Source organism: Cajanus cajan, chromosome 6 (assembly GCF_000230855.2).
Source record: "Cajanus cajan strain Asha chromosome 6, NIPB_CcT2T_4, whole genome shotgun sequence".
NCBI classification, from domain to species: Eukaryota; Viridiplantae; Streptophyta; class Magnoliopsida; order Fabales; family Fabaceae; genus Cajanus; species Cajanus cajan.
The window spans coordinates 49,222,362-49,293,920 of record NC_138522.1 but is presented as its reverse complement, the minus strand read 5'-3'; the positions used below and the strand labels follow the sequence as shown (position 1 = coordinate 49,293,920).

The following is a 71,559-nucleotide window of genomic DNA, read 5'->3' as shown; positions in this document are numbered from 1 at the left end:
CAACTTAAAATATTATTTCAATGATTTAAAAAGGAATTCTTACTCAATTAGAAGATGAATAGGTTGGGAGCTTAGTACTTTTTCTTATAAAGAGAATTGACATAAAGTATAACTGAAAAATCAACAAGTAAAAAAAATCTAAATCTAAAATATAAGTATTTGTATTTAATATGGCTCTACTAAATTAAAATTTTCATCAAGTAACTATTATTTAAATAATTTTAATTTTAATTAATTTAAAAACTATTATAAAAAAAATTTGGTTGATTTTACATGAATTTGAATTGTATTGACAAATAAAAATTTTAAAAATATTTTTTCATATTTAAATTCATTGAACGACGAGGATGTTCTATATAAATTAATAATTAATTAAATGTGCTCAAGTATATAAATGTATACATTTTAGTATGTATTATTTCTAATTTTCTTCTTTAAACATAGCATTAAATTGATTGCATAAGAAAAATCATAAACCTACTCGATTGCTTGATAATTATATAATTATTATATAGTAAATAAATAATCACAATAATTACTATATATTTTTATTTATTGCACTAAATGAATAAATACAATAAATATATAATAATTATTAATGATTATTTTTATATGATAAATATTTTCTTGAAAGTTAATAAAGATCTTAAGGTAGACATTATAAGAAATCGTCGACTCTATGTACAAAAGTAGACGATATATCATTTTAGTACTTTAGTTTGATGATCTCTTTACTATATTTCCAGTATGTTTGAAAAATCATTTTTTTTAACGAAAACGTAAAAACACACTTTCCAAAGCACCAAAATACAAAGTAACTATTTCTATCTTTTCCGTTGTATATTTGTAAAATTTTAACAATAAAACAAATACACACTTTGTCATGTTGAGATTCTAGTTGCTTTGATATTTATAATTTTCAAAACCCTTTTGCTCTAATTCTTTTTAAAGTCTTAAAAGATTTTGAAACAGCTTTTACCTTGAACCATCATTTTGAGTCTATGATTTATAAAATGGAAAAGTTTTTCATAGCTCTAAATCTAATATCATCGTAGTTCTGATATCGACATACAAAAAAATAAAAAAAATTTTCTGAAAATCTTTGTAAAAACATTTCAATCCTTTTGATAAAAATATATATCGTCTCACCTCATCATCAACCATCAAGAGGTAATAATCACATGGATTTAGAATCTTGCACTATGCATTAATCATCAGCATAAGGCACAAGTGGAGGCAAGCGCTTTAATCAGCTTTTGGAAAAATTCAAATCACCAACTGGAGAACCCGGGTCCTCTTGAAACCTAGGATACAGCTTGTAGTTCTACCAAAAGATAAATAAAATGCATATATAACATATCATGATTTGTTGATATAATGCACACAAAGTGATGCCCAAATACACGCTGAACCAACTCCTGACTGTTGTTACAACTCCTTGCTTGAGCATAAAAGGTTAAAAAGGGTGGCCAAATACAAGAAGGATGAAACTCCCACCGTTGTCAGATAGATTAAAACTAAAATGTACAAAGCCACAGCCTTTACACAGTTGGTTGGAGAGGCTTTACTGATAGGGGCCAAAATATAATAATGAAAATTCTAACCAATGACAATAATCAACATTTTAGATTAAAAATTTGGCTTGTTGCCAGCATTCTTGCATCCATATCCTATATCAACAACCATGCATAACCTAAAATTTGAAATCTAAATGTGAATATCTCTATCTGATAGAGCTCATCTCAGCACCATCAAAACCATTGTCGCCCAAAGAAATGAATTTCCAGTCTGCGTGTCATGCTGATAAGCTGTTGCAATGATCAGATGGCAGACGGAAAGGGAAGTGTGCAAACTGTACTTTTAAGGTTGGTGAGTCAGGTTTTTTATCATCAAACTTGTAGCCTGCATCAAATTTTACCCTCGGGTATATAACGTATTTTCCACAGGTGTATAATATGATTAAGCACCTTTAAATATAAATTTCAAATTGAGATATCTACATATAAAATTCATTTGGGGGGCGGAGGGGGGGTTGATAAGAATAAATTACATAAACAATAGTTAATGTCATCCAAAGCAGACAAGCTGTTTCTGGTGAAAACACATTCACGTACAGAATTAACCTGAATTACGACAGGAGTCATTATAATGAACATTAAAGATTTATTATTTTTTAAAAAGGATCTATGTTTGGACAAAGATAACAAAGAAAATATCTACAATACAAACTAAAATGTCAAGTCATTATAATATTTGATATTATTATTTATTCATTACGACATGAGTCTTGTTAAGTTGGTGCTCACTAACTTATAGTTGAGATTGAGTTAGGAACCAAGAATTAGGAATGGAAAAAATTGAAGACAGATTTTATTGAATAGGATGAAAAAACAAGAAATAGGAGAGCAAAGATTTCTCCTTTTCCAATAGAATCGCGGCTCTATTCCCACAAAAGTTTACTAATCTGAATGTCTCCCCTTTACTCTAATATCCTCCTATTTAGAGATATGATGAGTTTGGCCCACGATAAACCCCTAATTAGTAATTATTCTTTTTTTTTTGTATTATGATTATGATTAGTAACTATTCAAATTCCCTTTATTCTATGTCCTATCAAACCCTCAAAAATCAACCTTGTCCTCAAGGTTGCAATTTGGAAAAAATTCCCCTCCTGGATCCCACTGTTGGAAGCATGATGAGCTACCTACTTTTTCATGCAGCACCTGCTGGACAACGATCATTGCAAAAGATTTCCAAGCTTTCCCAAACACCCTAAGAACAAGGTTAGCTTGACTATGAATATGGTGAACACACAGGATAGCAAAAACAGCAAAGCTTCCTGAATTATAGTTTGGGCTAAACATCCCTTGCATTGGGACCAATAAAATCTGACCTTGAATTAGGCTATTAGAAATCATTTGCTCAATTGGGCTTGACCTATTAGATCTAGAATTAGACCCAACTTACATAATACCCATTTTGCTGCTGTTTTATCCAAGTTAAATGTTTATTGTCAGAGACATGCATTGTTGTTGGAGGTACATGTGGCACCCTTTTTTGCTCTACAAGTAACAACACCCTTCTAACCGCCCCTGTTTGATGGTGACCATCAATTTTGGGGGCCGTGAAGGCATGGCTGCAGATTGTGCAACCTTGATCTCTATGGTTGCCATCTGCAAATTCTGAACTAGAAATGCTCCAGCAACAGAAATTTGGTCGACCATCTAAAAACCCAAAGTTCCAACATCATTGAAGAACCATCTCCCTCCATGAATGACCTTCGGTTGGCTGGTCCAATAGTGGTTGTGTGAGGAGCGACTCGCACAAAACCCAATATTCGACAATTCCTTGCTTCTCCAACTTGCCCTACTCATGACCCTTTCCTTCCTCCTTTTTCACCTCTTCTTTTCTACCTGGAAGATGATTTTCAAAACCTAAATCTTTAGTTTTTCCATCACCTTCCCATGTGACCCACTCACATCTAATGGCAAGGTGGCTTCTTTTACTGTTCTTGCTCCCCCCATTATGACACAAAACATAACCTTCGCAAGCCCCTTCTTGGGGTTGGTCTTGTCTTTTCTCATTCTTCTCAAACATCAGATGAAGTGCCACCTCTGTTTTGTCTCCTATTATCTCAAATTTTTCATCAGCACAGTTCTTGATCTCCAAACTTTCATTTTCCCTTCTCTTCTCTTGCTTCAAGTATCATTTGATCAAAGATGTGGAGAATGATTCCTAATTTAAATCTAGGTTATTTTGGCTCCAAAAGTAGAATCAATGCATCGCCACACCCTGAATTTTTCAGCTCTAACAATCCATCCAATTGGATCTGCCCCCACAACTACTGGAAGCTTCCCCTTGTCCCAATTGTGTGCTTCATCTCTAACACCGGCACTCCCTCAAAGATTCAACAGATTGGACCAATTGATAGGAACCAAGAATAAGGAATGGGAAAATAAAAGATTATTTTGAATAGGATGAAACGAACAATAAATTGGGGAGCAATATCTCCTCCAAGGATTTCCCCTTCTTTTCCAATAAAGCCACTGCTTTATTCCAACAAAGGTTTACTGATTACTGATCTGAATGTCTCCCCTCTACACTAATATCCTCCCTATTTATAGATATGATGGGAACCAAGAATTAGGAATGGGAAAATAAAATATTATTTTGAATAGGATGAAACGAACAATAAATTGGAGAGCAATATCTCCTCCAAGTATTTCCCCTTCTTTTCCAATAAAGCCACTGCTTTATTCCAACAAAGGTTTACTGATTACTGATCTGAAAGTCTCCCCTCTACACTAATATCCTCCCTATTTATAGATATGATGGGTTTGGCACATGATAGCCCCCTCTAATCAGTAACTAACTATTCCAATTCCCTTTATCCTAACAAATTGTACTGATACTTGACTTAGAATATTGATATAAATAAGTGTTAGTGCTCTGCATTTTGATATGCATCTGTTATTTAATAAGATCCCACATTATTCACATGCTTTCTATCATATTTCTATTTTCCTCAGGACTGTGTATATATATAAAATTCAATTATATGCAAACCAGAAGAAAAATTACCCTGCAGGGCTTCCATGGCAGTGAGAGCACATTTGGAGTCAACAAACTCCACAAAACACAAAGTCATAGCCTTGTCTCCACTCTGCAACATACTCAGTCATTTAAAAACTACTCATTATTCAAAATAACTGAAGCAAAAAGAAATAATGTAGATCAACACTCTACACTAAATATGTCTAACAATCACAGCTGGTGTATTACTAGAGGAAGGCCACAACAGATGAGAAGCAATAACATATTCCTTAAAAACAGATAATAATATGACCTTATGTGTTCCATCTTTCCTAGAGAATGACATTGATAGATTGTACATTATTGAAATATTCTAAATAATCAACCTAAAATTCTTAATTACACTTACACGTCTAGGCTCCTTGTGAACAACTCTGATATCCTTATAGCCAATAAAGGGACGGAAAAGATCTATGGTTCAGGTCAAGGCTTCGTATCAACATAACAACAAAATACAAGGTATGTTAGGAATGTGTTTTGAAGAAAAAGGAAAAGAAGGCAAGTTATTTTCATTTTTAAATTAAAAGAGTTACATAATGTTAAAAAAACAGAAATTTAACTTCCATTCACTTTCCCTCCAAAATCCCACTCACAGTAGGCCAATACAGCCTTTAAGTTATTTCAGGAACCGTGTGATTTAATTTCCATACACTGTTACACTTAAAAGGCAAGTTATTGTCAATGCCAAGTTTTAGCTCAACTTAGAAATCAACAGTAAGTAACTAAAGAGGATCTCATATAGTAAATCCAATACAACTTTAATTTCAAAACAACTTCTTCCTATCCATTATCACCACGCCAGGAACAATAACTGATACACAAACACATACAAGCAGACATATAAGCAACAAAGGATACGCCCCACTTCCCTTCTAGTGCAGTCATTTGGAAGTCCACCCACAAACAGAATGTTAGAGTCTGCAGCCGAAATTGGGAGACCATCATAACTGCTTTTAGAGTTTGTTCTTTCACTGTTTATATCAGGAACACCATGATTAATGCTCAACGGTGCATCTCGATTTTTACTCGGATCAGGTTCTTCAAGAGGTGAATAACTCTTAACAGGCTCAGAATGAACTCTGGAGCCCAAGGTATCATCAACACTGTAAAACAAGCCTATCTGCAGAATTTGTAAACAATCCAAGTGAAAATTCATCTCACACATGCACCATATAATAACTCAACATAATCATATAAAAATTTATTACATCTCTCTGCAGGTAATCTGATCCAATACCCCTCAATTCAGTGGAATTTGATGGCTCAGATGGAATATAACCAGCAAAGCTGGTCCTCACAATGCTTGCTGACAGAACCAAAACAACGGTCAAAACATGATCATCATTTAAAATAAAAAATAAAAAAAGAGGCTAAACTGTTTGATTGATCCACATAATTGTTTTAAGACTTAATCCCTATTAAAAACACTATGTCCTAGTTCCTCCTAGACAGTCTTTTGTGATGGTTTATCATTGACAGAAAGTTATTGCAAGTGTTTTACACCAAAAAAATCTCTGGTGTTCTGAACAGGAGCAAAACTTAAATTTTTGTGCACATCTAGTGACTAAAACTTAAGTTTTCTTGTATAAAGACTAAAAAGTAAATTAACCAAGTGAATAGTTTAACCTTAAAAAAGTTACGAAACAGAACGCTACTACTGGGACTGGTCTTCTATGGCTTAGGGTTTTATCGTTGAAATTTAGCGAAGCGTAAACTGGATACGAATCCCCTGGTTAAGAACATATAACATTGATTTTGGTTTTGTAATTGAACATATTTGTACGAGGAATAAGGAATTAAAGAAAATGGATGAGAATAATTGGGATTTTGTAAAAGTAGGGAATGGGGAGTACCTCCGTCAGCGGCGTAGGAGTAGTAGGGATCCGCCATCGAGACTGGCCTTTCTCTGTCTCCCTCTCCCTCACGCCGGCGACAAGGGGAAGAAACGAAACTGAATGCTTTGTTTGGTAATTTGGTTTACGAAGGAAAGATAAAAATAAAATAAAAATAAATAAATAAAATTAAAATTAAAAAAATTAAAAAATATGATGAGTTTTTTAGTTCTTTAACTCTATAAATTATAATTCTTATCTTATTTTAACATGCATTTTATATTTTATTCATTTAATGCTTAAATCATGTACAAATTTTTTTGCAATAGATACAAATTTAGCTTTTAGATATATGTAAGTTAAAAAAATATTTTTTAAAAATTTATTATGAAAAAAGATTATAAATTAATTTATATATAAGTTAATTTTAAATTTTAAATTTTAAAAAACTTATTATATATATATATATATATTCTTATAAATACTTTTATAAAAAATTGTCTAAGCTAAGAATATTATGAATTGTGAGAAAGATAGTTATAATGAGTGTTAGAGTTTTCTATGTGCTAATGAAAAGGTTATTGGACTCTAGGTATTCTCTCTGGTATGTGATTTCCTAAAGAGTGGTACCTTCTCCGGTACGTGATTTCCTAAAGAGAGGTGTTATGTCTCTGAAGTATGAAGGTAGTGATCATCTCTTTCCTAAAGTCACTATTGTTAAATCAACATTTGTGAAACTGTGCGAACCATAGAAACAATGTATGGTGGTGAAGTTGTTGGAGAAGAACATTAGTTTCATTATTATGCATAATGGGTTGCAAACATTTTGGAAATTACAGGGGGTTAGAGATAATGGATATATCACATGGCTATTTCATGGTGAAATTTGATCTTGATGCCGATAGGGAGTGCGTAATACAAGGAGGTCCGTGGATGCTCCTTGATCATTACTTGATTGTTAGACAATGTTCACCAAAGTTTGTGGCATCTGAGGTGGAGGAGGATAAAATCCTGGTTTGGGTCCACTTTCCAGGGCTAGGCATGGTGTTTTATAACAAGAATGTTCTTACCATGGCTTCAACGATACGAAGGCTTATTAAGGTCGATCTCAACACCCTTAACATGACTAGGGGGAGGTTTGCCAAAGTTTGTGTTGAAATTGACCTCCATAAGCCGATGTTAGGAATGTTTAATCTCAATAGTGTATGGTACAAAGTAGAATGCAAAAGCTTGAATTTACTTTGTACCACGTGTGGTTGTTATAGCCTTGTTGCCTGTGTGTGCGCAACTCCTCTTACAGTGATGGAGAGTAGTGCTCAGGGTAAGGAGTCAATGGCAAAGGGTGGAGGTCCATCAACGTTGAGCGGAGATGGCAACGTTGATGAGAAGACAAAGGAGAAGAGTGATCACGAGATCCTAAATGTCTCGATGAATTCGCTACAACCACATGGGGATTGGTTGATTGTGAAACAAAAATCACAAAAACAAAATATAAGCAAACTATTTGCAACACAATTCATGTATGGATTAAGGAAGGATAAATATTTTGACAAGATAAACACAAGAGGAAATATCCTAACTATTACAAGGGTCCTTAACACTATCAAAAAATATGAATAATCATGTGGGGCCCAATGTTTAGATTATGTTGACAAATAGGGTCAAGACTAATAAAAGGGTGCACGAGGCCGTGAGGAAAAAGAAGAAACAGGGTCAATCTGATGTAGGCAATCATGCATGCCTGTGGATGTGGTTAACGTCAAGGAGGTTAACCCGAAGCTGAGGCCCACTCAAAGTATTGCTCCTCGAATTACAGAGTTTAAGTTTGCTCTCCCAATCAAGCATGCTGAGGTTACCCAATATATGTATATGAGGATCCCACGGGGAAGGTCCAAAGTGTGGTGTAGGGTGGCAATTGAGATGATCATTAAGGGCATCTCGAGGTTGAGGGTATAACTTGTGATGACATGCTCTGTTAAAGAGAGATTTTGGTTGCCACTCTAATAGGTTTCTCATGTTAGATAACCAAAATATTATTTGTTAGAACATTAGAGGTGCAATGAATGCAAAAAGGGGAGAAAAAGGATTCGTGAGTTGGTTAAGGTGCACAAACCATTGCATTCTTGTGAGTTGCCTCATTTTGGAGCAATCTAAACTATAAGTTGCATCATAATGTGGAGGCCAGAGGTCATGCTGGAGGCATATGGATCTTGATTGAGAAATATAGTCAAATATCGACACTTAAGTTGTTTTCTTTCCCTCAAGCAACTACAATTTTAATCAAGCAACGTTGCAAGGAGTGTGTGTGCATAACTATGTATGCAAGTCCTAGCTTTAGTCAAAGAATGGAGGTGTGGGATCATATCAGGAGTCTTAGAAGCCAGCTGGTGGTGCTTTAGATCGTACTAGGAGACTTTAGCGAGGTTATCTCTAGCTCGGAGATCTAAGGGTATTACATTTCTCCTTCTCATGCCTCATAGTTGGTCCAGCTCATAAATGATTGTCCCTTGATAGACCTTGACTCTAAAGGTCTTATATACACATGATATTAGAAGCAATTGGGTACAACGATGGCTAAAAAGCTTTATATAGTGGTTTGCGGCACATCATGACTGTCTCTCTTTCTATAAGCTTTCGTGGAGGTTTTGTATCAAGCTTATTCAGGTCATTGCCCCGTCCTTGTGTGGTGTGGTGGTTTGAAAGATAAGCAAAGGGACCATCCATTCCGTTTCCAAGTTGTTTGGTCCACGCATAAAGGGATTTGAGAAGGTGGTCCACGAAGCTTGGATTAGGAACACCCCTACCCCTACTAACGAATTGAAAGTTGTTAGGATTGATGCATTCGAGTTTAACACTTATGTGTTTGGAAATATTATAATTCAATAAAAAGCTTTAGAGGCAAGGTTAAAAAGGGTTCAATTGGAGCTTGAGAAGGGGGAATCTGAGAGCCTTTCTCGACTAGAAGGTATTTTCCAAGATGAATTGAATGATGTTTTATTGCAAGAAGAATTTTTGTAGTTTCAAAAGTTTAGAGAAAAAAGGGTGAGATTCGGTTATAGAAATACTAGTTATTTTCATGCTCAAACCCTTGCCCATGGAAGAAGAAATAAGATCTGGGGTTTGTTTTTATCGGATGACATGTGGCATATAGATGCAAATGTCCTCAACAATGAAACTTTTCGCTTCTATCATAAGCTTTTTAGGAAGGAATCACATTGTGCTTTTGTGGACATGTATTTAAATGTTCCTTTGATTTTGGGAGAAGAGGTTGTGGCCACCTTCTTTGCTTCAGTATCTAAATAAGAGGTTAGAAAGACTATTATGGGCATGAAATCCTTTAAGGCACCTAGGCTGGACCATTTTTTTTATACTAACAATATTGACACATTGTGATTGATGAACTTTGGAGAATGGTGCTTGAAGCATTTTTACATGGTTTCTCGGATGAATCTCTTTTTGAAACGTTAATCGTGCTCATCTTGAAGATAGACAATCTGTGTAGCCTTAAAGACTTTTACCTAATCAATTTGTGTAATGTGGCGTATAAAGTTATATTGAAAGTTATAGTGGCACGACTGCATCCTTACCCTCATGATATCATTAGACCTTTCCAAGGAGGTTTCATACTAGGGAGAAGAACACTTAATAATAGTATCATTGCACAAGAGATTCAACATTTTATATCCAAGAATAAAAACTGCTACAAAAACTATGGCATTGAAAATCGACCTTGAGAAGGCGTATGATAGAGTGAGTTGAATTTTTCTTTAGGCTACCTTACATAGATTTGGTTTTCTTGCTCGTATCATCCAACTAATGACGTAGAGAGTTGAGAACTCTATGGTGTGTGAGATGAAAGTCAATATATTTCAATATAATTTTTCTTGATTAAGTATTTGTAAAATAGAATGGAAAAATCTACATATTATAACATAAAAATGTCTTCAAAATAATCATAATGATATATACATATTAATTATTAATTAAATAAAAAATATTATTATATAAATTAATTGATTTGATTTAAATTTTAAATATGTAAATCCGATAGTCAAATTAATCAATATTAAATTTAATCAATTTAATTTAAATAAATAAATAAAATAAATTTAATTAATTCAATTTAAATTATGATTAACGTGTCTTATAAATATCTAATTATCATTATTATGTAAGGATGTAATGATCACTCGTCAACCTTGTGAAAGTATGGTTGAGTTTCTATGAAGAAAAAAAAAACTATTATTATATTTATTCTTTCATTACGCTGAAATGAATTATTTAAGTGAAAATTAAGTTATATATGCATCTTGAAATGACAGTGCATGTGTTGTATCTCTTGGTAACGCATAGTTTGATTTTTAGGACAAAAACACCAGCATATTATATTAAGATTAATTAATTCAATATCCAAACTAATTAATACCAGTTTTAATTGATTTGATTCGGATTAAAGTTAAAAAAAACTAAAATAATTGAATTAATTAAGTTAGAATTATCAAATTTGTCGGATCGATTTAATCCGAAGAGCACCTCTATTAAATTTGATAATATGCTGATGTTTTTGTCCTAAAAATTAAACTACGTGTTACCAAGAGATACAACACACTGTTATTTCAAGATGCATATATAACTTAATTTTCACTTAAATAATTCATTTCAGCGTAAAGAAATAAATAATATAATGTTTTTTTCCCCATAGAAACTCAATCATAATTTGACAAGGTTAACGAATGATCATTACTTAATCAATAATGATAATTAGATATAATTCATCTAACACTTACACTAATCACAGTTCAAATTGAATCAATTAGATTTATTCATTTTCTAATTTAACTTAAACTAAATCAATTAAATTTGATATTGTTTGGTTTACGTATCATATTTATATATTTAAAATTTAAATCAAATTAATTAATTTATATATTATTATATTTTATTTGATTAACAATTAATATGTATGTATTATTTTAATTATTTAGAAAACGTTTTTGTGTTATAATATGTAGATTTTTTCATTCACATTTTCAAATACTTAAAGAAAAACAAGAAAAATTATATTACAATATATTGAGTATCATCTTCACACATGGTAGTGATTTGAAATCCTAAAATAAATTAAAAAAAGATAAAGAAATTATATTACAAATTTATCATTTAGTTATTTTTGACAATATGTCAATTTAGTTAATATTAAAAAATATATTTGCCTTGAAAAAAATATTTACTTATTAAAAAAAATCATTATATATCTGATAACTTGAACCAAACCAACTCAATCAATCTCGGATTGATTCATTTTAAGTTAAGCAAAAAAAAATTATGAAATTCAAACTAATTAAATTTCATTAATTTGAATTGATTTTTTATTTAAATTTGAACCAACTTAACCCGTAAACATTCCTATTCAATATTAATATAATTACGAGCTTTCACTAAATTGTCAACGGGTGTGAGTTAACATGTATTTTACACACAATTATAACTGATAAAAAGAACTAAAACAATTATTATTTTATTATTAATGTTATATTAAAATCGGGTCAGATCAAATTCATCCACTTCTTGATATTCAATTTAATTATAATTGTATTAGTCAATATAAACCTAACTCAAACCATATAGTTTGTTAGATTGAATTGATTAACATTAAATGTCTTAGTTTACACTCTTATCATTTATTAATAAGATAGCAAAGAGGCTAGTTACACATATTTTGCTTATTCCATTCTCTAAAAAGCGAGGAATATTTGAGTGAGTTTTAAAGAGATAGGTTATATTTTTAAAATTCATCAGCATCCCATCAGGTTTTGTCAAATTCAGGTAAATACACGGGTTTCTATCACTTTTTTTAGAGTTGTAATTTAGTTATACATTTTTAAAAAATTAAATTATAAGTTAATAAGTATATTATAATATAAATAATATAAAAATAAATAAATAAACAGCTTATAAATAGTAAATTTAAGAAATAAATTATATTTTTAATTAAATGTATAATTTTAAATTTGTTATTTTATTATTGTTATAGTTTAAATTATTTAATTATTAAAATAATTAATTTTTATTTTATATTTATAAAAATTAAAAGTTTAACTTTAATTTATAATTATTTATATGTGTTATATATATTTCTTGTAAAAAATGTAGTAGGACAAGTATGAGGATAAGGATATGACAGAGTTGTATACTCGGACCTTCACTCAAACTTGATTTTTCAAGTCAGAAAAAATTTGTATCTGAACATATTCTCAATCAAAGTGTATTTCTCTAACCCCAAAGCGTGTGGTTCAGTGGTAGGGATTGATCAATGCTTAAGCAAGGTCAGGAGTTCGAATCCTGCCTTGTGTATGCAGCCGCGTTAAATCTTGGAGCCAGACGAACAAAAAAAAGAGTGTATTTCTCTCGTCAAAATCGGGTCAAAGTCAAGCAAATACCCACTAATACAAATTCATCAACCAGGAGCCGCCCTAAATATGCATAATTTCACCATTCTATTTTTGTCTCAACAAGACAAGATGAAACACTTTCATTTTAGATAACAAAAATATATTTGAAGAGATATATAGATAAGTATTTTTTTTAAAAGATTTATCTTTTTTCTAAACACAAACACGATTGAAATTAAGTTGAACTTGGTCCGAGAATGAATCTAATATGATTTTTTTTTGAAGATAATAAAATTAATTTAGAAAACACATTAGTGTTTTATTTTTATTTTTATAATAAGACAAATAAAAAGGAGAAATATGTAAGAATATACAAAAAAAAATATTTTCCTTTTGTGTACATTTTTTTTCAAGACACTTATATTTCACTATTATATTCAATCTTTTTTTGCACCAATATATTTTTTTAAGAATAAAATAAAAAATTGTGACTCTATCAATAATAATCAGCTACTTATTTTATTTTCTCTCAATGAAGGTAGTGAATATAATTTTTCTAACTATTAAATATAGACTTATACTTATGTTATATTCTTCTTCTTCTTCTTCTTCTTTTTTTTTATTAAATTTATTATATATATATATATATATATATATATATCATTGTTATCATATTTATAAATTTTTTTTCATTTTTCTCTTTATTTCACTCCATACACTTCATTTTGAAATATATATTTAATTATCGTTAACCTTTAAGGAAATGAGAGCACAACAAGAAAAGAGACCAAGAGAAAAAGTTGGTGTCTTTTGTCTAAGCCACTATTTAGTTATAGACCACAAGCATGTTTTAGGTCAAAATAATTGGGTTCAATCATGTATTCATGTTGACGTTGTTTCACTTGTTTGGCTACTTTTTGCGGAGAATAAAAGGAAAGTTAGAGCGGAAATGATTGAATTAAGATAAGTGTTTTTTTTAACTGAATTAACATGTTTCTAAATATAAAGTTGTATTTTAAATAATGCATGTATAATCATATTTAAAAAGTAATTCTGTTTTATCTTTTAAACAAAAGAACACTTTTAAAATATTTTATAAAATATTATTTTAAAATACAAATTTATTATCTTATCCTTGACAATATTAAAATTTGGTTAATTTAATATCGATTTCTTTAAAATCAATTATACTAAAATATCAATCAAAGAAACCCTCACGAAACTAAGTTATTATACTTTTAAAATCAGTTTAGTTTGACGTCAATTTGACAAATTCTCTTTAGCATATCGTTCGTCTGCATCATATTTTTTCTCTGATTTTATAAATTCTTTTATGTACCATTACAATAATAATTGCAATTCCAAAACAACTCAATAAAAGTAATTAAATAATTAGATAAAAGCGTAGAAAATTTTAACAGGGACAGTACACTAAAGTTAAATATCAATTTTTAAATATTTATTTGTACATATTTTAATATGCTAGATTAATAATGTAGAAACATGGTCCACCCCCATGTGCTAGATGACTGTGAATGTGTTTGTACCTCCAATTAAAAAACAATTTACGTATTTCGTTAATTTAAAATATACATATTACCGTCATTTTTTAAAGGTGCACCAATCAAACTGTTCTTAATATTTTTTTTGTCACGTTAAAAGTTTATATACATATATTTGAGGAAATCTATCATTAATATATTTGATTATGCTCGTTCTTTAAATTTTTCTATTCAGGGAGTTAATTCTTCAATTTCTTAACATTATTTTTACAAAGTTCCTGAAGAATTTAAGAATTATTTATTCAGACAGTGGGATAACTAGCGCATCTGTTTGGACATTTCTGGCGTGATGGGTGATGGGTGATGGGTGAAGCCTCTAAATCCCAATTCGGAAGTCTCTCGTATAAATACTGTACATGTTAATTTTTTTATACATAGATTAGGATTAGGATAAAATAACAGATAAATGAGACAGTGATACATCTCCATACTAAAGTATTTATTTGACACTTTTTATTATTATAATTTAATTATTTATTTGCAAGTGTCAAATAGTTGAGTTCTAAGGTGTGGAGCATGCATGTAGTGTGAAAGTGAGCATAAAAATATTGGTGGGAGTGGAGGTGAAAGGGAAGTTTATTATTATGGAAAAAGGAGAAATAAAAACAGATAGAATAAGAGTGTGACAACTCATATCCAGAGATGAAAATACAATACAAGTATACGGCGATAGCTTACCCAATGAGAGTGCATAGAATTTAATACAAAGAAACGTCCCGGCCAAGGAGAGTGGGTGGCACGACCCAATCAAACCCATCAAAATGGGTCCCACTCCTCGTTGTTGTCATGTACTAAAAATGCGCAAATTTCATTTATGATGTGACAGCGACGCTTTCTCCTACCACACCGCAATGTGTTCCACACCCTCACTCCCCGGCGCGTCACGCCTTCCCCGCGTTCCCCTGCGCCGTCCCCCACGCACCCTCGCGTGCGCCCGCGCGCCATACCCCGCCACGTAATCCCTCCGCCTGGGAGTGCACCCGATGACGCTGTTGCCGCCCGCGCTGGAGTGAAATCCCTGCCTTTTTCTTTAATGCATCTTTGCCATCATCTCCTCGTTGTTGCAATAAATAAGAGCTCCAGGGTGTTTTGTAGAGAGAGAAAGTAAGTGAGTTGGAAGTAGAGAGAGAAAAGCTTGATAGGTTAGATTTATACACATAAAGAATAGATACACTTGGAGTTGGAGTTACACATTATTCTCTCTCTCACTCACACTCACACTCAGAGAGAGATGGAGGATCTCGAGGAGGAAGAGAACGGAACGGAGGAGGTCTTGGGTTCGAGCTTGACCATGGAGAAGGTGGCGGCGGCCAAGAAGTTCATTGAGAATCATTACAGGGCTCAGATGAAGAACATCCAAGAGAGGAAGGAGAGGTACGGAACTTCTTTATTCAATTTTCTTCTCCTATTTTTCAACGCTAGTGTTTTAGGGAAACTTAATTCTTCTCTTCAAATCGAGCACAATGCAAATTCACCTGTAGATCTTATCATTTAATTACCTTTTTCAGCTTTCCTTGCCTTGCTAGCTGAGGTAATTTAGGTGTCAATCACTGTGTTCTCAATTCATACTCCATTTGCTTTGTTTGGAGGCTCTGATTCTTAAGTTGAAGTAAATGCCTAGGATATGACTCGATGGAAGGGTTTATTTAGTCGTCTCGTCGCAGTATAGAAGCTTGTGTCTCTTAGTTTAAGTAGATGCTATGGTAAATGATCCAGGCTCTTAATGATTATCCTGACCCTAATTGTCCAATTCGTGTCTTCGTAAGTTGCGGAGAGTACATATGTAATCTGTAATATGTTACATCTGTACAATTGATCAGCGAGGAAAAGCCCAAGTGCATCTTCGAGCATCACAGCACTCCTTAACTTGATAACTGCATGCTTGTTTTGGTTGCGTATTTTTTTATCAAGCTGGGATTAATACCTCCTCTTTTTATGGTTAGACAACTTCGACCGAGCATGTTTTTTGTACTTTTTTTTTACCATCTTGTGGTAATAAATCATAATTTAACCATATTTGTTAATAATGTCAGAGTAAGATTTATGCAATCAGCCGTGATCTACAAAAATATGGGCCAGATTACATTGATTGCATTACTTAAAAGACTCGATATAATTAATCCTATAATCTGATGAGAAAGAAGAATTAGAGTAGAAGGGAAAGAAAAATGAAGAATAGAAGATAGATGATAGCTATGAATATTTTCTGCATAATTCCCAAAAAACTACTTCTGGAGTTACCCTTCCTCCTTATTATTCTGTTTAGGCTGCACATCCTAACAGAATTCGTTCGTTTCGGTTACATTCCTCTGTAATCTCTAAATCTATCTGATCTCGTAACATCACGCCTTGCCTTGTTCTTACTCTTAGCAATCGAAATTTCTTTGTTGACCCCACGTGTTGCTTTGATCTTCCATGTCAGCATCTTTGGTCAATGCACTATCATAATCATGCAAACTATCATGTGTTTGGTTTGGTGTCTTCTTATCCACGACTTTCCAAAATTCTTATCCACGACTTTCCCAACTAATTGCTTCAAGATTGACGTGAGTCCAGACCCGTGCAATGCACATCCAAACACAGGGACAGTAGTTTTTTACATCTTAGGTGTCTTTCCATTTTCATGCCAATTGATTAGCATGGCAAACAGCCACACAAGCACCTGATGTTGTAATTTGTTATTAAACGGGAACTAAAATGAAAGGACAACATTGATGCAATTAAAAGACATGACTACTAAATAGGGTTAAACATATGTCTCAACCTGCTTAGAATCATAAACAAGGATAATGATATCTTTATTCTATAATCTATGGATTGAGCATTCTGGTATTTGTTAATAAATTAATTGCCTCCTATTTTTATAGTTAGACAACTTGAGCCATGCATGTTGTTTTTTTTGTTCTTTTTTACTTTTTACCATCTCGTGGTCATAGATAATAATTTAGCTATATTTGTTAATAATGTCCGAGTAAGATTTATACAATCAACCCTGATCCACCCACACAAATCTGGGTCAGATTAGATGGTTTGCATTACTTAAAGACTAAAGATGATTAATCCTGTAGTCATACTACCTTTTCATAGTAATATTTATACTTTTATATCTATCAATGAATATCTTTCCATTTTCATGCCATTCGGTAAGCATAGCAAACAACCACACAAGCACCTCATCTGGTTTGATGCCAAACTGCCAAGGACCAAATTAAATGGGAACTAAAATTAAAGTACTACATTGATTCAATCAAAATACTTGGTAGTGATAAACATTTGTCTCAACCTACTTAGAATCATAAACAAGAACAATGTTATGATTATTCTATAGATTGAGCATTCTGGTCGCTGTTAATAATTAAAATTATTGCTTTGGAATTGTCTTTAACACCATGGATGAAAAAAATCATGTATTTCTTTCAATTTTTTACATTGGGTGGTATGTCAGTATAACATGATGATTCTGTATCCATTAATGAATGAAGTCATAATATTTAATGACTTGACGTCGGTTGAACATGAGATGTATTCATCATCTTGTTTGATAAGACATTATAGTTTGGCCTAATCTGGTCACAGTGTAACAACCTAAGACATGTTCCTTTTTTTGAGCTTCATCTGAAAAATAAACAATTAAAGATGTTAAAGTTTATTTTGGCCTCTCTGCTAGTAGCCATGCTTATATCTATTTTCCTAAAACAGTCTCTAGTCTGGTGCAGATCTTTTCTTCACCTTGTGTTGTGGAGTTGCTGATGCTGACACAATTTTTTATTCCAGGCGTTGGGTTTTGGAAAGAAAATTAGCTTCTTCAGATGTGCCAAATGAGGAGCGGATCAACCTCATCAAAGATTTAGAGAGGAAGGAGACTGAATATATGCGATTGAAAAGGCACAAGATCTGTGTTGATGATTTTGAACTTTTGACCATCATTGGAAGGGGGGCTTTTGGGGAGGTCAGAACTGTCCTGGCATGCTTATTTGTGCATGAAATAATTCTTGTTGAATATGATGCAGTAATTATTATTGTGTTTGGAAATGGAAAATCTACTTTGTGCTTACTATGTAAGGGTTTTTTCTGGACTATGAATGCTAACTTATTCAATTACAGGTTAGACTGTGTCGGGAGAAGAAATCTGGAAATATTTATGCTATGAAAAAGCTGAAGAAGTCTGAAATGCTTAGGAGAGGACAGGTGAGAAATATACATGTGCCGAGTAAAAAAAGCCATAGAAACTATTAATCAATGCAAATAATTGACCTGACACGTGATTTAGTTTCTACATAGTCCTTTAAAGTTTCATTATGGCTGAAGTGTACTATTCCAAACCCATTAATGGGTGGACCACCCATGTTATTGGATGACTGAATGTCTTGAAGAATGCTTATTTTCTACTTTGCTTACATGAGCTCCTTTTCCTTTACAGGTTGAACATGTTAGAGCTGAGAGGAACTTGCTGGCCGAAGTTGCCAGTCATTGCATTGTGAAACTTTACTACTCATTTCAGGATGCTGACTACTTGTATTTAATTATGGAGTATCTACCTGGGGGTGACGTTATGACTCTGCTAATGAGGGAAGACACCTTAAGTGAAAATGTTGCTAGATTTTACATTGCACAAAGTATTCTGGCCATAGAATCTATTCACAAACACAATTACATTCACAGGTTCATTTTGACTGTGGTTATAAAGTTGTTGGCTTAATTTGTTATATCGGGGATGATGGTTTATTGGGTGCTTAAATGGATCGTTTTTACATGCTAAGCAGTCATATTAATGTTTGTCAATTGTCATCTATTTTTCAGAGATATTAAACCTGATAACCTACTTCTGGATAAAAATGGTCATATGAAGCTCTCTGATTTTGGTCTCTGTAAGCCTCTCGATTGTATTGCCTTGTCTACACTGCATGAAAATCAGGCCATGGATGATGAAACTTTGGCAGAACCAATGGATGTTGATGATGCAGACAATCGGAGTAGCTGGAGAAGTCCACGTGAACAGCTTCAACATTGGCAGATGAACAGGAGGAAGTTGGTATGCTATTGTTATTTAAACCCAAGAAGATATATTCATAGATATGGTCCGAGCTTTCTTATTTCTGTAATTGGTTTCATAGTCCGGTGTCACATCATACAGTTTAAATCAAAACCTACATTGATATTGTTATAAGATTCCTTTTCTTTTGAATGATACAAATGTAACAGAACTAGGATATAAACATTTATTTATCTTTCACTCTTTCTCAATTTTTTTTTTCTTTTCGGGGGTGGGGGTGGGGGGATAAAATGATTTAGAGTTTTTTAAGGAAAATATTACATCTTTGAAGGTCCAAACTCCAAACATTTATATTATGAATGTGGGAAAGTTTTAATATTTTTAATACTCTGGTCCCGTTTTGTTGTAGTGTGACTCTGTCCCTATGTGCAGTCTTATTGTATAACATTATATGGTTCACGATAGTGTGACCTGCGCTATAATATAATTAATCTCTTTTATAAGACCTAAGTACTTGATCGCGACTGTTATAGTATCCATTGCACATAAATTATGCTTTTTGATTGCATGGTCTACAATTACTAACTGCAATTGTTATTCTAATGTTGCTGAAATAAGACAGCCTTTCAGTTCACTCAGTTCACTTGTTTCTTGTTGCCAGGCATTTTCAACAGTGGGGACACCTGACTACATTGCTCCTGAAGTACTTTTGAAAAAAGGATATGGGATGGAATGTGATTGGTTAGTCCTTACCTTACGTTTTAGGCCTTGTAATTTATTAGTTATGAAAATTTCTGCACTTTTTTTTTTGTTGTACTTAATTTGCAAGCTGTAGTTCTGCGTATTGTGGAGTTACTCTTTTGGCTGATTATTTGAAATTTGTAACCTTTATTTTGTGTGAAAGAAATTTGTACAATTTTAACTAGCTTGATAAGTTTTATAATTAACCTACCCTATTCATAAAATTTCACGTGTAATATTTCATATGGACAGGTGGTCACTAGGAGCAATAATGTATGAAATGCTGGTTGGTTACCCTCCATTTTACTCCGATGACCCAATAACTACATGCAGAAAGGTATCATTCTTATTTGGCTTAATGGCTTCTAGTTAAAAAAAAAAAATTGATTTCTTGTATCTCATTTGTAGTTTAAGCTGTTAGTGACTTAACAGTTAGCACCATTTCCTATTGTTACTGTTTTTGTTCTTTTTGAGAGTTTGAGACTTAAATATTCCTCCCTTTTCTGTACCTTCAAATGAAATCCTGGAAATATTAAGGGAGATGGGCGGCTTAGGCAGATGTATGACTTGGTACTGATTCCTGTTGTTAGTACAAGTATTTCTTTCCGAGACTCAAATATTTTATCTCCTCTCCCTATTCCTTCAATAAAAACATGACAACTACAAAATACGGGAGAGGGGGGCTTTTGCCTGAGGATAGTTGCCCCATTCCAAGATCAGGGACTCTGTTTGGTCATTTCAATTAAGCACTTAAGCCAACCCTCATTGGCACAATAATATTTAATTTAAACATCATAAAAAATTAAAACAATAGGACATCAAGGTATGCTTGGATGGTGAGTTTGGAGGAGATGGGAGGGGAGGATTAATTTTTTATTTTTAAATTGAGATTATATAAGATTATAATATACTACTGATAAAAATATTAAGAGATGCTTGGAAGGTTACATGTTGGAAATGTAATAGAATTATTCATGTGCCTTCACTCAATAGCTAAGGTTTTGGGAGATGTGATTTTTGACACGGTAAAAGATCTTTTGGATGAAAATGACCATGAGGTTGATCTTAAACAAGTTGTTGATCTTAGCTAGGGGTGACAAATAGATGGATCAGATAAAAATAATTTATTAATCCATTAAAAATTCACATAAAAATTCAATCCATCAATCTATTTAAAGCATAAAATCCATTCATTAACAATTTTTTCATAGATAGATATACGATCCTCCATCCATAAAAGTAATGTTTTAAAACTTAATAATTTTTATTTTTGAAATATTTTATTTTTTTCTCTTTTCTTTATAAGTCATTACATTCTTATATAGTCTTTTAAAATTTACAGGATTTTTTTTATGTCAAAATAGTCTTTAAAAATTTCAATTTAATAAATATTCCATATTATAATTGAATGGATTTTGAAAAAGTAGTAGATTAACCACTAACTATCCATAATATTAAATGGATAGATTGGATCCAATCCATTATTTATTTTTATTCTAATGGATTGGATTGATCGGATGGATGATGGATAAATAAAAAAGGGTTGAAGTTAAGCTCAAGGTTAGTGGACCTTTGTAACATCTATGTTTCAAGCGCAAGCAGCTCTTATATGACGGGGGCATGTTAGAGATGTAATTAAACCATTCATGTGACCTTTTACCTGCTCGAGCTTTTGGTATAATTGACCATTGACATTTCATGATAAAGATCAGTTAATACTTCTTACTGATTTCGAGACATTATTCGACTCTCTCTATGACTTACAACTACTAGTAATGCTTTTTATCCACGGCCATATTATTTCAGGCCCTTCTAGTTATGTTACCCAGAGGCAGTGTTCAAACATTTTATTATTTTTTTTGGCACTAAATTCACCAATTCTTGTCAGATCGTTCATTGGAGAAATCATTTAAGGTTTCCGGAAGATTCCCAGTTGACACATGAGGCTAAGGATTTAATCTATAGGTTGCTGTGTGATGTTGATCATAGGTTAGGTACTCGAGGGGCCAATGAAATAAAGGTAAGGTGTTCATTTTATTAAAATATTGCTGTGATGTTGTGTCAGCTTTCTTTTTGCCATATACTTATATACATTATGTGTATACCAGGCTCATCCTTGGTTCAAGGGTGTGGAGTGGGATAAACTATATGAAATGGAGGCAGCATTTACTCCTCAGGTCAATGGAGAGCTGGATACCCAAAACTTCATGAAGTTTGATGAGGTATAAATATGAAATCATCATGCTATCACCATTATTTTCCCCATCTATATATTCTTACAGTAGAACTGCTACAAACAGTTGGAACTGCAAACATCTCATTTTTTCTTATAATCATTTGAAAAGTGTTGCTTCAACATTACCTGCAATGTAACTTGATATCACAGTTTTCTTTCGTTAAATCTAGGTTTGTCTGGGTTATATATTTTTAAATATTAATACTTGTCATGCCTAATATGGAATTTTTAACATAAAAAGGGTGAATTCCCTTCCCCTCCCTCTCCTGATAATTGCTAAACGCTAGGATTTAGTGATATGTGGTAGCTTGTGAGAATCTTTGTACTAAAAGTAAAGCTTTAGAAATCTAGGTAGTTAAAATCTTGGATTTTTCTTTCCCCTTAATATCTCCACTTCAATGATATTTGTACAAGAATTCTTCATGGAGTATGGAGACATGATTATGGTGTGTAATTGGCTTTTGAAAAACCTTAAGATTTTCTCATTCTATTCTTTTTTGAATTGTTAGGTAGATCCACCAACAGCAGCAAGAACTGGATCTGGATCCTCACGAAAGGTATCCTTTTTTGAATTGGTTTGGTTTGCCTCATTTTCTTCATTAAAATCTCTCCCTATTGAATTTTTTTATGTTAGAACATATTAAAGTGTATTGCAATTGTTTTGAATTATAGTGTGTTGTGGTTTAGGAGTTATCACACACATACATATGTCTTCACATTGGTAAGATATTATTCGCATTAGGTCCAGTCCTCATGGTTTTGATTTTGGATACCACTCAAAAGGCATATCTACCAATGGAGATAATCGTGTGTGTATATAAACACATGTTGATCCTCTTATTTAAATAATGTTCATCTGTTTGAATGATGTGAGACTTTGTGAAAGCCATCCAACCCCATCATACTTATCTAGCCGATCACCAGATCAGACCATTGACTCTAATACCACTTGTTGTGGATCGGGGTTTACTACACAGATACACATGTCTCCACATTAAAAAGATATTGTTCGCTTTGGGCCCAATATTCACGGTTTTGTTTTTGAATACCATTCAAAAGGTCTCTCTACCAATGGAGACAATGGTGTGTATATAAATCTATGTTCATCCTCTTGTTTGAATGATATGAGACTTTGTTTATGTCCCAACATAGTGCTTGTTTAGAGAACATTATTTTTTAGAAAAAAAAATGTGTATTTTTTTTTTCCAAAGGCTCACTTTGAAAGATTTTGATTAGAAGTTTTTTTTAACTTTAAACCAATCCAAACACATGCGTATGAAATATATTATGCTGGTGTCAAAGATTCTTGTTCCTTGGTTATCATACTTTCCTTGATAGTCAATACTCAATACTATGAGATTGTTAGTGCATTAATATTATTCTTATTCTCAGTCTTCTTTTCTTTTATGTAGGATATCCAATAAGTATGTCATTCAATAAATTGTTACGGATTTTTTGGTTTCAACGTATTTTTCATGCATCTTTCTATTGTAGTTAGATAAAATGGGCATAATTTAATGTTCAACTCCCACCTAATTCCTGCAGATGCTTCTAACTCCCAAAGATCTAAACTTTGTTGGTTACACTTACAAGAACTTTGATGCTGTAAAGGAAGGGCTTCGTCAATCTTTTGGTATGTAATGTAAAACAAGTTTTTATTTTGTGTACAAGATTTTGACAATATAGTTATTTTCTTGCAAGTTAGTATCCTTGTCTTTTCTTTTCTTTTTTTCTTCAATGAACATGTGCATATCAACCTGGATTTTCGTAATCATTTCAAACCAGTTTTGCATGTTTAGCATGCTGGGTCTTGCTAGCTGTATTATTCATGCTGGCATAGGGATCAAAATAGTATTGCAGGAAGAAGCCAAGGACCTGCACTTACGAAAATTTAAGTTTAGGAGCAAAATAATTGGGTCTGGCATGAAACAATTTGAACGAAACTTACAGAGGAGCTAGACCAACCTAACAGTTAATAAAAGTGTAACGTATTAATGGTATAACTATTTACAGGTGATTCCATGCAAGAATATGCTTCTAAACGGGCAGCTGAAGAAACAAGTTTGCAAATGCTTGCGTCATCTGGCGATCCCATGTTACCATAACTTTGTGCAAATTGAAGTCCATCGTGTTGAGATTTTGTGTACTTGCTTTGGCTTTAAATATTTGGCCAAGAACATGTATTATGGTACTCCAATTCCTATACATTTGCAAGAACAATGTGTACAGCAAGTAGTTGAACAGCATTGTCAAAGCTTGTAGGGCAACACCGTGTGTGTATTTGAATTTTCAACTTAGGAACTGAGAGTTGTGCGACTGAGTGAGTGCTCCCTGTCCTGGCTGCCCAGGTTGGCTGTGGAAGACTTGCCTTCTCTAGTGGCAGTTGCTGGTTAATGTTAGTTATGGGGCCGAGGAACTATTAAAGCATCCTGAAAATTATTCGATGTGATGTGTACATTTATTGGAAGATAGCAAAAATTAAACTATTAAAAGAATGACCATGCTTGGGGATGGATTATGGTATTGTCTATAGCTGCTCAGTTGCTTGCCCTTTATCTTTTATCTATCTTATGTGGAAAAGTGCACTTAGTGACATCAACCTCATTGTCCTGGTCAGTGGTCACTGGTTAATGCTTGAATGAATACAAACAACTTTTTGTAACTCCCATGAGAATTGAGCTTGAAGCGGATGGCCAACCATTTTGTGATCTGTTTATCCATCGTGATTACTTGTCTTTATCATTTTTTAAGAAAAAAAATATCGTCGATTCTTAACTTTTTGGTGGTTAAGAATAAGTTACAATCTTCATGAGAAATGTATGGTCCAGATACTTCAAAGAAATCAGCCTATCATCATTCCTCCAATAAAAGTTAAATCAACTCATCAAGGGTGTTGACTGTATATATTCTACATTCTAAACAGGGGCCTAATCCCAAAATTATAAAACGTGAGTTACTTTATATATTATTATTTTTCATTCTACTATTTTTATTTATTATTATTTTTTTTTATGGTAAGGGATCTCCTTGGAACACGAATTAACGAAGTCACCTCTCCATCTACCAATCTCATATCTCTATATTGATTTAATGGTAAATTATTATTTTTACTATTTTTATTCAACTTTTTGTTAAAATGTTCAATTTAATTCTCTAATGTAAAAAAAAACCTTCAATATTACCTTTTCATTCAAATTGACATTAATAACATTAAATGAAACATTAACGGGTAAAATAATGTGAAGATTGATTTAATGTTAAATTATTATTTTTACCATTTTTATTTAAATTATTTAATTTAATTATCTTTTAAAAATATTTAATTTAATTCTCTAATTCAAGAAAATAACTTCAATATTACTCTTTCATTAAAATCGGCATTAATAACATTAAAGGAAACATACAAGACATTAACATGTAAAATAATGTGAAAATAGACAGTAGACACATGTACAATTGCATTGACACTGTTATTACCGAATAAATTAAAAGACAACATTAAATATTTCATGGAAAACAAATGATTATATTGAAAATTTAAAAATATTGAATTAAATTGAATAATTTAAATAAAAATAATTAAAAGAGTAATTTAACTGTAATCTAACTATATTTTTTAAAATCTTTTTTAGAGAAAGTTTCTATTATAATTGTTACACTTCCATTTCTTCTTGATATAAAAATTTTATGATTGATAAAAAATTATAAATATAAGGAACAAATAAAATTAACTTAAAATATGTGTATATTTATAAAAACATAGTAAAAATATTCAATCATAAATTAATATGTATAGTAAGTTTAGTGATCTATAATATTTATTTTAAAAATTCTATTTTTGATAATTTTAATTGATTAATAACATAAAATTTGTGACGTTAATGTTACATAAAAATAAACTCTCCAAATATTAGCAATAAAAAAATACAATACTTATAATATTAATACACGGATTTTTTTTTTGTTTAATTGATATAATGTATTATAATTTAATAGATAATATGACAGCAACAATATACGGCAAGAATCAATTTAAACTGATTAGACGTGTATAAAATAAATTAAAATCAAGTGCGATATATAATGAAAAAAGAACAAGAGAGAAATAATTTTGAATGATGTAATGCAATGGTGGGTTGTGGGACTCCCATTTCATTGGTGGGACATCCCTTTCAACATGATAGATATATGACCAAAAGTCTATTTCTCATCTTTTGTAACACTTTCCAATGAAAATGTCCAAAAGTTATTTATTTTCTATTTTTGTTTAAAAAATTGTAAAAATATATATAGAGCAGCCGGGAAGGTAACTAAACCAATTTCAGCTCAATCCGTGATTATATTTTAACATTACATAGCATTTTCTTTTATACGAAGTACTGACTTCATTCACTGAAGATGGCAATACGTCACAAACAAGATCAATGATGATCATCCAGAGAGACTATTCCACACTCAATCTTTCAGCATGCGTTTTTTGTTAGGTCAACCTTTTCTAATTAATTCCTTGAATTCCAATATTTTAAAATAAAATAGTCATTTCTTAGAAGATTAGGTCTTTTTGTTTTTAAATTTCAGTTTTAAAATGTGAGATTAATAATATTTTGAAATTGAATGGACTTATGAACACCAATAAGAACATAGTTATATACACTCTTTTTAACATGACATTTTTTAATCAAAGTTTTAATTATAATTTTTTTTTTTAAATATAATATAATATTAAATGCTACCAAAATGTTTCTATTGTTTTAAAAAAAAAACTAATGACTAAATTTTATCAAAAATCACGAGTTTTTCTTCTTCATAATTTTGGGAATTTAAAATCAATTAATAATAGAAATATATATGCTTAAAAAAATATATCAAGCTAAATTATTGTTGGTTTTCTATTTATTTAATTAATTCAATTTAATACTTTTGTTATTAAAATGTTCAAATTGATCTTTTAATTTTAAAAAATAATGGAATGTTGTCTTTTCTATTTAAATTAGAGTTATTTTCTTATACTCATGATAACAAATGACATTTTTTCTTATTGTGAAATGTGACAAGAAGTTAAAGTTATTAATTTAAATTTGATGAAAATGATAACATTGCATTATTTATAAAACAAAATACAGTGACTTGGCAAGTCATTATACTTATAATTCAGTTATTATAGAAGAATTAAATAACATACAACTAGCATAGGATTCTTGTGCAACAGTTTTATAATCATTAATGATAGTTATACATGTATAAGACAAATAACATAATTCTAAAAACATAACATTCTCTTGTGAGATTATATACACCTTGTACATATATACAATTTACGTCAATTATATAACTATGTACAAGATAAATCTTATTCGTCAATCAAACATCTAATCATCAACCATGCTATATCAGAGTATCATCAACAAAAAAGTCATCACCAACATGACTCACCACCCACCATTCAAGCAAACCTGCTAATCGTGCCTTACTCGCGTACTAAATATGATCATTGTAGTTCCAATCATGAGGAAAGTAAATGGTAAACTTGTGAAACATAAACAACATACATATACAACATCAACTTACAACGATACAACCTAAACAACTTGTTCAACATCTCATGCAGCTTTACATATCAACTTTCAACTTGTAAACAACATTTCAACAACTTACAACACCATAACACATCTTAACAATTTCAACATAACATAATTATCATAAACAACAACTAACTAATACGTTGTCACACATATCAACTACAAAAATCTCTTATAACAGAAGTGAATGACTTAAGTGATGAGACCCTACTAAACCATTTCAACTTTCAACTTGTAAACAACATTTCAACAACTTACAACACCTTAACACATCTTAACAATTTCAACATAACATAATCATCATAAATAACAAAAAGTAACTAATGTGTTGTCACACATATCAATTACAAAAATCTCTTATAACATAAGTGAATAATTTAAGTGATTAAACCTTACTAAATCACAACATTTGACCTATTGTAATCAGGTCATTTATAGACAACTTCAATATTCTCAAAGTACTTGTTTAACAACTTAAATTTCTCAGGTTTTGCCATATAAATTAAGAAGTTTAGTACTATTATTAGAGTGTAACAATTTGGGTATGAGTCTACTACGAAATTAACTTGTAACATTAAGTCTCCTATGAGTTTAACACATCGACTACCTTTCAAACACTATGCCCTCCTGATACTTAATTAGGGACTAAGTTCTCAATTTTGTACTTTATTCGGTTAGTCATTTTATACACATGTCTTGACTTTGTCCGCATATGGCTTTCACATAAAATATAGAGAAAAAAACTTTAAACAACTACCCATTTAGAAGTTAACTTACTTATTGAAGGGTTTTCAATTAGGCTTAGGGATGACAACAGGGTGGGTCGGTATGGATTTCATGATACTCGTCCCCGTCCTCGCGACTCAAACCCATCCGCGTACCCGTACCCATCGGGCATATAATTTTTTTCCTCATCCTCGTTTCCACCGGGTATCGGGTATACTCGTACCTGTACCCGTACAAAAAGAATTTTTGTAAAAAAAATATACAATATTTATAAATTATTTTTCCATTATATTATAATTATAATTAGATTGTTTCTTTATCTCATATTTTAATCAAGAGATTTCTTAATAATTAAACAATTATAAATGTTTCACATTATAATAAATAATTACATATAATAAAATATTAAATTTCTTAACACAATTAAATAGGGGACGGGTACGAGTATGAGTATATACCTGTACTCGTACCTCGTACCCGGTTTAATATATTAGATTTTCCCGCACATGTACCCGTACTCGGTCAAATCGGGTATTCCCCATCAAAATCAGGACGGGTTCGGGTATTACTCACGAGTACAGATTTATTTACCATCCCTAATTAGGCTTGTAGAATACCACGACTTATATTCACAAAATGAAATATTTTAATTTCTAAAAACATCTTTTACTCTCCTTTTATTTTTATATATCTTAGTAAAGACACCTGTCTATACTACATGCCTAAAAACTTAACAACTTAATCAACTATAGCATAAATACAACTTTATCATCCATCAACATGCATCTTAAAATATTATACATCTTACAACTTAATCATCTTTATCAATTATCGTCATAGACAACTTTAAACATCATCACATGCCATCATTCGTACAAGAAATTCATCATATTTCAACATGTAAAAAACTTAAAACATCATGCTTCATTTCAACATATCACGTCTAGTGCCATTCTAAACATGCTTGGTGCTATTGATACAAAGATTTTTTTGTCCCACTCACGCCCAACAATCAATCCTCCTACGCCCAACATAGGTGAGGTAGAGAACCTTTGAGTCTCCTGCACTTGGCGTGACAAAACCCACATCTAGCCTTGATTAGACAAAGAGTTTCTACCTAACTGATGTTCAATGCCACTTAACCTACGCCCAATGTCATTTAAGTAGTGATTCACCGACTTGATCATCCTAGGCACCACACCTTTGGGCTCAACATCACCAACGCCACTTATTTCACGCCTAACGTGATTAAGTCAAAGGACTCCTCACCGATTCACACTAGACGCTACCAATCCCACGTCCAATGTGATTAGGGTATAGATCCCCCTAACAAGAGCCACTTTGACACAATGAAGGTGTGGTCGATACGATGTTCATTCTACACATAGCAAAATCATCAAATGACTTAAAACTTGTAATCCAACCAGCCAAAACAACATGCGATACAACATACAACATATATACACCATAAATGACACCAAACCAACTCAAAATACAACACAAAACTATAAAATACTAAATTCATCAATTTAGTCAAGAAACTCCATTTTTAAGAGCACCTTTCAACGACACTTAAATTCACAATCTTCACCAATTTAGTCATGCAGGTGATGAATTTTAGTAACAACAAGAAGCATTCAACATAACAAATCAAATCACAAAGTTTCCTTTATCTCTAGTTGATTCAAAATAAGAGGAGGAGAAAAAAATAAATGAATTTTGCATGACCTCGAACTTGGTGTTCATGGCTCCTTAAGCTTTGGATAACCAACTCAACAAATATGATCAGCTACAAGGAGGGGGAAGAGAAGGGTTTTAGTTTAGAAAGATGGAAAAGATCCCTCATGTTTCAAAGAACTTCTCATTAATTTTTCTCTAGGATTTCTTAAAACATTAACTTATGAGCTTCACATGTATTCTCCCTTAAGTTGAAGTAACATAACCCCGTCTCAATTAACTTAAAAACAACTCAACTCTTAGAGTTTCTGAATTTTAGAGTTCTCAAACAATAATACCAACAATAATTCACAACTAATCATATAATTCATAAAATTAATTAAAACTCTCAAAAAAAAAAAGAGAGCATAATATTACTCATGAAGAGATTAAATTAATTATTTTAATAATGAAGGATCAAATTAAACAAATTAAATAAAGAAAAGAACCAACAAAATAATTTACTCAGCATATTATTAATATTTCCTATACTATTGACAAAATTAAATTTACTAGCTCGAAGGACTCCTGATTATAGGCAAATATCATTTTGGAATTCTATTCCTTAATCCAACTAAATTTCTTTTGAATTGATTTTTTTTATAAGAAAATGTTATTTTTTAAATAAAAGATTTGTAAAGCAGGTAAAAAAAAGTTGCCCTATTTACTCTCAATAAATAATAATTGGAGGATCATTTCTTTTAGAGTTTGGATATAATTAATTTTGATTTTTTTTGTAGTATTAGTTTTTAAAAATCTTGATGTGTATTCTGATATAATATTTTAAAAGTGATTTGAGAATAATTTACTATATTTAGTTGACAAAGTAGAGTTGTTTTTTAAAATATAAATAAAATATAATTTGTGTCCTTTACCTAAAATAAATTCTATCAAATAAAGAAAATTACATTTCTTTCTAAAATTAATTTTACTTATGACAAATTGGATTTTGATATCTACAATAGAAAAATACTAACTTCTCCCTTCTTAATATTTTTTTTATTAGTTGAAATCATAAATTTTAATAAAAGAAAAAACTTCTTGAATGAGATGTAAAATCTAGAAAGAAAAAAAAAAGATGTGATTTCAGTTAAATTTCAATCAATAATAATTAATAAATGTCTTTAGCATCTCTAATCTACAATAAAAGCAGCCAAATTATGTGTAACTGTAGGACTCAATTTCAAGGATTTCTACATAATTCACGTGGACTCAAAATCAAGTAAGTGGGAGAAAAAAAAAAGGACTATAAAGGAACTCAATTTTGGGAATGGTGATTTAAGTGAAGAATTTCTTTGTCCCTTTTCAATAGAAAGACATACCTTTCTTTCCCTGATTTGAATAGGCTATAAAAGAAAGAGCAAAGCAAAGTTAAGCAATAATAAAATGCTTTTATAATTTATTTATTTAACTGTGAAGAAGCTCCTTATCTATAAATTAGTACTGCATTAGGAATATGAAAACATGTGTTACATTAAAACCATGATTCCTTTCAGAGGAAAATATTAGATTAGATTGGATGGTGAAAAGTGAAGGGAGGTTGGGGATGGATGGATGGGTGGAGATGCTTTAATATGCTCTTCAAGATTTGACATCTGTCCAACTCCATTGTCTTCTCTCACACAACACTCTACTCTTTTTTCTATATTGCCCCTTTCTCTTTTCAACCCATTTTTCTTTCATTAAAAGTTTCTTTTTTTTTTCGTCATTTTCTTCTCTTTCTTCTCCACTCCCTTTCTCGCGCTTCCAACACACACCCCAACACACTCAGGTATGTTTATTTCTTTATCATACCCGGCAAAGCTGTTAAATTTTTGTTAACTAATGGTTCGGATTAAGGAAAGTTCGTGTCTTTATTTTCTCTGTTGATTCTTTGTTCCTTCTTCAATCATGGGTTTCAGGTGTCACAGTCAGAAGACAAGGTAGTGAGAAGGGAAAAGAAGGGAAGGAAGAAACTAGACTCTACACGGTTGACAAAATTAGGTACTGAATCTTTCTTTCTTTTACCTTTTTTCTTTCTTTCTTTCTTTCCATTTTATTAATAATAATAATAATAATAATAATATTATTATTATTATTATTGGACGAGGTTGAGATTTGTTGCCTCAGATCCAGGCAACTCATGGTATAGTGTGAAAAAAAGGGTGTTATCTTTTAAGGCTTCCTTGTGATTCTTGAGACTTTGCTTTTCCTGGGTTTCTTTCTCATGACCCTCTTTTTTTAGCTCATTCTTTCTTGTGTCTGAGATAATGAGTGTTGGCTTTGTTTTTCCTTTCTTTTCTCTCTTTAGTTTTTGTTGGTTTTAATCTTTTTTTTTTTTCTTTTCCAGATAAAGTTTGTTCCTTTCAAGTTTCGGGCTGTTTCTCCCACACTAGAGTTGACGGTGGTAGACAGAGAAGAATATGATAATGGTTGAAAAAGGGTGTGGTCTAGCTTATTTTGGTTGAAATTTCTACAAATGGAAATTCGGATCCATTGTTGTTGACCAGATCTGACTACCTCCATTTCACTTTCACCACCTTTTACTAGTCCATGATTTGCATAGGTGGAATTTGCCTCCACCTCTGGGCTTCTTAGACATGAGAAATGTTTTTTTTAATTCCACACTTTGGGTTCTGGGATCGTTATCAATCCGAAAAGGTGATAAATTAGTTAAAACATGACAGGCTGTGTGATATCAGTAGGGTGGGAGGGTAACTTTTTGTACTACATAGACAAGGATTTTGATGGAGGAGATGTCAACCACGATTGCAGTGCCATTAAGAGTAGGTAATTCAGTGTGTGATAAGCCAACCATAGCTAGCCATATGGATGTATCCAGAATTAAGCTGATGGCAGATGCAGGATTGTTATCCAATTCTATAACTAAGGTTTCCACTGAGACTTTAATAGGTTCGGATGAGAATCGTGATGGTGCACTTCGGGAGGATGAAGTTGGTGTTACAGCTGTCACGTCTCCAGAGCAGGGAACAGAAAGACAAATTCCATCATTGGACATGATGTCCCATAATATAAACTCTTTGGTTGTTGGTGATGAAGTTTTGACTCCAGAAATCGAGGAGGATGATTTGATATCACTGGAAGGTGATCCCATTATTGATAGCTCTTCTCTTTCAGTAGCCAGTGAGAATAGTAGTGTTTGTGGAGATGAGTTCATCAGTTCTGAGGTTTCTTCTGATTTAGGGACTGCAAGTTCCGTAGACATAGTGAAGAACTTATCCGCTGTCAAAATTGCTGCCAGGGCTGCTGATTTGGGTGAGTCAAATGTAGAGGGAAATGTTATGAGTGATCCCCTTGCTGTAGCAGTGAGCCTTGAAGAAGAGGCAGGAGTTAGATCTAGCCCAACACCTACTACCGGTGTTCTTCATCAACTACCTCTGGAAAGATCTGTGAGTGGAACAGTGGGTAAAAGTGTTTTTGAATTAGATTGTACCCCACTTTGGGGATTTACATCTGTGTGTGGAAAAAGACCTGAGATGGAAGATGCAGTTGCAGCTGTACCTAGGTTTTCGAAAATCCCTATTCAAATGCTAATTGGTGACAGGGTACCTGATGGAATAAACAAATGTTTCAATCAGCAGACAGTACATTTCTTTGGAGTCTATGATGGCCATGGTGGCTCTCAGGTAAAGTTTTACTTTGTTTTTTATGTGATTCTTAGGTCCAATGATTAGGCATTCTTCAAATATAACTTGTTTACATCATTCAGGTGGCAAATTATTGCCGTGAGCGCATGCATTGGGCCTTGGCCGAGGAAATAGAACTTGTCAAGGAAGGTCTATCAGTTGAAAGTACCAAGGATGATTGTCGAGAAATATGGAAAAAAGCTTTCACCAATTGTTTTTTGAAGGTTGATTCTGAGGTTGGGGGGGAAGTTAATGGTGAGGCTATTGCCCCAGAAACTGTTGGATCCACTGCCGTTGTTGCTGTTATCTGTTCATCTCATATCATAGTTTCAAACTGTGGTGATTCAAGAGCAGTTCTGTGTCGTGGCAAAGAACCAATGGCGCTATCTGTTGATCACAAAGTAAGCTACCTCCAATTATAGTTTGCATCTCGTTTCAGAAGATTTTTAACTAATTAGAAAGAATTTATGTTTGATTGTTGTATATAGCCTAATCGAGATGATGAATATGCAAGAATTGAGGCAGCTGGAGGCAAGGTGATACAGTGGAATGGTCACCGAGTGTTTGGTGTTCTTGCAATGTCAAGGTCTCTTGGTATGTACTTAATCACAAATTTTGCTTCATTTCCTGCTGTGTAGTAATTTTTGCTACTAGTACTCTATAAAAAATGAAAAAGTGAATGCATTTAATATCTTAAAAATATAAAATGTATTCAATTTTTTTACATTTAGTAAGTAGGAAGATGTTGGAGGATTTATAATTATTCTATCACTTTATGTTGTCAGCATGCTCTGGTTTTAGTCGTAATTAATAAAGATGTTTATTTCACCATTTTAATACCATAAAACTAGAAGGCTTTGAAGTGACTCCAAATGTCCTCATATCCTTGCTTTCTACAACAACAACAAAGTTTTTATCTCACTACATGAGATCAGCTACGTGGTTCACACAATGCCATTCAATTTAGTTAAAGACCAAACTTATGAAGATTATTCACCATGGGATCTCTATTAACAACTTCTCCGAATTCCTTTTGGTCTCTCTCCCCCTTTTCACATGACTACAAACCATAAAATCTACCTCCTCGCTAGTGCATCTAGTGGCTCTTATTAGTGTCCTAACCACTTTAACCAATTTTGTCATTTTTTCCTCAATCAATGTCAAGCTAATATCATCTCATATACAATAATTTTACATCCTATCATTTATTGTGTAGTCATACATGCATCATAACATTCTCATTTCACTACTCACCTTTTTATCTCATCATCCCTTTAAAGCACAGAATTCGCTACCATAGAATATGGTTGGACGTATAGCAGTATAATAAAACTTTCCTTTGAGATTGATAGGTGCATTGCAATCACAAATATCCCCTGATGTCTTTCTCCATTCTATTTTTTTCTTCTATGACATCCTCATTAATTTTCCCATTATTTAGTAATATTGATTCTTGATATTTAGAATTAGAAATATGTGGTATAACATCTCCCATTTTTACTTCCAACTCATTCCTCGTCTATTGCAAAAGTTGCAATGCATATAATTGCTCCTACTTGAGCGAAAACAGTTTTTTCAGTTTGCGTCCAAAATTCAAGTTTAAAGTTAATTGCTTCCTTTGATTCCTTAACTAAAATCACATCATTTACAAAAGGCATGCAATTAGAAATAATGTTTTGTATGTCCTTGATTTTTACTTTGGGTAACTTAAATTTATAATTTCTAGTGCAAAACTTATGGTTTGAATTACATTAAATGTATAGTTTTTCTTCCAAGAATATCTTTCAACTTCCAATGGGTTCATCCGGTAAATTTTCTCTGACTTTGTTTGGATGAGGGTATATTATAGGGGAAACAGTGGCGAGTAAGTAATGCTCTGTTTGGGGTTTCAATATTTAAAATTTTATCAAAAGGGAATGTGGAGGGAAATGTGCTCAAGCTGAGCCTTTTGTCTCCCTTATATTGGTTACTTTTATTTTAAAAACTTTGTGAATGCATAATTTGAGTTACAGTTTATGTTTCATATTATATTCAAATTTCACACTTACTACTCTTTACCTTCCCCTTTCTTCTCTCAACAGGGGAAAGAAACTTTTTCCCCATTTCATATCATTTTTTCCGATACTTCCAAACATAGCCTTAAGCTGCATAACCCTTTATATTTAGTATACTATAAGCATACTGAAGATGTACAACATGGAACATAAACTGCTATTTTTAAAGTTGCAAGTTCATCAACATTGTTTATTTGATTTTCAGAACATTGTTGGGTTTGGTTCAGCTAACCCTGAAGACTTACAGGGGAGCAACTGAGATTACTTGTGCACAATGTTATGTTGCATGTCGTTGAAAAGTTGCAACTGAGACTCATGTGATACTTGCACATTTAGTTCGTCAAAAACTGCTTTTGTTTATTGCTGCTGTGATTTATACAGGTGATAGGTATCTGAAGCCATGGATTATTCCAGACCCTGAGGTGACGTTTCTTCCACGGGCAAAAGACGATGAATGCCTCATTCTGGCCAGTGATGGCCTATGGGATGTAATGACAAATGAAGAGGTGTGTGACATTGCTCGGCGGCGCATACTTCTCTGGCACAAGAAAAATGGCTTGGCACTGCCCTCAGAAAGGGGAGAGGGAATTGATCCTGCTGCACAAGCAGCTGCAGAGTACCTGTCGAATCGCGCTCTTCAGAAAGGAAGCAAAGACAACATCACTGTGATTGTGGTGGATTTGAAAGCTCAAAGAAAATTCAAGAGCAAGACATGACTGTTTCTTCAAGTGCACCTGGGTGTTGGAAGATGAATATGATCCAATATTGTTTTTTTGCCCATAAATTTTTCATATGGGCTTGAGAATAGCACCCTGTACAATACATTCACCTCTCCCTAGAACTTTCAACTGATTAAGAGTCTCCTTGTATACTGCCACATTGGGGCCATGTAAATCTTTGCTGCTTTTGTAGGTAAGGTAAAGGAGACCAGTTCCATGCCTATCTGTCACCATATTGTATTCATTATTATGCCTCCGAGAACAAAGGCTCTGTGAGGTATTTACTTCATATTATTTTAACCCGTGTTGTTTATAAAAAGAGTAGTAGCTAATTGGCATTGTGATTTTCATGTTGTGATCCACCCCCATTCCAATAATGTAGCAGAGCAATTCGCTATTTGAAGCATAATCTAGAAATGTGTCGGTGGTGGATTGATATCATTGGTTATGACTCAATTCCAGTGGTTGTACTGCAATAATTATGGTGGGGACAATTATGGACAAGGTTGCTTAAGAAATCTCAGCTATCTTTTTTATTTTTTATGGTTTGGGATGGTTTACCTGTGCTTATCATGGTTGAGAGTAATTGCCTAATGCTTATAAACAGGAATGTGGTTTATCATACACACTGGTGCACCTTGTCACATTCTTCTTTCTGAAAAGATCACCGCAGATTTACTTTTTAGATATTTTCATTCATTCAACCATTCAAGATGCTCAACATGCAGTGCTGAAATTTTTTTCCAAAAGTTATTTATTTCATTTGATTGAACTATTTTTCTTTTTCATGGCCATTACATGATTTAAGAAACATAAATATCCAAACATTGCAGTTCTGATTCTGATTGCCGCGAGCACCAAGACAATCTAAAGGTCCTACGTGTTTGGCCGTGTCATGTTTTGCAAAAGAATAAAACAGGAAGAAAGTGACTTCTGACCCGCCAGGGCTAGGTTGTAGTTAAATTCTACAACTTCTATTTTATACCTTTAAGAATTAATTTGTTTAAAATTAAAAATGCAAAATTGGACCTACAAAATACTAGCCAAGAATTAGAGTGAAAATTAATGTACTACAACTTTTCTTAATGAAGGTTTTGTCAAAAGTATAACATTTAATAAAATACCTTTATCTTAAAAGTTGGAAAATTATTTAATGTTTCATAATTTTTAAAAAAAGATCTTTATAATAAACAATGAAAATTTTTAAAAGTAAAAATATATTCATTGATGGTGAAAAAAAAAAATCTTTATTCTTTAGTCACAAATTACATATATGATAAGTTAGTTGAATTTTAGGGTAACTAATATTTAACTTGCACACACATAGTTGATGTGTGTTTTTATCTCTATATATGGGAATAAATTCTCCCATGTAAATTTTTTTTACTTGAATAGTTCTGAAAATACTCGTCAAAATATCTTTATTTATTTATTTATTATTATTTTAAAAATATAACATAATTTTAACTTGAGAGCTAAAATTTCAGTAGATAAAAATGTTACATGGAATTGTTTTAAAAATCTAAATTTTTTTTTATAAAGATATCAATCACTGACATGATATCACTTACATGTATGGATAATACCTTAAATAATTATTTAACCTTTTAATAATAAATAAAAGTAGTTAAAAATGTTTAAATTCACTAAAATAAATATTTAGAAAAACTAAACGGCAGTTTTTACAGATTACAAACTAATTTATACGTAAACTAATTTAGTTTATGAAACAGATTTTTTTTTTCTCTTCTAAAACCTAAAAATGAAATAAGATTATTGTATGGCTAGTCTTATGCTAAGATGTTCTATTAACTGGTGATTAACAAATGTCGAGATAAAATTTGCCTGGTCCTACATAAAGGAGCCACGTGACAGTGTATTTTTGCCACATCTCCCCCATAACAAATTCTGAACATTATTCATCCTCTACCTCTTTTAGTTTACCCATATAACTGTTGCATACCAATATCCCCCATTGGTCATTGATCCCATTGCCCCAGTGCCCACGTAACAACAACGGCCCTCATGGATTTTATTTCTTAAATGGTAATGGTTGTCAGAGTAAGAGATGGTGGAATAATGGATGCAACGGTGGTGGTGAGAAATGGGAGAGGAAGATGATTTTGATGGTGACGTGAGACATGGCGAGGCAGTGGCTAATGAATGCAATATGAGGTGTATAAAACGTGGCAACATAATGTGACAATCTTAATTTGTCGCATGTATTATTATATTAACTGGAGGGGCCATAATTGGTCGCTTTTAGTAAATAGCAAGAATCCACAAGCTAAACCCACGTTTATCAAGGACATAAAAAAAATGATATAGTGAAATGAAATATTAAACCTATTTTTATTCATAGATGAGGCAAATCTGGTCGAGCACATGCTCCGCAATGACAGTAAACATTGACAGACCGAAGAAAATCGTAATTACCATTAACACCACGACCAAATGATGGAAATGCACTCCAGACAAGAGCCTAGTATTTTCTGTATGCTAATTCCTTCACAGCATCAGCAAGCTTATCTTCCTTCTGAACACTCTGAACCCAGTTTGCATTGATATTAACCCGCTCAAGGCTCTGCCTTAACGTTCTAGCAATGGAGGGCATAGCATGGGTGGCAAAGAATTCCTCTACCTCTTTGGCCTTCTCAAAGGAAGCAAACTGCATCCCAAAAATATGAAGAATTGTAATTGAACATTCAAGAGAGGGAACTCAAGTGTCCCAATAAAATCAACGGGACAAAGCATATGGAGGGGCAGGAGACAAACCGGTGAGACAACCGCACTGACAAAGCGAGTTATCAAAAATCCTGAACCATATGTTTTTGTGAGGTGTTCCCAATTTTCCTGTATAACATTAGAGAACGGTAAGATGACAATAGAATGGGAAAAAGTTTTAAAATAGAAGTGTCATGAACTCCTGATTTTACCAATAAAATTGGAAAAGGGTTTAAAAATGACATTGCTGTAGACAACGAAAAATCACGAGGTGAATTTTAAGTTTACCAGAAAAGGCCAATGAAACTTTATCCAAGGAATCTTAATTCAGACTCTACGACAAACTGTTTCCGATGAATCTTAATGATCAATTTGCAAAACATTGAAGGAAACTAAAATCGATAAATAAATAAAAAGAAACGAAGGATACTACAAGACTGCATTTCAATTTAATGTGCTTCACACTTCATATATGACTCACAAGTGGTTCTGAGTTGTTTATTTTATACCTTAAGCCATGACCAAGCAACATCTCGTCCCTCCCTAGTAACACCAAGTCCAAAAACAGCATCCTGACTCCGAACCTTAGCGACATATAACAAGTTAACAACATATCAATCTCCATTATGTATATGAGTGGTTTTGTGCATTCTGACTTCAAAAATATCTGAAAAGGGTTACCTCAGATGACAACATAAAGTTAAGAGCTTCGAGAATTAGATCTGGATCACGTGAAGATGCCAGAGAGCCTACAATCACAGAAAATATTAATATCCATACCCAGAAAACCTATGATATGCTCTCAGGAAAGATATTTCATTACCCAGAATTCGTGTTTTCTCCTGACTTAAGTCAGTTTCTCTATATACTTTCAAAAGGGAATCATAACCCACTCGGTTAGATTTGCTTGCCCGATGCATTACCGCTACATACGTTGCCTGTCAACATTTCACAATAATAATCAACAGAAGAAACCATAGGGAAATTTCATGCATTAAAATGACACTGCAGGCAACAAACCTTTCTTATATCGGGTGGAAGAAGTGGTGTATTTCTGTCTTCTAAGAATGCCTGAAAACGCTTGCTTGCTTCATCCAGTGTCAAATCGTGACCAAACACAGCAAGGGCAGTCAAAATTTCTCCTCTCAACATTGCATCTAGATGACTTTCTCCTGGTTTAGAATCCCAACCAAGCCTCCTGCAAGGCAATGCCAATGTGGGGTAAGAAGTAGAACCCAAGATGTTAAAAAAGACTACTATAAAAAGAGCATAGCTAATAGAGTCTCTTTTGGGCTATCCAAATTCCAGGCCTTCCAATATCCTTATTCCTAGTCCTACTATCAGCTACATTACCACATAAAATCATGATTCCTAGCATAAGCCTTTACATTATGAGAAGCAATAGGAATCTTAAAAAAAATTAACAGAAACACCATCTGCCCAGGATCATGCATTCAACAACTTACTCAGCAGAGTACTGGAAAAGGTTAATAAAGAACTGCTTGAAATAATCTAGTAAGTCAGGTACTGCATCAGCTGCAATGCGTCCAACTTTAAGACTTATCTGTCAAACAAAAGAATTGGAGTTATATCCAAGTCGAACAAATATAACCTAAGAAATGAATGAACAAGATTTGGAAAAATAACATTACAGTTATCAGGTTAGACAGCACAGTATAATCAACTTCCTCCCTGTAAGATCCCATCAAGTTAATCAAGGAGCTCAATGATTCTTGGCGAGCCATACAAAGTGCGTACGAATCATCCAGAACGCCTGTCAATGTAAATAACTAGCATTTTATTAGTCTACTCTTCTACCATCCGAAATAAAATTTCAACAAATTATATATTACCAAATCGGTCTGATGCAGATAAGAGTTGTTTCTCTACTGCATATCTTAGTCTAGAAGCAAGCAGCTCATCATATTTCACCCTGTAGAAACCAGCCTGATCCACATTAAGTTTAATCCAGCAATCTACACCGTTGTCTGTGGAACCAATGAACTCTTTGACATTATGTGTTTCAGAATTTGTTTGCAAGAGGTAATTCTTGTGCACGTCATAAGAGCCAAAGCATAATGTTACTGGAACAATCCAATGACCTTCTCCTTGGGCACCGCTTGACAAGAATTGTGACTGTCAATAAACATACAGAGGCTTACATGTGACATACGATTCATGTTTTCTCCGAACATTATCATATAAAAATCTAATGCGATGGAACCTGATTAAATTCCAATTTCTGATCATTGACTTTAACAGATACAACAGGATATCCCTTCTGCTTTGTCCATGAGGTCATTAACTTGTTCACAGGTTCACCAGATCCTTCCTCAAGTGCAGCCCATAGATCCTCAGTTTTAGCATTTGAGCAAGCATGTCTTTTTATATATGAAGCCAGCGACCTCTGGTTACATGAAAAAGCATTCGAGTAAGCATGAATGCATAATATATAACTCTGCCATATTTTATATGTAATTTAATATACATGGATCTTAAAATCCATACTTCTTAAAAGACTTCAGATAATATAGAAGTACATGTGTCCGTAACTCAGTGAATTTAATATAAAATACTATCAACTTATATATATCACAAACTAAATTGTACAACATACCTGATTAAAAGCATAAAAGCAAAGTTAATTGGATTGAGACAAAACTCTTAATAACTCCCAACAATAGTTTACTAATGCAATGAATGGTAAATATAACTTATTATCCTTGGATGAAGAGTCCACTATTTTGTCCCATCAATTTTGGTATTGAAAATATAGTTTATTCATGAAGTAAGGGGCCAAGTAGTAACCTGAAAGCATTCGGCACCGAGATAGCTTTGCAGCATCCTAATTACAGAAGCACCTTTTCTATAACTTATTGCATCAAATATTTCATCAATCTCACAAGCATGATTTATCTCCACCTGAAAAACATAATTTACATGGATTAAAAATTTACACTGATAAGAGAGCCGGTGAGCATTTTAACCAAAGAAAAAAAAAATAAAAGCTCAATTTATTTATATACTTTAACTTAATATATATATATATATATATATATATATATATTGATACTACTTCTGTACCTATACAGAAGAAACAAATGAGAGTATTATTTTAGTCCTAATTATAAGCAACACAGGTCTACTTTTAAATGTATCATTTAGTAATTTAAATTTATATGCTTAATTTTTTATGGGTCTATTAATAAGTCATCCACTCATTTTCCATGAAAGTGGATGCACTTATTGGGCTACAAAAAAGTCACGATCATTGATTGAAAAAATTATTTCTTGATTTATGAGTAGTGTCATTAAATATAACTACCACTTAAATCATTTAATTCAATGGACTATGGATATTGGAATAAAATTTCAGATTATGACATTATTTACCAAAACTTGTCTTGATGAATTAGATATTTGTTTCTTATATCTAGGAATGGAGGTAGTATTATATACCTAATAATTTATGGAATTGCATTACATACAATTAATCAGCATAAAATCCCAGAGTCAGATACAATTAGCCAAATTTATTATTTGAGACAGACTAAACCTGCGAAAAACTTCAACATTAAACAATACCTCAATTGGGTGGGATTCTGCAAGTCCATCCAACCTAAGACCCTCAGTAGATTCATGAAGAAATTGAGACCATATTTTCCACTCAGGAAACAAGCTATCAGTTGCTAAATAGCTCACCTGACCATGCCAAAAGAAAGAAGAAGAAAAAGAATCAACTAGTTATAATAATGTTAAAAAAATACTAAAAGTAAAAGCAACTAAACCAACCATCAGCTCTGCAATGGCATTGATATAAGGATCTGTGAGCCACACAACTTACCCATGTCGCAAACCCCTCATTCAGCCATAAATGTGTCCACCACTCCATTGTAACAAGATTGCCAAACCACTGGTGTGCAAGTTCATGAGCTACAACAGTTGCAACCTTAATAGTAACCAAAGAAATATTTTGTCATTCTGTTAGTAAAAAATAAGTAACTTTTAAAATTGAGATCAGGAAACTCAAGTAGTCAAGGCTGAAGCAACTTTATGGATAAGCAGTGTACCCTCTGTTTGTTTGCAGCAGCAGAATGCTGGTCATCATATAGCAAAGCAGTCTCCCGATAAGTAACCAAACCATAATTCTCCATGGCTCCAGCCGCAAAATCAGGGATCGCAATCATATCCAATTTTGGCAGGGTGTAGGGAGTTTCAAAGTAGCTGTTAAATTATCACAGTTAGTTAACTTTTGAATGATAAACAATGCAGCATACCTATACATATAGTCAAGCAGACAGACTAACATGAATATTTACATATATATAATCAATTATTAGCCACTTATGTTGCCAGAACAAACTGATAAATGAAGGATGACAATGTGATCGACAGTTGATCCATAGAAGCAGAAAAAAGATGGTTAAACAATAACTTAATAGGTTTGATAGCTACACTTAACCTGCAAGGCTAGAAGGTTTACTTAATAAGGATTTTTTCTCATTATATATGGGTTTGGGCTGTTAATCTTTACAGGGGGAAGGCATGCCCATAAACAAAGGGTTTATGTGCCATACGGAATTGTAAGTTGAATTACAGCAAGATCAAACAAATTATGGCTGCCAATAACTTTAAGAGAAGAAGGAAGTACTAGTCAACAATAAGATTTATACACCGCTTTAAGCATCACTCACCTGCCCGTTGTGAAGGAGTTAATTATGTCCTCTTTCAATTTGTCCTTTATGCTACTTTGGTGTAAAATGGTTGTGAGTTATGACCTTATTTATTTATTTATTTTTGGTGAACAATGGTTGTGACCTTATATTATAATGATTTGCAGCCAAGAAATGGATTAATGGAATTGAAAAAGAAATGAAGTCCTGGATTATTTCCGAAAATTTCCAGCCTAAGAAGCACAATAGTGTTACAGTTCCCTACTTACTCCTTGTATAGTTCCAAAGTTCTCACAGCCACATCAAGTGCAAATCTCCCCTGGTTTGCCTTGCCAACCTGACAATAAACTCGGACTTTGACCCCTGCATAGATGTTGAATTCACTTAAGAACAACAGGAAGGTCAGTACTAACAAACAACCACTACCTAAAATGTACAAACCAAATCTTTTACCATCGGAGGTATGATTTTCCACGTAATCAAACAAACCAACAACAACCGCAACCAAATATGTAGACATAATGGGTGATTCTTGATACGAAACTGTTTTGAGATTTCCATCTATTTTTTCGTCAACAATTGGCATGTTGGAAAGAGCAACCAGTTCTGAAGGCACGTCCAATGTGATCTTGAAAGTAGCCTGCAATATCAACCGCCAATGAAAAGTTGGCCCAGCCTCAAAGTATTTACTACCATTCATTAAAGCAAATTGAATACCAAAAGTCCATCCAAACCAGTCCCACTCTCTTAGGCCACACCACACAAACGATGAACCCAGAAGAATCTTATTATTTGATGTATTAAGCTTTCCTCGTTGCAACAAAAAATATTCTTTCTAGCTTCTTTAGTGCTTACAGAAGGTTCATTTACAAGGGAGGAGAGGGAGACAGACAAACCTTGCAAGCAGGTTCATCCCAACAAGGAAAGCATCGCCTGGCATCAGCTGGTTCAAACTGTGTAACTGCCATAGTCTTCTTCTCACCATTATACTCATAGGTACTGCACATGAAAAGTACCCGTATAAATTAATTTAAAAAAAAAAAAAAAAAAACTGGAACTAGCCATCCATCTATTTCCTCAGAAAAAATAGGAAGCAATGAAAAAAAATTCCTGAACTACAGTTTCGATAAACTTATCCATATAAGTTGATTTTATAACTCATGAGAATTTCACTTTTTTATTTTCTTCTCGACCGAAAAAGTTCATCCAAACAGGACTTATTTAGACGCTAGTAGGGTTTTGAAATGAGCGGTTTACACAAAGTCGGTAGCCTAGAAAATTAATAATTAAGAATCAGTGATGAAAATACAGCCTGAAGCAGAATTGAGGTAAAACTTTTAGCTCATAACAGTTACCTCCTGTAGAACCCTTTCATTCTGTCATTCAATATTCCTTCAAAGCGAATGGCCAACACACCGAGCCCAATAGGTATTTTCTCTGGGAACTCCAATACCAGAATCTCGTCATTTTCAAACAACTCAACTCGTGAAGGTTTAAGAACCTGCATGGACATCCACGGGTTCTACATCATCAGCAACACTCGACAGAGAGTTACACAAGAATAAGATAATAGGAGGACGTCGGAAATGGATGAGAGATAGAGAGGACCTTGGAGGAATCTTGGATAGTGAATGAAACGGCGTCGTTGCAGACGGATAGTTCGGCGGCATTGAGGACGATGAAAGAGGTGGCGGCGACGACGTGGAGGTTGACGGCGACGGAACCTTCGAAACGGTGCGCGACGAGGTCGGGCTTGAGCTTAATGTCGTAGCGCTTGGGAACGGCGAATTTGGGAAGACGCGGTTGTCCTTTGAACTGATCCATCTGTATCTAGTCACAAATTCGCACACGGAACGAAATGAACAAGAGAGAGACAGAAAATGAAGTCGAGTGTTCAAGAATTAAGGTTGGATCAGAATCAGATGGGTATTTATACAGATCGCTCCCTGTTGTCTTGACCTTCACTCAATACGACGTCGCTCCCTATAGCTAACTTTGAAAAAAATTCATTATTCATACGATGAATACAAGACTAAATAATTTATTGAGAAAACAGTCTTTAACTCTTACTATCAAATTTACTGTAGTACTGCTTCATAAATAAATTTTGTCATGTTCATGACTATTTATACATTTAATTTTATTCTAATTAATTCTTAAGATTTAGCATATTTATAAGTATACACTTGAAATTCTTTTCTCTTTTTTTTTTCAATTGATTTTAAAATCTATCTATTTTATAAATAATTAGTACTATTTTTACCGATTAAGTTATTTATCTTAAAAGCTAATTATTCATTAATCTTGTTCTTTTTTTGTTACAATTCGTTATTATAATAAAATATGAATTCAGAAGAAATAAATTAAAACAATCAATAAGTTTTTATCTGATTTTTTAATTATATTCCTTTTTCATGTTTTAGTATTTGTAAAAATGAAACAAATAAATAAATAAAATTTAAAATAAACAAATGATTCAGATTTTTTTTAATATTTGTTAGTTGTTTAATTTTTTTTTGGTAAAGTACTGACAAAGAAAAAAAATACAAAACAAAATTACAATCTGACGATCGGACCTCCAGCTATGTCCGCTAACACCTACGACTCTACCTCAGGTGGGAGGAAACAAGTTCCTCCACCTCTAGACCTCGCATTTGTCCCTGTCTAGCCAATAGATCAGCACACTTATTCCCTTATCGGAAGGAATGTTCAAACTGAATCGTCCAAGGCCTATGCACCAGCTCCTTAATTGAGTAAAGGATAGCCGCCAATCTATGAGAACTTTGGATATCATGCGTAACAAGCTCAACCGCTACAGCTGAGTCTGAAACGCATAACACAGACTGCGTGCATCTGCTCCAAGCAATTCGTAGCCCGTGAAGAATGGCAAGTAATTCCACCTAAAGGGCATCGACAACCTCAACCGCCCCAAAGAACCCCCATAGCCACCTATCATTGGAGTCTCTTGCAAGACCACCAATGTCTGCTTGACCTGATGCTGCATTGAAGTTGCCGTCAACATGTAGACTAGTTTGTAGCCCCTCAGCAAAGATACAAGAGACCCACGTAAGCCCCGCATCATGTGGTGTGTGTTCATCAGCTACCGCAAAAGCACGTACCATGGTAGCACGCAAAGCCTGGACCCGACTTAAGGCCTCCCACACAGAAGAGTCACACCCATTAAAAAATCGTTCATTACGCATCTTCTAGAGAACCCAACAAGCAATGAGTGGAAGGATATGGCACCTTTGAAAGCACAACTTAAGCCACTTTGGCCAAGATCCCGACCACCAACAGATCGCCTCCTCCAAATGTAATAGCCGCCACAATCTGACTGCATGTTCACAGCGAAACAACACATGCGCAATACTTTCCACCTCGTTTCTACACCTCAAACAAAGCCCATCAGGAGTTACATGTCATTGCACCAACAAGGCACCAGTGGGAAGAGCATCATGGCAAACCTGCCATAAGAAAAATCGAATCGACTCCGACAATGGAAGCCTCCAAATCCATTGCCACCCACCGGAAAGGACCACATCCCTATCACACAGCCACCGATACCCTGACCGAGCTAGGTATTCACCGTTTGTAGAGGCTTCCCAAACAATGCCATCCGACGCGGGGGGATGCAGCCAAATTTGCATGCTAAGGATTCTTGCCTAGAGTTCTGTTGACAGTCAGGAATGGAGTTGTTCTAAATGCCACCTCCCATCCTGCCACACATCCCGCACACGTAAAGTTAAATCATGTAAATGAACAAAAGGTGCCTCGTTGCAAGTGGCCCTTCATGACACCAATTCTCAAACCAGAAGCTGGCCTCACCATCACCCAACTGGAATCAAAACCCCGGGTGCAGCTCCTCAAAAGCTTTCCACAAGGAAGTCAGAACATAAGAACCCGACCTTTGCAATAAACTAGCAACATTTCTGTCTCTATATTTTGCCATGACCACTCTTACCCATAATTTGTTCGTATGATGAAACAAATCCCAAATCAACTTACCCAACAACGAAATATTTTTATTCCGCGCTATACACACACCCAAACCTCCTTCCTTCCTTGATATAAGAAATTATTTATATAAAAGTGTTTGAGTATAAATTAATAAGTCGTGAAGTAATCAATTTCTCGGTAAGTCATTGATTTAATGAAGGGACTTTGTTCCTCAATTAGGTTCTTGATTTTAAATTTGTCAAAATGGTCCAATCTATTTTTCAAAGCCCTAAGTCATGATTTCTCAAATAAATTAGGGTTATTATATACTTCCGAATGATTATTAGTGACAAAATATAAAAAATTTTAATTTTAAAAAATATATTTTACGTCAAAATACAAATTTACTTATTTTAAAATGATAAAAATAATATTTACAAACTTCAAAAAGATGAATGACAAATTTTGTTTATATAAATCAAATTTAAAACTCATTCATCTTTACAAGAAAAAAAAGTATATATATATAAAATATTTATTTATTATGTACTTTTTTAAAGACATTTATACTTTTTTATTATATTAAAGTTATTATATTTATTTATAATTTCACACATTCAATTTAACACTCTTCCAAACATTTAAAAATGTAAATTAAAATTTGATAAAAATGTAAATTAAAATTCCTTACACTACCTTAGTTCAAAGAAGTTTTTTTTTAATATTTTTTTAAAATAATGTTGCAGAAGGTTGATACTTGAGACGAGGTGTGGAAAATAAAACAGTACGACACGACAGATGACAGATGTGGAATTCGAAAGCTCCGTCGTCAGTCGAACAGGGTTGACGGCAATTGCTCCTCCGTGCGTGAGATGAGAGAGAACAAAGCCTCCAAATCTTCGTCTTCAACGTCTGCTTGTGCCCTTCTTCGAGACGCATACCACAATTGCTTCAACAGGTGTCATTCCTAAACATTCTTTCCCCAAATTCTTCTTTCCCTCAAACCCTAACTGATTCCATTTTTCAAGGTGGTACGCCGACAAGTTCATGAAGGGTCACTGGGACAAACAAGAATGCGTTTCCGAGTGGCAAAAATACAGAGCGTGCCTTTCTGTAGGTCCTTACTCACTTATATGCTTTTCATCTATGGACCGTTACGTGATAATTACCCTGTAACTTTTGGCAGCAACATTTGGATGATAAACATCTGATTCGTTTCTTAGAGGCTGAAGGCATTGTTCAAGATGGTGGTGTTGCTTCTCAGTGACTTGCAGGGAGTTAGGTGATTTATGCATCAATTGATTGTACAACTTCATTGCCTAGCTTTTGATTGTATTGTTTAAATGTTAGAAACCAAGGTTATTGGTTTAAGAACGGAATCAAGGCAATTGACGTTGGATTCTTCAGTAGGAAATCAAGTGACAGGATTAGCTGCTGCAGGGTTTTAGGTTGTGTGAATCAGGCTTAATGGCTTATTGTTGTTTTACTTCTGCGAGGTGTTGTTGACAGAGTTGGGTGTCCATGCCTAAGCTCTAGGCAAGATTCATTGACTGAATCACTACTCATTGACAATAATTATGTTACTTTTGTATTTGCTTATTTTTGCAGCGTGATCTAGTGGCTGCGTTTTGGTCCCATTGTCGCCCTAATTGTAGAGTGGTCTTGTGTTCATCTCTTACAAGTTTCTTGACTTTGATATCGTAAAAGTAGTCAGGAAAATACACTCTCATATGTGGTGGAGCATATCATGGGTATAATTTGAGCAGTTTTCTCATGTTCCCTCTTTTATAGTTTTCTTTTGATAGAAAACGAAGTTAAATCATAGAGAAGAAAAGGGAAATGCAATTAGGAGTAAACAATGATTTCCTCCGAAGTAACCAAAAACAATAAACTAGAAAAGCTCAACTATGTGGCAAAGTCAGACATGAAAATTCCCTTGAAACAGCCTTGTATTCTTGATGTTATGAGAATTGTGCTCCAATTAAATACAATTGTGCTCTAAAGGGTAGAAAAGACTGCACTCTGCAATTTATTGAAGACAAGTAACCTGCCTTCCCTTATTAGTAGAAATTCAGCAAACCTGACTTCGGAAAAAAAAACATTTAGAACTGTTTGTGAAATATTTTAGATTTTTTTTTAAATGATAGACAAGGAATGGGGAAAGGAGAAATTGGCGTGAGAGTGCTGTTTTGGGAGCATTTTTGTGAGGACTGAATGGAAGTAGGGAGTGCGGTTGGGGTAAGTGAAGGAATAGGGTCATTTTTCTTATTTTCTCCACATCTCCATTATTTCACCCCATGAAACATTTAAACAATAGTACTTCATTCTCATCCAAAGTTGCAACATAACTACTAATCAAAGCAATCGTCGCTCGACCCCATCATTATGAACCCAACATCTTCTATCAGCCATGAAGGCCAGGTTTGATATGAAGTGAATCTGTTGTGAGTAGTCCCATTGTTAACCCATTGAGAACTCCAGGTCTATTTCAGACTAACATTTTGTTTGTGTTCTGTTTCAATTTCAAATTTGTTGTGTTATGTTTTTTAATTTTGAACTTCTTGGATTCTTTTCTTATAATCTGTCTTTTAATTTGTAAATGATTGCTTCTTGATTTATTGGTTGCCTCTAGATTATTTTAAGTTATCCCCATTACATAACTGTTGGTTCTTGGATTAAATAATATTTGGATATTATGATAGGTTTTTACATGGTAATTTTGTATTAGGTAAACTGCTATCAGTTGAGTTTACACTTTACAGACACTACATGAGTTTCAGGTAGACTCTGGAGTTTGACAACCTAGACAATGAGTGATGGGATGCAGAGCCCTAGAAGATATTAGGATGTCTTTCAACTGCATTCTGGATCTCTGTAATAACACTGTTGTTTTGGGCTTTGGAGGGGGGATATTAAGCTAAGCTGTCTTGCAAGGTTCAGTTATTCATAAACTCACTACTTCAAACGATTTCATGCTAGTCCCCCCAGGTCTTTGAAGAAATGAGTTTTAAGCAAGTCAAATTGATTTCCTTACTTACAATTTTATATATACATGATTCCACGAGTTAATTTGTGAGTTTCATGAACACCATCACAGCTGTGTCCTAGCATAAACAAACGGATACCCATATCTCAGGCTCCTAGTTTTAGTGAACCCATCGCAACTTTCTGCAATGAACCCAGTGGTCAAGCCATTATCTCGTATCCTCAGGTGAACAAGGTTAATCATGCATCAATTTCATCCACCATTATCTTAAGTAATTCTGAACCTTGTGATTTGTGAAGAATTAGTTATGTTCTTTTTGTGTCCCTTGCAAATTAACTCAGCTTGTGATTTGTGAATTTGTTATGCGTTCCGAGATATCAACACATTGTGATTGGTAAATTATTGGTTCGTGGTTTGCTCTGTATTCTAGCTGCTCCCGATACAGATATCTGAAATTGGTGGGGTATTAGATAATTTTTGGATATTATATGTTTTTTAAAATATTATTTCTGTATAACGTAAAGTCTTACAAGTTTATGACGATGCAAAAATTTATCTAAACTCTTGAGTCTTGAATTTGGCAATGGAAAGCTTGCTAGGAACATCTTTCATGTTATTTTCCCTTGTAGTAGGTTGGGCCTTATTAGAGTTTGTAGTTTTGGTGCAGGTTATCTGTGAACTCCTGTTGACGTGGTATTATGTTTTGCTGCCTGTACGTTGTATCCTTGTTTGAACAGAGCAAGTTTTGCATTTCCGTGAGAAATCTTGGTGGTTTTAATCCATGTTCTATTGCAACGGGATGAGTTGAAAATTAGGTGAGAGTGAATTAGCAAGGAACATAATTTCTAAAAGTTATTTTCTTCTATGAACAAGAAGAGCTTTTGATCAGAGAAAAAAAAAAGTTAATTGGGAATAGAGCATAGTCTGTTGATGTGGTTTTAATCCACATAAATTAACTGGCGAATTATCTTAGAATCGTTTTCAATAAAATTATTTAAACAAATTAATTTTAATTAAAATTGATTGTAACAATAAATAATCCAAATTTTCATTTGTCCTGAACACGTGTCGTAAATAATTTTTGCAAGGATCGTTTCTCAGCCAGTTTTACAATTTTATTTTCTAATTACTTAAATGTTGTTAACGAAAAAATTCACCAATTGAAAGACCTTAATCCCCTCTAAACCAAATAATATAAGTAAATCAGAAAACTCATCAAGATTTGAGAGCCTCCTTAGTCCATCTGCGGTATTATTATATTTATTTTGGGTGAATTTTCAATTTCCCACATTTTCTTAAGATCCAACTCTTTTGATTCAATCTTAGGATCCAACTACAGAAACGGCAATAAGATAAAAACAATTTTAATTTAGTGTTGATGACAACATTGTTTCAATTAAGTGTTGAAATATGTTCTTTATATCAACAGTAGTTCGACTAAGTGTCGAAATATGACCATTATTCATATTAAAGTTATACCAACTATGTGTTCAGATATAAGATTTGTTAGCTACATTTCTTTTATTATTAAAAAATCACTTGCATTCTTTTTTTTTAAAAAAATCACTTATAATTTTTTTATGCTATTGTTTGAGTTTTTAAAATAATCAGAAGCCAAAAAGAATCTAAAAATTGATCCAAATTAGAAACTATTTTGAATACTTTATTATAAAATGAGTTTTTTTATAAAAAAAAAGTTTTTATGATAGTAAACAAGCATAATCTAGCTTTTACTTTTTTAATCTTTAAAAATAAGTACTAGACTATTTTACCTCAGACTTTTCTTTTTAAATTTGTAGGAAACTAGCCCATAATCTTTCAACATATTGTAATTTTGCAATTTCTAGTGTTGCTTTGAGTTAAATTTTATATAAATAATTTTGTTAGAAGCATTTTCTTACTCTTTATTATTTCTAGTAAGGGGGGGAAAATATGTTGAATTTTCGAAATATGTCAAAAATGATGAGAGATGAGTTAAGTGACTTAACGCACCAAAGATATGAAGAGTTGAAAAAAATATATTTAAAAGAGAAATTTTGTTATTTACTTTTTTTTTTTGGTTAAAAAAAACACATGTATTCTCTAAGAGAGAGACGATCTTAAAATTGAAATCTAAAAATTTATCTTATTAAAAATCTAAAAATTATAATATTAAAACTTTTTTCTTTTCATTACTTGATACAATTCGACCTCAAAATTATTGATTAAACTATAACAATCCTAAGTTAATTTATCCACACACTCACTTATAAATTTGATATATAATATCAAATAATTAATTCTCTAAAAGAAATATATAATATGAAAAAACACTATGTACCAATAATAAATAGGACTGGAGAATAATAATAATACTAATATAATGTACTTTTTATTGATGAGTTATAATAAAGTATTAAGGTTGTGTTTGGATTGAAGGATGGATTTGGGGGAGTGAAAAATAAAAGATTTGAAGAGAAAGAGAGTGGAAAGTGAGGTTGTTTGGATTAAGGAAAAGATAGTGAAATGTGAGTGGAAAATTTGTGAAAATTTGTGTAGAAATTGATTGATGTGATAGATAAAAATTAAAAGTTTAATAGATAAATATGTAATTTATACTTTTACTCTTGGATTAAAAATGAGTAGAATATTATTTATTGTAAATAATAATAATTACAATAAAATTATATTAATAGGTATAATTTATTAAAAATAATAAATAATGATAATAATAATAATAAATATTAGAAAAATAATAAAAATTATAATAAATAATAATGATACTAATTATAATAAATAATAATAATATTAATAATAATATTTATAATAATATTTATAATAATAAATAATAATAACAAAATATATTATGATAATTATATTTTTTAACAATTTTATTAATGTTTATGAAAGTGTTATTATTTTAATTTTATAAACATGTATTACTTTATTTTTTTTTATATTTCTACTTTTTGATGTCAATATTTAAATAATAAAATTCTTAATATAAAAAAATGTATAATAAATTTTTTGAAAGTTAATTAATAAATTAAAAAAATTGATAAATCATTGAATAAATTAGAATGAAATGAAGATATATTTATTAATTGTACAAGTTAATTTTTATCAATTATAAAATTAAGAAATTTTTAACATTACAAAGTAGATGGAAGTAAAAATATGTCATCATAATCGATTATATATGGCACATAATCGATTATGAGGCATAATCGATTATGTCAGCCCATAATTGATTATGTGCCCATGCATAATAGATTATGTTGGCTGGGGATTCTGTTGCATGGCACAGTCTCTGCATGCATGAACATGGCAGAATTTCATCTCTTTTCAACTTTTGGACAGGGTATTATCAGGTTTTCTCATTTCTTACGTGACTTTCATCTCTTTTCAACTTTTGGACAGGGTATTATCAGGTTTTCTCATTTCTTACGTGACTTTCATCTCTTTTCTTCACAACTTCACGAGGAACGGCCACGCGAATTCTCTCACTTTTCTTACTTTTTTTTTTTTAGTGCAAATCAGCAAAAATAAACGTTAAGTTTCTTCATCTTTCGTTCATCGTGAACAATAAATTTCCTGAAACAAACATGGGTTAAATGTAAGGTAAGAGTATAATACCCTGTAACCATTAAAATAACAGTTGAGATAATGAACAGAATGAAAGAGTAGAATAATGGGAAGCCTTAAAACCTGAGTTCTGAAAGTTTTGTTCTTAGGGAAGGTGGTGTGAACAAGATGTTCCAGGTTGGCGGTGAAGGTGACTGTATATATGGCGCGTGTGAAAGCGACGGGTTTTCCTTGGCATCAACACCGACATGAAATTGAATAGCCTTTTGCGGTCCAATCAAACTTTGCAATTCTTTTGTTGTTTTCTGTTACCCTGCTACGTTAAATGTGAATGCAAAGACTGACCCCAATGCCACGCGTCAATATCTCATCACAAACCTGCCTTCGTGTCTATGCCATGCGCTTCTTTTCTTCCATCCACCGCTTCTACTCATGCTTCAACTTCCAATGCCTTCCTAGTGATGCCAATAACGTTAACTTCTTTTGCATCTTTTCTGCTATCTACAGTCCCATGCCAAGTTAAATTAAACCAAAGGAATTTGCTACATAGCCATCAAATTATATAGTTCAACTAGACTTATGTAGATCGTATCCAAAAGTTTGATTCAGCTATGAAACTAACCTATTCACTTACAGGAGTAGAGCATTAAAATTATTTAACTAGCATCACTTAGTATTGCATATATGTGATGTTTCAAAAGAATGAAGTTCTAAATTATTTAAAATTAGTAAAATATAAGTATTTATATACTAAAACGTGTTTAACATTTTAAAAAGGTAAGCAAGTTATGAGAATGAGTTTCATGCGTGTATTTTAGTGCAAATCCTTTAATTTGTCTCCCTTGTAGGATTTCAAAACATTTTTATTTTCAATTACTTTTTATTTTATTTAAAATAAGACTTATGTAAATTATGATCGTTTTATAGTTACTTATTTTTTTACTGTTAACTTAGTCTTCAAATCTTATATGTTTTCATCATGCTTATCCGTTGTTGATCAAATTTTTATGATAAAATGTTTTATTCTAAACAATCATTTTTATAAGAATTTCTGGATTTTCTCTTTAATTTTTGCACGGTTTATAGGTGTCTCTCAAGCTCTTCACGCCTATATTTAAAGACTTCTGTCTCATTGTTTTATGTCCTGTCACGCTCGAGTTCTCTCTTCTATCTCTGGGTTCTCTTTGCTTAAATTTCTTATTAGTTCTACTCTTCAACTCATTATTGAGATGACCATGTTATATATGGAGAACTTGTGCATGCAAATAAGTTGTTAAAATTATTATTTTCTAACTCATTGTTTCAAGTGCTAGTGCCGCTCGCCATTTTCCCAATTCTTAGTACAAGCAAAAATTGTTCTGTTTTTATACGGGTCTTCTCTTGCAATGTCTTGAACAGTAATTGTTCTCTGGTTACAGCATATTAAAAATGGAACTACTCCAAGAATGGTTAAGCATAAGCTCATGAACAGTGCATTTTTTGCTTGCTAACAACCACGAAATACTTGCTTTTTCAAAATTAATGTAGAAAGTGCCTTGTTCTGTTTTAAGTAAAGGGATGATAAAACGAGAATATTCGGATTTCGTTAACCAATGTCCTCCATGGCAATCAAGTTACTACGATAACATTAAGTATATTATTATTAACTAATCTCTCATTTGGATAAATAAAGGAACTGGAATACTAAAAGCCCCTGAACCTTATACATAAAACCCTGACATTGACGATTACAATTAATCATACATTTGTGGGAGGGGCGAATATACTGTACCATTTAGTTACAAAGCTCCCTTTGAACAAACAATGACACGTAAGTATATCTAGAATTAAAAACAAGCTAAAGAATTATACATAATCATCTTAAGTCTGAAATTAACCTTGATGAATTTTCAGTTCCAATCAAAGAAAAGAAGTGCCAGCAAGTCCATGGTGCAAAAGGTAATGCGCGATAGCATCCCTGGCCTTGAAGGAGCTAACAGATCTGGAGGCAACCTCTGGTTCCACCAGGTTAGCATGATCATCAAGATCATCATCATCATCATGATGATGAAGAATGCTGAAAAAGTGAGGATCCATTTCCTCATTCTTCAACTCGCAAATATTATGCAACACACAACAGGCCCCAAGCACAAGAGGCAAATCTTGAAGCTTGACCTCAGTCCTCTTCTGAAGGCACCCCCACCTAGCCTTCAACCTCCCAAAGGCGTCCTTAGCGACCCTCCTGACCTCCCCAATCTTCTCATTGAAAGCGTGCTGCGTCCAGGTGAGGTTCCGCTGCGTGTAAGGCACCAAAACCCAATCCAACAAAGGGTAGCCACAGCCCCCAACAACCCAAACCCCACTCAGATTAAGCCCTCCGTTACTGGCCCTGTGAAAAAGCGCTGACTTTTCCAAGACCTCATCATCAGCCATGGACCCTGGCCACCCAATGCAGACGTCCGTGAAAACCCCTCTATGATCAACCACGCCCTGAACCGTAACGGAGTAACAAGTCTTTTGGTTCCTCTCGGTGTGCCTCTTGTTGAAGTACGCAGACACACTCATCTTGGGCGCTATGATGGGAACATGCGAAGTCAACATGGACCCCACAACGTTGGGGATCCCAGAAATGTTCTCGAACTCACCCTTTATGTCTCTCAACCCAACAACGTTAGGCCATTGCAAATACTTGGGCATCAGCACTGTTCTTATCGCACTGCAAACTTCCAGAACCAGTTTGTGGCAAGTGGATATTCCCAAACCGAATCTTCTCGAAACCACGCTCAGAGGGTCGCCGGTCGCCAACCGCCACAGACACACCGCCACCCTCTGCCGCACCGGAATGGCGCTCCTCAGCGTCGTGTCTTCCTTAGCGATCGCCGAATTCAGCTCCTCGCAAAGCTTTCCAAAGGTCACCCTCCCCATTCTGAACGCCTTCCGGAACTCTTCTTCTGGAAACTCAGCTTTCTCGCACTCCTCCCACCACGCCCCCGAACGCTCCTTCACCCAAACCCGCCGCTGACTCCCCGACTCACCGCCGCCGCCGACCTTTTTTCTCTTCTTTGCGTTGGACTCTTCCACATCGCTGTAGTAACCATCCTCCATGTCCTTCTTTTTCTTCTTCATTTCTTCTTCATCTCTCGCTAGCATAAGTGTTGTGAGACTGAGGATGTTTTTCAGTCCCTTCTTCTTTTTCTTCTTCTGGCTTGAACCATCTTCGTTCTTATTAATGCGCCGTTTTCTCGTGGGTTCCTTCATTGTAACGAAGGAATTCACGACCACGGATAATAGTAATAACGAAGGATGTTGGATTGGATTTGGTGTACATACGATGAAGTAATAGTAAGATCCTTTTCGCGATTCTCTCTCTCTCTCTCTCCCTCCGACCATGTGTTTTTAATGTGGGATAAACCGTGGTGTGAACGGGTATTTGAAAATTATCATGAATCGTTTCCGATGGAATTTAATATTGTATACTAGGTGGCAATTGAACCCGATTTAATCTTTTTTAATTTCCAAGGTAGTTAATTAATTAATGACGAACCTTAATCGTGTATGGGAAGGATGAGAGAAGATTTATGTTACAATTTAAATATGTTTCACGTACGTTACGGTGGGTGCGTTCATACTCAGCTAAATACACACTACATGAATTTTAATTTTTTAAATTAATTTAACGTAAGGCACTGCTTTGACAAACTAACATATGAAAGGAAGAGGGATTTGGAAGGAGAGTGACAGGGGAGGAGCAAGTGTGAACACGATTGAGGATAGGAACATCATTTTAAATTGGACTGTCAGTTACTATTTGGCTTTGGTGGTGTTAGGTAAAGGATGTTTACGATAATTTTTAGACTTGGGTTTCATAATTAAAATGATAAAATTTAGATGGAAGAGCAGTTTCCTATGTGTTCATTGTGCTTTTCTTCGATAAAAATTGAAGTTCTACTTTTGATAATATTCGTGTTTTTTTTTTGTTTTTTTTAATTTAAGTTATTGATATAAATTGGAACAATTTTTTTAATATAAATTAAGAAAAATTATTAAAAATAAATAATGATAATAAAAATTATATAAAACTAATTTTGTTATCAATTTTTTGTTAGAGATGATACAATACAATAATACTTTTAAAACTTTATTATAAATATAAATGTAAAATAATAAGCAATATTATATTAAAAATTATAATGACATTATTTGAGGACGGAACGTCTATGTTTATAGTTGATACAACATTTAATATTAAGAACATTCACATGTTAATTAGGAAAATTAGTACATATTATTTTATTATATACTAATATTAATTAGAGAACGACATTTAACAAATTGCTCGTTCCATACTAAAATATAAGAAAAAAAATTTCACATGTTAATTAGGAAAAAATTAGTACATATTATTTTATTATATACTAATCTCGTTTTAAAAATATTTTTCCAAATCGTCTTTCAACATAACTTAATATTAAGAATAGAAAAGGATCATTGTAAATAAATTCTCAATTAAATAAAGATTATTTTTTAGAATAATAACACTAAATAAAATGAAACTAGTTAGACTTAATTTATATTTTAGTCCATCGTACAATTATTTATTTATTTATTTTATATAAGTTTGGAAAGAGTATATCGATCTAATTTGTTTTCCCTTTTTTTAGAAAATAAATAGAGCTAGAAGAGGATATTTTCTTAACTAAAAGAATTATATAATATTTATAAAATAAATAAAGATTAACATATTATTTATTAATTTCATTTAATATATTTTTATTCCCTATAAAATAACTATTTTTTATTTTAATTCTTATAAATTTTGTTCTTTAAATTTTATTCTCAAAATTTTGAAATTATAATTTTAGTCCTTACTATTATGTGACTACTTTTAGCTACTTGTTTTATTTATTTATTAAAAGGTTATGTGACCACCTTGAATAATATACACAACTATTTGTAATAATTTATATTCATGTGACATTTTAAATTTTTTTTTAAAGACCCTTAACATAAGTATTATATTTATACTTTAAAGTGGTCATCATGAATAAAAAATAATAACTTTAAAGTTTAAAGAAATGAAAATCAAAAGAAAAATATTTTATAGGAATTCAAATTAAATTTTATTTATTTTTTAAGAATAAAAATAATGTTTATAATTTTTTAAAAGAATAAAAAATAAAAATAAATATTTTATAGAATTAAAATTAAAACTCGTTCGTTTTATAATTAAGAATATATTTAAGTCTTTTTAATCTATAATTTCTTTTTTTTAACTAGAAATATTTATCGGAGTAAATATTTTAAATGAAAAATTTACTTTCTCTCGTTTCCTCCCAAACATATCTATAGAGACTTAAAAGTTATTTAGGTCTTATGGTTACAAGTCAACTTGAAGAATCCAAAAATTTGACAATTCAATTAGCTTCAATGTGTTTGTTGTTTGTCTAATTCAATCAAACTTGATCACATTTAATTCGAGTAATGGTTTTATTAGATTCAATATTGACAATTTTGAGTTAAAAAAATCTACATGATAGTGATTTTAAGTTAATTACTTGTAGGTCACATAATTACTTAATCATTCATTTTTAATTTTGATCTTTATTGATTGATATGGCACATTTATTAGTTATTTTGTTACTACATTTTTTTATATCATAATATTGTATTTAGATATTGTTCTTACTAGGAATTTGCTGTAGAGATGATCCTCCGAGTACGATTGGTGAGCCTTCTTCGCTGGTACGCTTGATACTCCAAGATGGGGGTGGTACCTGCAAAAGAGACTCCGATGCTAAAGTTAGGGTTTATGTGAATATAAGTCTCGTATGTAATGCACGTACCTTGTTGTGAATTGGGGTTATATTGGGCCTTGGGCCTGAGATCAGTTGTGATTTAACTAGATATCGGATCTCATCTAGACCGAGATCTCATCAGATCAGTTATGATCTGGTTAAGTGACGAGCTGACGTCACGTAGCGCGTGTCCGAGGTCATCATGCGCTGTGATGCCGAGCTGGGAACTCAGCTCGTGGTACGAATAGTACACTAGCCCCCCGAGCTCCGAAGACCGTGGGTCGAGGAGTTTAAAACCGAGCTCGTCAGGGAGTAGTGACCTTTCGCGTACGTCTGCCTGTTGAGATGCCATGTGTCATGACTGTTCATTTCTCGAAAATGTGCAAGTGGCGCGTTAATGGGAGTGACGGTTATGTAATGATGGTTTCATCCATTATAATGGGCCTCACTTAATGCGTGGTCAGACGTGTCCCTTAGTTGACACGTGTCTTGACCGTTTGAATTTTGGGAAAAACCTTTTCTTTTCCTCGCGCTTCTTCTCATTCACTTTACTCTCTTTCTCTTTGTCTTCCTTCTTGGCTTCTTGCGCACGTTGCGTCTTGCATCTCCGTTCATTCTCTCTTTTTATTTTCTCTGTCTCCGGCGTCGTTCCTGGTAACCCAGTCGTTGTTAGGGTTATTTTTTGAGGAAGAGTACCAGGTACTTCCTTTCTGCCATTTTCTTTTTCCTTCTTCTCCGGTCTTCTTCGAGTCTTCTTGTTTCTTTAATGGCTGGTGGGAGTGGTGCTGGTTCTTTCGCGCCTGCCAAGGGTAAGGGCAAGGCGCGGGGCAAGGCGGCGGCTGCCGGAACGGCCGCCGCTGGTAAGAAGAAGGAGGTGGCGCTGCCAGCGGACCTCGTTCCAGGTATTCCTGGGTATGACTGGGTTCGCTGTGAGATGGCGGGGGTCCAGAGTGTTTTTCAGTCCTTTCTCGAGGTCAATGGGATCTTGAAATCGTGTAGGGTTTGCGACCCTTCTATTTCCCAGATGATCCGGCGTGAGCCTTGTCAGGCCGGTGAGGGCGTGTACATGGGGAAGTCCACCGACTCACCCCATTTTTATATGTATCATTGCTTTTTTAGGGATTTAGGTGTCTGTCTTTCCTTCACTCAGTTTGAGTGTGATTTCTTAAACTTCGTCAACTCGGCTCCTTGCCAGTTGCACCCCAATAGTTGGGGTTTTTTTAGGGCTTTCCAAGTCCTGTGTTCGATTTTGGGGATAGAGGTGTCCCTTCCCGTCTTTCTTTATTTTTATCAGCTGAAGATAGGCATTCCGCCATACGACATATTGTCTCTGAGTGGGAGTAGGGATGGAGGTTTGTTCACTCTCTACTCCCAGTCATATAAAAACTTCAAGCAAGAGTTTTTCCGAGTTGCTCTTGTGAATGTCGACCCATTGGAGGATGGGGCGTTTTATTTCGGCGGGTTGCCGAAGTTTCCCTTCTATTGGTGCCCCAAACCGTCTAGGTTTCATGGGGTGGGCCAATTGAAGTTGACGGATTCGGAGACGGCCGCCGTCGAGAACCTCGCAACGCTTCCTCGTCCGCTGGATTGCAAGCTCGTTCTGTCGCTTGCGAACTTAGCATACAGGGAGAGGGGCCTGGAGAGTGAGTATTTTGTCTTATTTAGTTTGCTAGGGTTAGCGGAATCTTCTCTTGCTGATGTGTTTTGCTTTTTTGTATTTGCATGTATAATGGGCAAGAGCAAGTGGAAGGAGCTGAAGCATCGGTATAACCTTGCCGAGCTTGAGGTCCCCGAGCCTCAAGAGGAGGAGATGTCCCCCCTGAAGGTTAATCGAAAAAGAAAGAGGGGCGAGAAAGAGGTTGGGGGGACCTCTGCCCCTCGTGGCACGGAGGAGGTGACTTCCAAGGCTGCGAATGCTGACGCAGTCGATCTCACTGGGAGTCCTCCGCTTGGGGAGGTTCCCCGAGTGGCTGTAGCGGGGACTGCTGAGCAAGTTGTTCCCTCTGCCGAGGTAGGTGTTTTGTTTCCTTTAACATCTTTTTTTTTTTTGTTTCGATTGTGCTCGGCTTATCGAGGTGATGTACTTCTTTCAGGCAGGAGTAGCCGTTGAGGTGGGGGCTCAGGCTACTGAGCAAGGCACCCCAGCTGTCGAGGTATGTTGTGTTTCCTAAGGCCTTCTTTTTATGCTTTGGTTTTCTGCCTGGCTTTTGCTTTAAAGGAATGTTTTTGTTGTTCTTTTTGCAGGCGAGTAGGGCCGCCGAGATCTTGGAGACTCTGAGCTTGAAGTTGCTGGGGGTCGGCGCTTCTGGTGTGGAGTAGGGAGCATCTGCCCCTACTTCTGCCGAGGCTCGCGGGAAAGGGCCATGCACTAAAGTTCCGAGGCCCACCCCGGTGTCGTCAGCGCCATTGACTGGCCAGTCGAGGGGGCCTCCCAGGACCCAGTACCTCGCCCAGCACTTCCAGAAAGGAAACGCGGTGGTGAGGTTGGATCATTTGAGCGCCTCAGAGGACATTGACTCGTGGTGGAGCGCTGGGGTGTCTGCGTCGAAATTTTTTCTCGAAGGGTCCTTGAGTGAGGCTGATCAAGCTATGATCGAGTCGGCGGGGCCTGTGGAAGCCTTAGATGCTGCCCAGGTTCTCCTGCAGAGGGGCGTGGCCATTGTGGATCACTGGAAGCACAAGTGGTCCAAGCAGCAGGAGGACTTGGCGAAAATGAAGAGTCAGGTCCAACCTCTGAAGGACGAGGCCAAGGTTCTGAGGGAGGAGAACCGGTCTTTAGCGGCTGCTCTCGGGGAGGCCAAGTTGCAGGGCGAGGCCGAGCTCCAGGCTGTTCGGAGGGAGCTAGTAAGGGTCCAGAAGTCCTTGGAGATCGCTCTGAGGTCTAATGAGACCTATGCTGCTCAGGTGGGTGAGCTGCGTGAGCAGGTGAACTCTTCCCGGGCTCGGGTGCGCTCTTTCGAGGATGAGGTCACTGCGCATAAGGCGGAGTTGGTGGCAGCGGCCGAGAAGCGCCTTTGTGACGAGGTGCTCCTCAGTGGCCAAGCAGAGGAGAATGCTTCCTTAAGGGTGGACCTTGCGAAGCTGGAAGAGGCGAAGGCGACGCTGGAGAGGAAGCTTGAGGAGCAAGTGTGAACACGATTGAGGATAGGAACATCATTTTAAATTGGACTGTCAGTTACTATTTGGCTTTGGTGGTGTTAGGTAAAGGATATTTACGATAATTTTTAGACTTGGGTTTCATAATTAAAATGATAAAATTTAGATGGAAGAGCAATTTCCTATGTGTTCATTGTGCTTTTCTTCGATAAAAATTGAAGTTCTACTTTTGATAATATTCGTGTTTTTTTTGTTTTTTTTTTTAATTTAAGTTTTTGATATAAATTGGAACAATTTTTTTAATATAAATTAAGAAAAATTATTAAAAATAAATAATGATAATAAAAATTATATAAAACTAATTTTGTTATCAATTTTTTGTTAGAGATGATACAATACAATAATACTTTTAAAACTTTATTATAAATATAAATGTAAAATAATAAGCAATATTATAATAAAAATTATAATGACATTATTTGAGGACGGAACGTCTATGTTTATAGTTGATACAACATTTAATATTAAGAACATTCACATGTTAATTAGGAAAATTAGTACATATTATTTTATTATATACTAATATTAATTAGAGAACGACATTTAACAAACTGCTCGTTCCATACTAAAATATAAGAAAAAAAAATTCACATGTTAAATAGGAAAAATTTAGTACATATTATTTTATTATATACTAATCTCGTTTTAAAAATATTTTTCCAAATCGTCTTTCAACATAACTTAATATTAAGAATAGAAAAGGATCATTGTAAATAAATTCTCAATTAAATAAAGATTATTTTTTAGAATAATAACACTAAATAAAATGAAACTAGTTAGACTTAATTTATATTTTAGTCCATCGTACAATTATTTATTTATTTATTTTATATAAGTTTGGAAAGAGTATATCGATCTAATTTGTTTTCCCTTTTTTTAGAAAATAAATAGAGCTAGAAGAGGATATTTTCTTAACTAAAAGAATTATATAATATTTATAAAATAAATAAAGATTAACATATTATTTATTAATTTCATTTAATATATTTTTATTCCTTATAAAATAACTATTTTTTATTTTAATTCTTATAAATTTTGTTCTTTACTTTTTATTCTCAAAATTTTGAAATTATGATTTTAGTCCTTACTATTATATGACTACTTTTAGCTACTTGTTTTATTTATTTATTAAAAATTTATGTGACCATTTCGAATAATATACACAATTATTTGTGATAATTTATATTCATGTGACATTTTAAAATTTTTTTAAAGACCCTTAACATAAGTATTATATTTATACTTTAAAGTGGTCATCATAAATAAAAAATAATAAATTTAAAGTTTAAAGAAATAAAAATCAAAAGAAAAATATTTTATAGAAATTCGAACTAAATTTTATTTATTTTATAAGAATAAAAATAATGTTTATAATTTTTTAAAAGAATAAAAAATAAAAAATAAATATTTTATAGAATTAAAATTAAAACTCGTTCATTTTATAATTAAGAATATATTTAAGTCTTTTTAATCTATAATTTTACTTTTTTTTAACTAGAAATATTTATCGGAGTAAATATTTTAAATGAAAAATTTACTTTCTTTCGCTTCCTCCCAAACATATCTATAGAGACTTAAAAGTTATTTAGGTCTTATGGTTACAAGTCAACTTGAAGAATCCAAAAATTTGACAATTCAATTAGTTTCAATGTGTTTGTTATTTGTCTAATTCAATCAAACTTGATCACATTTAATTCGAGTAATGGTTTTATTAGATTCAATATTGACAATTTTGAGTTAAAAAAATCTACATGATAGTGATTTTAAGTTAATTACTTGTAGGTCATATAATTACTTAATCATTCATTTTTAATTTTGATCTTTATTGATTGATATGGCACATTTATTAGTTATTTTGTTACTGCATTTTTTTATATCATAATATTGTATTTAGATATATATTTTTTCCTCAACTTTCGAGATGCAGTACATCTTATTTGTATTGTAAGTAATGTATTTTTAATATATTGAATATTGTTAATTTATCTATATTATTAATAAAGACAATAAATTTATATATATATATATATATATATATATATATATATATTTATTGATTATTTTGTCTCTTAACTTAAAAAACACATTTTTTCTCATAATTTTTTATTTAATTATTATTTTTTCTCATTTTTTTTATAAATTTATTTTTAAATCTTTTAAATAACTACAAACGGCGCACACTTTCTATAATTAATAACCACCACACTTATTTAATTTCAATTATTCTTATCACATAAAGACAACATGTTTTTTTTATGCTAGTACCTATTATAAAGGGATTATAAAGAGAATTAGTTAATTTTAGTAACAATCCTTTTGCTTTTCACTTTCTTATTAAACACTTTTACCCCTAGATTCTGACTACATACTTTATAACTTTTAAAATTACTCATTTTGCTATAAAAAAAAATACTCACTATAATCATTTATTTTCAAATTTTAATTATTTTTTTTCTACAATCACCATCTCTCAAAATTCTTTCAAAAATAAATATCAAGAGATATAAAGTGTCTATTAGTGATGTTGAAGTAAATAAAAAATTAGAAACAATCAAATTGTAATAAGATCTATATAAAAAAAATAGTGACTGAATCCATGGTTTGATAATTTTAAATTAAAATTTTAAAGTTATTAATTGTGAATAATAGACGGAAACCAAGTTAAACAGAGACATTAAATATACATAACAGAGACAGAAAAATCGCTAACGTTTTATTTTATTTTAATTATTATAAATTATTAGGAACCGGTAAGATGTATAATAATTCAATTGCTAAGTTGACAATTAATTATACGATGATTTTAGTCCGTATATTTATTTTCAATTGTGTATTAGTGATTGAATTAGCAATTTCAAAAGCTAATTAGTGACATATTTAGCAATCGAATAGTCTGTTAAAATGGTAAATTTATTATTTTAATTACGAATGATTGACCGAACTAGCCATTGGATTATTTGGTTCCAATAAGATGCCACAGCCCACGAGAATGTAAGCGACATTCACAGTGCACACCGTACGTCATCCTCAGCGAATGACAATATCGGTCGCTAATTTCCATCGATTAATAATTTAGTTAGCGACTACATTTATTACTGCCATCATGATTCCATCGCTAATTCAGTGATGCCAATTGATCATAGTCATTTGTATTATTTCTTATCTCATCCTGCTGCCTATTTATATATGTTTAATACTCGAAAATTAAAAACTGATCTTACACTACTGGGTAGAAATAGGGATGACAATGGAGCTCATGGGGCGGGTAATAGTAAACTCGTCCCTGTCCCCCGAATGAAAATTGGTCTCATACCCATCTCATATCCGTGCAGGTATCTATTAAGTGGGTATTCATAAATTTCTTGAATACCCACAGATATCCAGGATATTCATAGATATTTATAAAATTTTTAAGAAATTAAAAAAATTATATTACAAATAATTTTAAGTTTATATTTTAATGTTATTGAAATATTAAAAAAAAATTCAATGTTAATTTTGAAATTTTATTTAATGTTAATTTTATTGAAATAATAATAAAAATTCAAGATAATTAATAACTTAAAATACATCAATCTCACAAGTAAGTTAAAGTCTCGTCACAAAACTACAATAATTCAATTTCATAATTTCAAATGAAAGTAAACAACTTAAAATACATAAATCTTATTGGTCCAATCAAAGCTAGAAAATTAATCAAATTACATCTAACATAATTTTGTAACATGCTTAACACATGTCGGTAACTTCATCAATCTCACTTTTGTAAGAAAATAAGATGAGAGAGTGTAGTTTTAGGGTTATATGGTATAAGGATAATTAGGATATTTAAGAAATAATATTAATCGGGTACCCGCGGGCATGAATATCATCATACCCGCCCCCGCCCCATTTATAAACGAGTAAAAAATTATTTGTCTCCATTATCCGCGAGTATCCAATTATCTTATCCATTTATTATCCATAACGAATTTTATCCACAGATACTCGCGAGAGTACGGGTATTTTGTCATGCCTTGGTAGAAACATCAAGCTTCATTTCCATCCAGCATTCATGTGTATTTGGAAATACGTTTACACACCGATTCACGTCAAAGTTGCAAAAGCTACCACAAGTAACTTCGGTTAGATGTGGAAATCGCGTTTTTATCTCGTTATTTTTAAATTTAAGTACACGCTTCATTTAGCATTTATATATTTATTAGACAAGCAGAAAGCTTAATGTTTTGCCAAAATACGTGTTGCTTCTTAGAGACTTCTTGTGTCTATTAAGGCATTGCATGGGAGACTTGGACTTGGTAGCATGCATGCACGTTTTCGGATGGTCCCATATTGATACACTAATTCAAAAATAAACACTACTTTTGACTATTTGTTTCTCCAATTATACCATGGAGAGGAGAAGAAGCAACCCAATATTAATCATGGATGGCCATTGGCCTCGCTTTCAGAAAAAACAAAAAGGAAACAAGACATGCATCGCTTTGTCAACATATAAATTCATCAACACGTTCGCGCAATGACAGATCAACAGCACTGCGTAAATTTTATTTTTTAAACATTAATTGCGTTTTAGTTTATTACTTGACCCCTATATATTGTGTTTTTCTGCACTTTATGTAGCGGCCAAAAGCAATCACGGTAATTAATGAATAAATAAATTATAGCTTGTGCAAGTTCAACAAGAGGAATATATATATATAGGATGGTTCAAAATTTTATATCGAATGTAAATTTTGAAAATTCAACCGTTAGATTGAAAGTTCATATCTCTTAGATCATATATATCAAATTTTATATTAATCTAAGATGTTTTGATACTTCATTCTCATAAAATAAAATTGACGTAATATATATATTTCAAAATATACTAAAATATGAACACTTTGATTACTTTCAAGTTGTTGTTCAATTTTAACAAAATTTAACATATATGATCTAAGAGATATGAGCTTTTAATCTAACGGTTGAATTTTCAAAATTCACATTTAATATAAAGTTATTAAGCAGTGTAACACTTAGTAAAAGTTATACCGTTTGAACCCTTCTCTCTCTCTTTCTCTCTCTCTCTCTCTCTCTCTCTCTATATATATATATATATATATATATATATATATATATATATATATATATATATATATATATATACTTTGACGTTACGTCATTGACTTTGTATAGAAAATAAGTTTTATTCTATTCCTTACCAAGGTATTCGATAAAATTCAAATTCAACCACCTATATTTATGGGTTATATGAGTATTGCTTGCCTATATATATATATTTGCTACTTAACAAGTATATATGATGACCATCGTTTAATTTTAAGCCATTTGCGACCTATTTATATGCTTGATTCGGTTGTCTATCTTTTCCCCCTTTTATCGGGAATGATTATTTGTTACTTAAATTATCTCTTTATTGTTATCTTGAACACTACTACATTTTATTTTTTTAAACAACAATTTATCTATTTATATTTATTAAAATGTTACTGAATAAATAAATTATTTTATAACATATTTTTTTAAAAATGTTATTATAAATAGAGTAATATTGTTTTTTATCTTAATATTATTCTTTCTAAATATTTTCAAAATCAAAATCTCATAGTAAGTGAAAAAATGTCTAAATCTCAAAAAAATGTCACATAAATTATCTTGTAACATTTAAAAAAAAAATATTATTATAGATACATAATATTTTTTATCTTAATATTATTTTTTCTAGTTGTTTTCAAAATTAGAGTTCCACATCAAATAAAAAAAAATATTACATAAAAAGCATACTTCTCTCATCTTTAATTTTTTATCATATATAATTAAAGTTTCACATTGAATAAATAAATGTCACATAAAGAGTATATATAATTATATAATTATACTTAAGATAAATAAACTTTGATATTTGATATATAATTAGTAATGATTAATTAAGAATATTTTTAACCTTAGCTTAAAAAATTTATAAGAGACTAAAAATTATAAAGTATAATTGCTAGTAACATAACATTAAAGCTAATTATTATTTTATAAAGTTAATAAAAATTTAACATCATTAAAATGTTACAAAAATAATATTTTAATAATATTAAAAAATATTATCTAATTATGTAAAAATATTATTAAATTTTTAAACATAGACTATATACAACATTTACTAATATGTTATAAAAGTAAATTAAAAATATTAATTTATACAAAATTAGATAATATTTTTTAAATATTATCAAAAACTACTTTTGTTGTAGTATAATAATGTTTTATCTCTCATAACGATATATGATAACTATATATCTTTAATAATATATATAGTTAAAATAAAATTAAAAATATACGTTGACTAACTCAGTATTTTCTCTATAGTCTATAGTCGTGGTTGGCTAAAGTCAGGAGGATTTATAGCCCTTCAGCCTCAAACGTGTAAACACAAAGTGACTTAAGAATGAATGAAATAATTCGGTGGATTATTCGTTGATTGACTTCAAGTTTGAGAGGGTCCAGTTTTTAAAAAGGATTATTTTTTTTAATGAAAAAGTGTAACAAGCCTACTCTTATCATCATGTGACTTTAGTTGTCGACAATCATGGAATTGGGATTGGAACAAGTTGGGTCAGTTCCACTACCTGAGGGGCAGCTTGCAAACAAATTTCATAAATCCTGATCAAAACGTGTTACTCGTGGGACTGTTGCAATTGAGCTTTTACCTGATAACTACGCATATATATATATATGCATGTTCAATTCCGAGTCATCAAAACAATTGGCCTTGTATAAATCAAGTCACGTTATCATCACATACAACAAGGGATTGATTTGTCAACCTATTCTTAATTTGCCTTTCATCCTAGTATATATATGTACTAGTTTGTTGCTTTTGATTCTATTCAAATGCTACATTCTGAGAGCAGTTTGCAGTTCTCAACGATATGAATATTGTTGCCTATTTGATGCTTTAGGAACCATTTTATAACTATTGACAACTGATTTGTCAACATTTAAAAAAGTCTTTATGCTATGTTTTAGGAATAATTTTATATTATTTGGGAATAAATTAAAATGTCCACGATATGAAAAAAATAATGCTTATTTTATGTTTTAAAAATCATTTTATGACCGTCAGACAATAAAATGTCGGCTGTGTTTCACCAGATATAATTGAGTAAAATAATATATCAATATATAAATGAATAATGGTTTAATTACTGTTCTAAATTCTAATCTATATAATTTCAAAAAACTTATCTTTTAATTTTTATAATTAAAAATATTTTATTTAATTTTTATACGTATTTTTCTTCTTCTTTATTCTCTTTTAACTTACATTGTCTATTTTCGTATGAATTTAAATGAAAAGTTTATACAACTATATAAGAATTAAAAGATGAAATTTATGCAACTATATGAATTAAAAAGAAAGGTTTATGCAATTATGAAGGCTAAAAGGAGAAAAAATTTCAATTTTAGAGAATAAAAAGTAAAAATTGTGAAAATATAGTGAAAAAAAATAATTAAACCATGAATAATAATAAAAATGATAATAAAAAAGATGTTCGGATGACTATATTGAACACACAAAGCTATGAATGACCAAGTAACTCATCAAACAACTAGTATTGATATACATTTATGTTTAAATATATTGTATATTATTACACTTCCTAATTTTATATATCAAATCTACTGATCATGGTTGGCAACATTTATATTTTGCTCTTTCTATATATGATGGTGATTATTATTGATTTTTATTTTTAAAAAGAAAATTGTCTTCACTAAGTCTTTTTGAATTCATATCATGTTTGATTCACATTGCACATCATATTAAGTGAAGATATATTTGTTGGAGAGTGAGTAAAGTTTTTATTTCAATTGTGAAAACACGCGACTTCTTATTTTTGTATTAAATATAAACTTAGGGTTAATTTAATTATAATGTTTGACATATTGTTAATAATTTGGAATGAAAGAAGGCGCAAA

The 71,559-nt window shown here is 32.6% G+C and overlaps 7 protein-coding genes across 15 annotated transcripts; 3 read left to right on the top strand and 4 right to left on the bottom strand.

Annotated features, from left to right (window-relative positions):
• Positions 1–1,322: 1,322 nt before the first annotated feature.
• Positions 1,323–6,590, bottom strand: LOC109789360 (uncharacterized). The gene is made up of 6 exons (XM_020348288.3): positions 6,447–6,590; positions 5,802–5,899; positions 5,452–5,713; positions 4,943–5,004; positions 4,582–4,663; positions 1,323–1,902 (listed from the first exon to the last, which is right to left on the bottom strand). Exons 1-6 carry the CDS (start codon positions 6,481–6,483, stop codon positions 1,796–1,798), a joined length of 648 nt encoding a protein of 215 aa, XP_020203877.1. The 5' UTR covers positions 6,484–6,590; the 3' UTR covers positions 1,323–1,795.
• An 8,857-nt stretch (positions 6,591–15,447) lies between these two features.
• On the top strand, positions 15,448–24,879 carry LOC109789356 (AGC (cAMP-dependent, cGMP-dependent and protein kinase C) kinase family protein). The gene is made up of 12 exons (XM_020348284.3): positions 15,448–15,753; positions 18,154–18,328; positions 18,484–18,567; positions 18,800–19,041; positions 19,180–19,411; positions 20,034–20,113; positions 20,366–20,450; positions 22,002–22,133; positions 22,222–22,335; positions 22,859–22,906; positions 23,895–23,982; positions 24,363–24,879. Exons 1-12 carry the CDS (start codon positions 15,611–15,613, stop codon positions 24,452–24,454), a joined length of 1,515 nt encoding a protein of 504 aa, XP_020203873.1. The 5' UTR covers positions 15,448–15,610; the 3' UTR covers positions 24,455–24,879.
• A 6,966-nt stretch (positions 24,880–31,845) lies between these two features.
• Positions 31,846–37,119, top strand: LOC109789353 (protein phosphatase 2C 50). Of its 2 annotated transcripts, none has more exons than XM_020348278.3 (6): positions 31,846–32,141; positions 32,272–32,353; positions 32,700–33,996; positions 34,080–34,397; positions 34,485–34,590; positions 36,256–36,417. In XM_020348278.3, the coding sequence occupies exons 3-6, from the start codon at positions 33,097–33,099 to the stop codon at positions 36,279–36,281; spliced, it is 1,350 nt and encodes a 449-aa protein (XP_020203867.2). In that variant the 5' UTR covers positions 31,846–32,141; positions 32,272–32,353; positions 32,700–33,096; the 3' UTR covers positions 36,282–36,417. The 2 variants fall into 2 exon arrangements, with proteins under 2 accessions (XP_020203867.2, XP_020203866.2); XM_020348277.3 differs by lacking the exon at positions 36,256–36,417 and adding an exon at positions 36,432–37,119 and having other exon boundaries at positions 31,852–32,141.
• Positions 37,120–39,094: 1,975 nt separating this feature from the next.
• Positions 39,095–46,078, bottom strand: APM1 (aminopeptidase M1). The gene is made up of 19 exons (XM_020348276.3): positions 45,775–46,078; positions 45,522–45,667; positions 45,063–45,165; positions 44,620–44,806; positions 44,436–44,529; positions 43,564–43,717; positions 43,338–43,442; positions 43,079–43,195; positions 42,302–42,415; positions 41,718–41,900; positions 41,347–41,629; positions 41,146–41,267; positions 40,960–41,057; positions 40,514–40,691; positions 40,317–40,431; positions 40,175–40,242; positions 40,003–40,077; positions 39,545–39,622; positions 39,095–39,437 (listed from the first exon to the last, which is right to left on the bottom strand). The coding sequence occupies exons 1-19, from the start codon at positions 45,988–45,990 to the stop codon at positions 39,252–39,254; spliced, it is 2,622 nt and encodes an 873-aa protein (XP_020203865.1). The 5' UTR covers positions 45,991–46,078; the 3' UTR covers positions 39,095–39,251.
• Positions 46,079–47,066: 988 nt separating this feature from the next.
• Positions 47,067–47,813, bottom strand: LOC145958738 (uncharacterized). Its single transcript, XM_083076260.1, has 3 exons — positions 47,631–47,813; positions 47,366–47,500; positions 47,067–47,321 (listed from the first exon to the last, which is right to left on the bottom strand). The coding sequence occupies exons 1-3, from the start codon at positions 47,811–47,813 to the stop codon at positions 47,067–47,069; spliced, it is 573 nt and encodes a 190-aa protein (XP_082932386.1).
• A 1,048-nt stretch (positions 47,814–48,861) lies between these two features.
• On the top strand, positions 48,862–52,091 carry LOC109789355 (protein phosphatase). 8 transcript variants are annotated; one of them, XR_014434866.1, is made up of 5 exons: positions 48,862–49,060; positions 49,131–49,215; positions 49,289–49,384; positions 50,883–51,313; positions 51,756–52,091. XR_014434866.1 is itself a non-coding variant. In XM_020348281.3 (4 exons), exons 1-3 carry the CDS (start codon positions 48,975–48,977, stop codon positions 49,367–49,369), a joined length of 252 nt encoding a protein of 83 aa, XP_020203870.1. In that variant the 5' UTR covers positions 48,862–48,974; the 3' UTR covers positions 49,370–49,384; positions 51,756–52,091. The 8 variants fall into 8 exon arrangements, 6 of the variants coding, with proteins under 6 accessions (XP_020203870.1, XP_082933593.1, XP_029125258.1 ...); XR_014434867.1 differs by having other exon boundaries at positions 51,745–52,091; XM_020348281.3 differs by lacking the exon at positions 50,883–51,313.
• A 4,174-nt stretch (positions 52,092–56,265) lies between these two features.
• LOC109789357 (protein ALP1-like) lies at positions 56,266–58,072 on the bottom strand. Its single transcript, XM_020348285.3, has one exon. The coding sequence runs from the start codon at positions 58,019–58,021 to the stop codon at positions 56,552–56,554; it is 1,470 nt and encodes a 489-aa protein (XP_020203874.2). The 5' UTR covers positions 58,022–58,072; the 3' UTR covers positions 56,266–56,551.
• Positions 58,073–71,559: the final 13,487 nt, after the last annotated feature.

Bases quoted from the DNA above. Each gene is read 5' to 3' on its own strand.
- LOC109789360 (XM_020348288.3), bottom strand. From the start codon at position 6,483: ATGGCGGATCCCTACTACTCCTACGCCGCTGACGGAG. The intron at 5,005-5,451 runs GTATCCTTTGTT...CCTGAACCATAG, and splicing joins CACTAGAAGGGAAGTGGGGC to ATCTTTTCCGTCCCTTTATT. The intron at 4,664-4,942 runs GTAAGTGTAATT...AGTATGTTGCAG, and splicing joins TTCACAAGGAGCCTAGACGT to AGTGGAGACAAGGCTATGAC.
- LOC109789356 (XM_020348284.3), top strand. From the start codon at position 15,611: ATGGAGGATCTCGAGGAGGAAGAGAACGGAACGGAGGAGGTCTTGGGT. The intron at 19,042-19,179 runs GTTCATTTTGAC...TCTATTTTTCAG, and splicing joins AAACACAATTACATTCACAG to AGATATTAAACCTGATAACC. The intron at 22,336-22,858 runs GTATAAATATGA...TTGAATTGTTAG, and splicing joins ACTTCATGAAGTTTGATGAG to GTAGATCCACCAACAGCAGC.
- LOC109789353 (XM_020348277.3), top strand. From the start codon at position 33,097: ATGGAGGAGATGTCAACCACGATTGCAGTGCCATTAAGAGTAGGTAAT. The intron at 33,997-34,079 runs GTAAAGTTTTAC...TACATCATTCAG, and splicing joins ATGGCCATGGTGGCTCTCAG to GTGGCAAATTATTGCCGTGA. The intron at 34,398-34,484 runs GTAAGCTACCTC...TGTTGTATATAG, and splicing joins CGCTATCTGTTGATCACAAA to CCTAATCGAGATGATGAATA.
- APM1 (XM_020348276.3), bottom strand. From the start codon at position 45,990: ATGGATCAGTTCAAAGGACAACCGCGTCTTCCCAAATTCGCCGTTCCC. The intron at 45,166-45,521 runs GTAACTGTTATG...TTTCATGTGCAG, and splicing joins ATGAAAGGGTTCTACAGGAG to TACCTATGAGTATAATGGTG. The intron at 43,196-43,337 runs GTAAGTTGTGTG...TGGCATGGTCAG, and splicing joins ATGAGGGGTTTGCGACATGG to GTGAGCTATTTAGCAACTGA.
- LOC145958738 (XM_083076260.1), bottom strand. From the start codon at position 47,813: ATGCAAATTTGGCTGCATCCCCCCGCGTCGGATGGCATTGTTTGGGAA. The intron at 47,501-47,630 runs GTTTGCCATGAT...GTGAACATGCAG, and splicing joins TTCGATTTTTCTTATGGCAG to TCAGATTGTGGCGGCTATTA. The intron at 47,322-47,365 runs GTAATGAACGAT...TCTGTGTGGGAG, and splicing joins TTGGGTTCTCTAGAAGATGC to GCCTTAAGTCGGGTCCAGGC.
- LOC109789355 (XM_020348281.3), top strand. From the start codon at position 48,975: ATGAGAGAGAACAAAGCCTCCAAATCTTCGTCTTCAACGTCTGCTTGT. The intron at 49,061-49,130 runs GTGTCATTCCTA...CCATTTTTCAAG, and splicing joins TACCACAATTGCTTCAACAG to GTGGTACGCCGACAAGTTCA. The intron at 49,216-49,288 runs GTAGGTCCTTAC...AACTTTTGGCAG, and splicing joins AATACAGAGCGTGCCTTTCT to CAACATTTGGATGATAAACA.
- LOC109789357 (XM_020348285.3), bottom strand. From the start codon at position 58,021: ATGGTCGGAGGGAGAGAGAGAGAGAGAGAATCGCGAAAAGGATCTTAC.